Below are 72089 nucleotides of genomic sequence, written 5' to 3'. Positions count from 1 at the left end.
TTAAGAATCATGAAATATAGTCAAGGTGGCTTATGTCTATAATCTCCGCTACCAAAATGCTGAGCCATGAGTTCCAGGCCAACCTGGGCCATAGAATGAGACCCTGTCTCAAAATAAATAAATAAAACCTGACTAGTTCCTATCACGGGAATATATGTCCTTTTTGGTTTGAAATATCAACTTTGGTTTTTCTGTTAGGTTCTTGGCCTTGAAAAGACACCATTCTGGTGACACTGATAACCAGCCAGCTTTTTAAACCCCTTTTTTGTTCATGTGCAATTTGCTATTGTCCCATAGAGTGGAGGTTGGAAGATAAGAGCTTGAGTCAACATACAGGGCATTCGGTCCATTCAGAGAAACAGGATGCTGTTGTCTACCGTGGCCCTTCTGGAATAACCTGGAGACTACATTTGTTAGAAATTCCAATGTTCAGACCCTGTAGAAAAGCTCTTATCATAGAAAGCTGGCTCCTCCAGCCTCTTGAGTAAGGAAAACTAGACACTGGCAGCTGTGGCTTAATATTGTCAGAGAGGCCCCCATGTCATAGAAATACAAGAAGGAAGTCCTTGCCTGCTGGAAGAACGGCCCAAAGGGTGTGGCTTTTGTAGTATCGGTCAGTTTCCTTTTGTTCTGGGCTTAGAACCCATGCTCTAAGAAGGCTTTCTTTCTATTCTTTTAATTCTATTTCTATGTGGAAGATAGATGTTGTACAAGTGAGTATGAGTGCCCAGACAGGCCAAAATAAATATGGTGCCAGGTTCCTTGGCACTGGAGTCACAGGTGGGTTTGAGCCTCTTCCTATGGGTGCAGTGAACTGAACCCCACTCCTCTGCCAGAGGAAGCATGTGCTTGTCACCACTGCATCTCCTTGCCAACTTCCAAACCCACACACCCTAAAACTGATTTTTAGATTTATGTATTTTATTTTATATGTATGGTCACCTTGCCTGCATGTGTATATATGCATCATGTGTACACCCGGTGTCAGCAGAGGTCAGAAGACATTGGGTCCCCTGGATCTGGTATCACAAATGCTTGTAGGCAGTGATGGGGTTGCTGGTAACTGAACCTGGGTCCTCTGCAAGAGCAACAAGTGCTCTTAAGCACCAGGCCATCCTTGCAACCTCCAAACCCACACTTTTTAAAAGCAGAAAGTGTTGCGGAGAAGTTTTGGGCTTTCTCCAGACTGAATATTTGACTCGTGTGTCATTAAAGAAAGAGAGGATGGAGACTTGGAGGACAGTGGCTATCTGCAGAAGAAGGATGCTCAGCACAATGACCCAACTGTGAACAAGGCATCTGATCACCATCACTGCACTAAACAAATCCCTTGCCTTCCAAAGCCCACAGCTCAGTGTGACCCACAGAGATGCCTTCCCTGCAGCCAGCCTCACCCAGTGTAGACACAGCCAGGCTCTGACAGTCATCCTTTTAATTCATCTGCAGTGAAGTGTGCTTGCGGCCCTGACAGCATTCTCTTGTGCACCAAAGGAAGTGAATAATAATTAAAGGGCCCTTTGGACAATATCCTTCTATCTGAGGAATCATACACTCAAATAATCTAATTTGCAAAACCTCTTCACTACCTTAGTGCCCGGCTTCCATTTTCTTTTGCATATATTTTCGGCACTCAACTAATGATGGATAGAGGGAATTAAGACATGGTTGATTGCATCTTATAAAGGCACTTGGAGGCGTTTAAGATCGCTAGCGTCTTTTCCTTCCTAGCACCTTCTAATGTAATGTGTTCTCGGAACACATGTGTGAGACACACATTGATATTAAAAGCTGTATTCTATACAGCCTCATAAAAGCATGCCACTGCATAAGCAAGTGCTAACATAAAGCAGAGACTATAATCATTTAAGAGGTGCGAACATAGAATGTGTGGGGTGGGTGTCTCTAAAGTACCTTCTCTAGCTCCTTCCATCCACGAGGGTGAAGCTAAACAGCCACCAGGAGAGGCAGAGCTGCAGCGCCCGTAATGAGGAGCACACCTGTGTCACACACACACCCTCAGCTATTTCCAAAATCCATATATAAGCAGATGTGTGCAGGATTGAATTCTAGCAGTGCCACTTGTAGGAACGCTAGAAGTGAAAACCCCATCACCAGCACGTTGCAACGATTTTCCTAAATCAGCCAGTTTTGTGACCCAAGCTTGGTAAACAGAACTAGATTTGCAGGGCATAGGTATAGTTGAGCCAGGCTTTGGGGTGATGGCTCGGCTGGGAAAGTCTTACCATCCCAAGTGTGAGTACAAGTAGAGTTCAGATGTGTAGAACCCATCCAGGTAAAACCTGGGTGGGTAGTGCATCTGTCCTCCCAGCAGCACTTGGGACAAAGACAAGGGGAACGAGCTGTCTAGCTAATCAACATGCTCTGGGGTCAAGAGAAAGACCCTGCAATACATAAGGTGAAGAATGATCCGGGAAGATGTGGGTCTTCAACCACTGGCTTCCATACACACATATGTGTGTCTAGCCCTACACATGTGTACCCACAAGCATGCACATGACACACATATGCACATTCCCCAAAAGAAAAATGAACCAATACTGCCCAATTGTAGGAAGAAGCGTGGTTGGCTATGTGTTTGGACTGTGCCATAGGCTTTCTGAGAATGAACACTGGCTCCCTGATGCTCTTACTGTGTGATCTTGGGCAAAATTACACAGCCCCTCAGAATGCCACTTTCATCACTGCAGCATGGTGATCTAATAGCATCCCCTACCTTCTAGGATCTGTAGGAAGCTAGTTTATGCAAATCAGAATAATATCTCTGTGGAAGGTAAATGGGAGCCTAGGAGTATGTCTAGGTGGTAGAACTCCTGCCTAGAATCCCCAAGTGAGGATCTGGGGCCATAGCTTTGTGGTAGACCCCTTATAGCAGATATGAGGACCTGGTTTCCATTCACAGTACCAAAACAAATAAATAATAAGGAACACATAGGAACCAATACCATTAGGCCAAAGAGCAATTCCTATGCAGATTTTACTCTGACTACCAAAGCTCTGTCCTACTGAACAATCCAGATATCAGTAAATGCCCCAACAATGAATACAATATCATCCAGTCTGTCAAAGGGAGGAGGTAAGGATAAAGAAGGTGACCTCCTTCCTTTTCTGTACCTTAAACAGTTTAGGGAACTTGTGTTTTATCAGTGACTAAGATTCTGGGAAGTCAGTTTGGAAACGATGAGCCAAACATACCCACAAATAAAATATCCAGAACCTCGGAGAAGCTTTAGCTGCTGCTTATGGCAACTCTGAGCCATCTCTCCATGCATGCAGAGCTGTGTGGAAATGCAGGCTTCTGTTGAAACAGACTAAAAAGGGGACACTTGCATTGGCCATGGTGGCTCATCCCTGTGATCCCAGGATTTAGGAGACTGAGGCAGGAGGATTACCACAAATTCAAGCCCAGCCTAAGCTCCTTAGTGATATTTTACCTTATAGTAAGAGAAATTCGAGCACAAGGTCACTGTCTCAAATACCTGCTGAGTATGCCCACAAGTGAGGAGGAGAAATGGACTTAAATTGAACAAATAAATTAGTAAAAAAAATATCAATACAACAACGCAAAAGAAATGAATGGGGGGGGGGGACTTGTTTGCCTCTCTCAAGAGAAGCACGATTTGAACAGAAATTGTGATTTTTTTTTTGTTAAGCTTGTATATTGCGACAACCCCCCTCCCCAGATCAAACCCCCAGCATCATTGCTGACACAAATGTTTAAATGGAGATCTCAGATGCTGGGTGCAGAGTTCAATGGAGAACTACCTTCCACCCATGCTCAGGGCTCATACCTCTACCCACAGTCACCCGCTCTACTTCTCTCAGAGGCAAGATATCATCAACACTGGCCAGATTTACCAGGGACGGACTGGGGCACAGCCCCACACAAAGCTACTGACCAGGGTGTAAGTAAAACAGCAATCTCCGGCCTTGTGCACCTGTAATACTTCATTTTGAGGCAGGAGCTTGCTATGCAACCCACGTTCTCCTTAAACGGTAGCCCCTCTTGCTGCAGCCTCCAAGTCGCTGAGATGATGAGCGTCTGACCCATCTGACCACATCTGACCCAAACTGACACTTTCTTTAAAATAAAAATTAAAAAAAAAAAAAACTTTCTTGTAAAGAACTTGGAAATAAAATTTTAAAAACAAAACAAAAAACAAAAACAAACAAACAAACAAAGACACAATTAGATTAGCCAGACCCAAAGTCTATCCATCTCAACAACCTTTTACAGAGAGTCATTCTAAATCTTTGGAGCTTCATATTGGTGTTTACACTTTCACTATCAGTTGTTATGCCCCAAGTAATCCTCTTAAAGGCAACTATGAGGGCTGGAGAGATGGCTCAGTGGTTAAGAGCACTGACTGCTTTTCCAGAGGTCCTGAGTTCAGTTCCCAGCACCCACATGGTGGCTCACAACCATCTGTAATGGGATCTGATGCTCTCTTCTGGTATGTCTGAAGATAGTAACAGTGTGCTTACTTATTAAAACAAATAATCTTTTAAAAAAGAAATAAAGCAACTATGGGGCATGGAAAAATGACTCCATGGCTGAGAGAAATGATTATCTTGTAAAGGACCTGGTGTCAGTTCTCCACACCCACAGGATGGCTCACAAGTCTTTAGCTCTCCTCTGATGGGGTTAGAGAGAGGGCTCAGTAGTTAGGAACACTGCTTGTTCTTCCAGAGAGCCTGGAGTCTATTCCCCACAGCCACAATGGTGGCTCACAGCTGTTCTTAACTCCAGAACAAGGGGAACTTGCACCTTCTTCTGACCTCTGTGGGCACCAGGTGTGCAACACATGTGGTGCAAATACATACATGTAGGCAAAACACTCATGCATGTAAAATAAGATAGTCTTCAAAAATGTTAGAAAGCAATCATCTTTATTTTATCTTTTAAATTTCTGTGTGTGTGTGTGTGTGTGTGTGTGTGTGTGTGTGTGTGTGTGTGTGCATGTGAGTTGCTTAGGTGATTGTAGAGTTCTCAAAAGGGTGTTGGATCCCCTGGAGCTGAAGTTACAGGCAATTATGAAATGTCTGACATGGGTGCTAAGAACCGAACTCAGGCCTCCTGTTAAAGTCATACCTGCTGTTAACACATAAGTCCTCTCTCCAGCCACCGCAAGCAGTTTCTTAATGGCAGAGCCCAAGGGATCAGTCTGAAAGGCTTTGGATAATAATAGCTTCGTTTCAGTAAGATGATGATTTTAGTGGAGAGAAGCAGATCCCATTGACTGGTCTCCATATGTTGGCCTTGTCATTTGACACCACATGTGATACACCACACTCTCATTAATTTGTATCAAACAGCAACCATTCCCTTTAAATTTAAGACTGTCACAGAAAAATCGGTGTGGAGAAGCATCCTTCTGATGTGAGCATTCTGGGGCATTCTCTGTGCCTCCCTCCAGTTCTCCCAAATTGGAGTAGAAGACGCTACTAGAATGAGCTCGTATTAACACACACCCCTTTGCCCTCTAAGAAGCTAAGACAATTGTGTAACATTGGCGTTTTAAATCATGAGAAGGGCAGATCCTGACATGCAGAAACAGGGAGACACACACACACACACACACACACACACACACACACACACACTCCCTCCTCAATTTCCAGTGTTTCCCCAGATGAAGCCAGCAGTACTCCGAGGAGGCCTTTACCTTACAAAGAAACACGTCTTTCTAGCGGAGTCGTGCTGCCGATTAAGACATTTCCCAAGCATCCGCTACCATCGTTGCAGGCATCATTGGTCCCTTGGGTCTTGGGACCCCTCCACCTTCCTGAATGGAGTAGCTGACTAGGTAAATGGGTTATATCAGGCCAGGAAATCAATGTGTGTACTGTTCTCAGCCACAGATGAGCATGTCGAAGGCATTTTATTATAGCTCCAGGAGCCGTATTGATCCAGCTGTAACTACTCGGAGGTGGCCCGCAATCCAATGAGGACACATCCCTCTGTCCATCCAGCTGCTGCTTCCACCCGGCCGTGCGTTTGCAGATTGGATTAATTTAATGTTTGCTTAATCAAAACTGACTACCCAGGAACTTAAGTGCTATTAATTACTACAAGAATCCAGACCTAATCCTCTGACACTCCGAGGCTGCTGTGGACCTGTGGGATAGTGAGGGAGGGGCTGCTCTTCCAGAGAGTCCTTCTTTCCAGATGTTCAGCTTGTTTCCGTCTCTGATTCCATCACCACCCACTTTTCCCTTCTTAAAAGAAAGCAGTCCTCGCTGCTTTTGATTTTGTTCAGGAAGGCAGGGATGTGTCCTGCATTAGAATGTTCTGGCTGGATAAATAGAGCCAAAGGCCCCAGTGTCCCAGCAGTCAGCACTACTTCTCTTATCTGCACCAGCTGGACCACACTGTTTATAATTTAGCTAATGGTGTGGGTGGCTCTTTTCCAGAAACACTATGGATTCCCAAAGACAAAGGCTCAATATTAGCCTTCTGGGACACACCAGCACCCAACACGGGGCTATTGGTTTTCATTGAAATGACTCTTAAGAGGCGACAATGGGCCTCACAGAATCTGTATGTTTAAAAAGTCCTCTACCATACTGGCACCTCTCTGATGACAGAATTTCCTAGGCTTCAGCCCAATTGGTTTTTGATGATGGTCAGTTCCATCCAATTCTTTGTCCTTGGACAGACTTTGGACAAAAATTCCAGGTGTATCTGCTTGCAAATTTTGCCTGTTGCTTTGCAAAAGGATCACTCAAGACCTAAAATAAAATAAAATAAGAAACGAAATAAGTCACACAGTCAGTCAAAGAGCTACTATAAGCCAGGAGGAACAATATGAATGCCTAGAAGCTGTTTGGGCCCCAGCAATGCCACGGGCTTTCAGTCAATTTGCCCTACCTCTGCAATTCAGGTAGGAGCATGCACAGTGTCTCCTGAACTCTTCTCCAAGAGCAGAGAGCGATCTCACTGACCAGAGCATCCGTGTGATACAGGATACCCTCCACTCTTCAAAAGGAGTTCCTCCATTGGATAGCTGGTCCCTGTGATAACCCAGCCTCAAAGCCAATATAATCCACAGCAGTGTCACTTCCCAGCCACCAGATGCCACAGGGAACCTGAAGTTGCTGTTGTAGGTATTCCCAGTTCCAGTGCCTACAGGGACAAGACAAGCCACAGAGTTGGTTAGAGTAACTAGGTTGTATATCAAGATAGAATGGTGGCGGTCACAACAGATTGGGGACTCAAGTTGGCTCTCTCCTGCAAAGGTCTCAGTTACTCAGCACTTGCAGCTATTTGCCTGAAGAAAACAGACTCAGGGTGGCAGATCTCACCTCAGCGTGACATCATCCAAATGGGAGACACTGGCAACCAATTTAATGGTTAGAACCTACACATGGTGTTCGGCTGAAAGTCTGTGGTTCAGCCAATAATACTGCACCAATGTTGATTCTGGTTTGATTATATGCTTGGGATACATTCAGAAAAAAAATGTAGAGGAACTCTTGGTGCTATGTGTATGACTGTTTTGAGTCTCAAATTATTCCAAATACATATATGTGCACACATGGGCAAGTGTGCATGCACACGCACACACACAAACACATACATGCATGCATGCACACCCACACACACAGAGGCTAGCACTCACAGTGCAGACCAAGCCACCCAACCTCAACAAGCTATAGCTTTCCTTTTCTGCTAGCATACATTGCTACACTTTATCCAAACTGACTGATGAAAACTAAGTCTCACAGGCCAACTGGGACAGAGACCTCCAGACCCAAGACTCTACACCTGTTGACTTTCCTGTGGGAACAATATCCTGGGGCCAGAATTCTCGCCTTCTCCAGATTTCTGCAATCAAATCACCATAGCCCCACACAACATTTACTAATTCAAATGCATCTTGTGCCCATAATTCTTTCTTGATGAATGAGGCCCCAGCCTTACAACTCAGCCTGGGTGTGGTAAATTACTCGGGCCAGATTAACTGTATAAAGAACACGTCTCAAAACAATGATTTCGCTTCAAGCTAAGGAGGAACAAGTGCCCCCTCTTTCATTTCTAAATTGCATTTTCCATCATAAATATTGAAAATTATGTTTCTGATCACTGCTGTCACCTTGTGAATAGTGTGGCACATGAGCCCCACAGACACATGGGTTTTTACAGAAGGAAAACAAGAGCCATTAAAACACCCAAACCACTTTGAGTTTTAAAGGGTTTATTCTCCCAGCCTACAGATTATTTAAAAAGGCAGGATCCTTTTGGTGCCTGGAAGAGGCAAAGGGTGAGCAGTCCTGCTTGCACACAGCTCATTAAACATAAGGAATGGTTGCTTTGGGTGCACTGCAGCATTCTTTATGTATGAGCTGCTCAGAATGTTTACAGGTAGACATGGTGTAGCCACAACCCCAAAGATGCAGCCGTGCAAATAGAATGTTCTAGAATAGAATAGAATGTATGTTCGACTACATGCAAAACAAGATGTTTAAAGTCACAGGTACACTAGTTATCTCCTTCCCCTCAGATAGTAACAAAAGTCAAAACTCTAAGGATGGTTTCTCTCAAAGAACAAAAGAATCAGATGTTCCAATTCTGGGCTCCTGGATAGCAGGAGAGAAAGCTGGCCCACAGCAGAACTAGGGAAGAAGAAGAATGGAGAAGCCCTTCAGCATGGGAGCCTGCCATCGTGCTCCTGAGTAAACACCCAAAGGAATCAGAGGGTTTTGGTGACATCTCCCATCCAAGTTTACTGCAGCACTGTCCACAATAATGGGCAAGTGTGCTGGGTAGATTTCGTTGACTTGACACAAGAGAGGGTTATCTGGGAAGAAAGACCCCTTAACTGAGAAAATACTTTCATCGTATCAGCCTGGACAAGCCCATAGGGACATTTTCATAGCCCGTGGGGATTATGATTGATGTGAAAGGGCCAGCCCTCTGTGGACTTTGCCACCCTCCAGTAGGTGGTTCTGAGTTATGTGTCAGGGAAAAGAACAAGCTGAGAAAATCATAAGGAACAAGCCAGGAAGCAGCGTTCTCCATAGTTCTGCTTCTGTCCCCACCTTGAGTTCCTGTCCTGGTTTCCTTCAGTGATGAACTATGACCTAGAAGCCTAATAAAGCCTTAAACCCTTTCTTCTACCAAGTTGGCTTTGGTCAGTATTTTATCACAGTAACAGAAATCACACTAAGGTAGCAAGCTATAGGTGCCCATTGACAGATAAAGAAAATAAGATATAGGAACACACAAGACTGGACTCAGCCACAATGAGGAATAAACGTATAACATTTGAATGGATTTGGAGATCCAGTTAAGACAAAGAAGCTCCAGGAAAACAAAGGTGGAGTGTTTTGATAATGCGTGGAGCAAATTCTGTGTGTGTTCAGATGTGTGTGTATTCTATGTGTTTCTGCATGTGTCTGTTCTGTATATGTGTCTGGTGTATTTCTGTATGTGTGTCTCTGTATCTCTCTGTGTATATGTGTGGGTATGATTGTCTGCATGTATCTATGTGCATCTCTGTGTGTCTGTTTTTATACATATGTGTGTATCTGTGTGCAGGACAATGTACTGGATATTATAAACAAACTACATGATATACTTGAATTAAAAGGTCATTATGAAACTTATCGCTTTATACAATGTAAGGTGCTAATAAAAAAAAAACACTTAAAAAGAGGAAATGGGTGATTAGGAGACAGAGTCAGCCTGAAAGACTTAGTTGCAGTCATTTTGAAATTGGAATGAAAAGAGTTTGCTCATGAAGGGGGAAAGGGTACCTACCTCAAGCAATGAATTGCATCCTTCACGACGTGCATGCCTTGGAGCCTCGGGTATCCCACTGTTGTTCACATTCTAGTGCATGTAGCAAAAGAGCTGTCCCGCAACATGCACCAGAGAGTGTATAGCCTAGAGCAGCCTCCAACAGTGGCAGATGGGAGTTATTGGGTAAGTACCAAAAGCAACACATTCCTCCCGTGGAATGTTTCTCCCTGGTCTACCCTGCCCCCAAGAGTCATTAGCTGCCCAACAAAGAATTGTCCATCAGTTTCCTTCTCTTCTCTTCCAAAGCTAGATGAAACTAGAACCTAATGACTGCTTGGCTTAGTCAGGCTTCAGGCTTTCCAGTAAAATAGAGCCAATGTAAGATACCCTCTCAATACCTGTCTATGGAATGTTCAGCCTCAAATGGGACACACAAACAAACAGAGAGAAAGGGGCAGGGGGAGTGGTTGTGCACACTCAGGATCCATTCCGGAAGGGAAGATGGAAAGACTGTTAAAAAGCCAGAGGTCTGGGAGGACACTGCAAAACAGAGTGGACCACTACATGCCTGAACTCACAGAACCCATGATTGCCTTCGAAAGAAGCACAAGAGATCATGACCAAGTCAGCCAACATTCTAGTGTGAAAGGGGATGGACTCGGGAGCCTCCACTCGAAGCTGGGAAACTATTGAGAGTTGATGGCACCTGAATCATAACTCCAGGAAAGAACTTTACACTCGGCTACTGTAATGAGGTCTGCTTCCGGGGCAGGGGCTAGCCTAAAGACATTGCAATTTTGAAAATAAATGCAAAGATGTAAATTGTCAGTCTTCTCTCAAAAGCCCAATGGCCTACGGAAGAGGTTGGCCCAAAGTTTGGGATTGGCTGTACCACAGATGTTAGTTTAAGGCCTGGAACTTGACCTCTTGGACACTGTTAACACAGATGTTTGCAGAGCCATCCATCATTTAGAAAGACTGCAACTTTCCTACAAGTGACACAAATACCAGGGCTATCTTGTCACAGAGGTCATTTTCTATTCCTTCCGGAACTCTCTCTGCCTCCTAAAAAGCCAGCCATACCCTGCATGGATAGGCTTCTCTGAGCTGTATCCTGAGGCCAAAAGCATCTGTGATTCCATTTCAAAATGGCACCTTTATCAAAGGCCCGAGATGAAATTCATGAACAGAAAACACATCTGTTGACATTCTTTAAAACACACAATCATATTCCACATAGCAAGACAGGACTGGGTGACTCACTGAAGTCATAAAGACTGAAAATGTCAGCATTGGTGTCTTTGAGTAGAAATAACCAGAAGATCTGCATCTGGTTGTCTCAAAAACCCTAGGCAGTCATTTGACGTGTCATGAGATCCAAATCAGCTGAGGTTGAAGATGATCCTCTTCATGTTTCATTAGCAGATATCAGGTTAATAAAAAGTTTAAAAGTTGACTGCTATCCCCCCACCACTCCCGAGATTTATGAGACTTCCTCTGTGGGGCCGCACTGGGAATGGCAGCCGACACTCTTATTTCTTCAGAGCACGCTCTGTCATCTCCCTCTGTGGTCCCCAAAGTCTGCCAATTAAAGACCTCCGAGATGACATTCCACTGCTGAAGTTATGCACACATAAATCACTGTAATAAGAGAAGATTGTTATGTTAACCTCCGCCTTGCAACCCTTCTCTTTTTGTGAGAAATATGCAAAACATTCATTTGTCTGGCACCAAAGAAGCAATTTCCCAGCAGATGCCTGGGAGGCCCATGGGATGTTACCCCTTCCTGTGGTTACGTAGGCGGTGCCTGGTGCACCAGCAGGCATTACTCAACTCCAAACACAGAGCAAGGAGGCCATAAACCAGGCGGCATTACGTCAGCGACAGGATGCTCTGAAATAAATGGGGAGCTGCTTCGATCTAGAGGAACATTTTTCCATGTTTAACCAAGCAAAACTGGAGACACTACTGAGCACACCGCTTCAAAGGTCAACGCATAAGGAGACCAGTTCTGGAGAGGGGGGACAAGTGCTTTATTCGGTCATGGAAGCAAGCCCCAAGGAAGCTCAAGTTTCACTGTCAGAGTGTGCGGCCAGTGTGCAGTGAGTGTGACTTAAAAGATTATCTACTGGGTGTTTGAGAGACTTGGTGGAGGAGGGAGGCCCTGGGAGCTGGGAACTATAACAGCTGTGGCTGGAGACTCAAGGTAGTTACTTCCTGTGAGGTCCTTACACACCATCATGGATGGGCTGGGTTCAGAATCCCTTAGAGCAGTGGTTTTCTATCTATGAGTCTTGATCCCTTTGGAGGTCACATGATCCATAAATTGGGGTCCTATGCCATATATCCTACCTATCAGATATTTATATTATGATTTATAAGAGTAGCGAAATTACAATTATGAAGTAGCGAAGAATATAATTTTATGGTTGAGGAAGTCACCCAACAGAAGAAACTGTATTAAAGAGCACACCATTGAGAAAGTTGAAAACCACTGCCCTAGAAATTCAACCATAACTATAAAAAGAAAGAAATCAAAAAGATAATTCTTCAACAACAGAATAAATATTAATAATGCCCTAATTAATTATATCTACATGTTCACTTTAAAAAAACATATTAATTGAAAGACGGGGAAAGAAAAGTTTAGTCGTGAAATAAACTATTCTTCTCTATCCAGCCATCCTGGATTAGCTAACCCAAGGCTGTGATGTCTCTGCTAATGGGTAGGGGTAACCTGCCATTCATATGTGATTCACTAGTTATCTTTGGATGTCCAAGTGAACACATTGCTCTTGGCTAAAAGACCTTGTATCAGTTACTTCTTTGTCACTGTGGAACAAATACCCAGCAAACACCATAGAAAAGGAGAAAATCATTTTATCTCATAGTTACAGACAGATTTCAGGCCAATGTGTCAGAGAAGGCAAAAAGGGTAGACCAGAAAGCCGAAACTGTCGATGAAAAACTGAAGTATGTATGGTCTTCAGGGGCCTGGTCTAGTGTTCTATTTCCACCAGCTACATCCCATCTTCTAAAGGCTCCTCAGCCATCCAAACAACATGACCAAGCAGAGACTGGGTATTCAAAACATAAACTTGAGGGGTGTATTTTAGATTCAAACCATAAGAGACCCCCTAAAGGCCTAATATTCAAACCAAGTATATGTATGTTTGTAAGGCAAGCCAGCCACTGAAAAATCAGACAGAACAAAACCCTGTGTGCTGGGTGTCCTCTCTCAAATCATGTTGATTTAAAGAAAATAAACAAATAAAATAGTTCTAGAATGAAAATTATCTGTCTCCTGCCCCATGTGTGTCTTGAAAGATTTGGTGGGGTATAGATTGAATACACATTCTCTAATTGTTTGTATTATAGTCAGAATGAAATCTCAACCTCATTCATCCCAGAATACTCCTTGTTTGGGGGCTAGCAGTATATGCTTTCATGAGGCTATTAAAAATGTCTGGTTGCATATACCTGATTCTACCCAACTCTCCCCATGTGGTCATTCCTCAAACTGCTTTTTTTGCTTTGACTCCCTTTCAAAACATGAATGCATTGGAACTCACCATTCTCAATAGCCTCAGGTCACCCACTTTGGTTTGCCTGGAATTTGGGAGGTTTTGAGGGTGTGTGACTTCCCAAGCCAAAAGCCAGCAATCTCCTCTATAGTCTAGGCTGGCCTTAAACTTGGAATCCTCTAGCCTCCACCTCCAGTGTAGCTCAGATTAGAAGCCTTTACTATCGAGCCTAGTCCCGAGATATCCTTTAAGAGAGCATTTAGACCTTAGTTGGAGTGCATGAGTTAGACGTGGCTGACACCTCTGCAGAGCATGTTCACAGGCAGTGAAGTTCCTGCTAGGCATTCGAGCAAAAACAAGACTAGATATCTATGATGGGTGAGAACAACTCCCACTTCATACTAAGGTCAAAAGGTCGCAGAAGCCATTGTACAGTTCAGGAGGTGGTGAGGACTTGAGAGCTGGTTTTTCAAAGGGGTCAAGTACACAGACCCTTCAGAGCAGATTGCCAGGAGTCCCAACCCAGCAATTTTCACCAGTTAGCCACACCCTCATAAGAATCACTACTTCATCAGAGTATCCAGCATGGAGCAGCACCTTGTCCCTGGTGTATACTACCAGAGCTCTTGCTCAGTGTAGTCCTTTTATTTTTTTTTTTTATTTTTTAAGAGTGTGTGTGTGTGTGTGTGTGTGCTCATGCATGCATGCATACATGCATGTACATGCAAGGAAAGCCAGAACATAAGATTCCCTAGTGCTAGAGTTATAGGTGATTGTGAACTGCCAGACTTGGGTGCTGAGAACTTGGGTCCTCTGCAAAAGCCACTTATGTGTAATCTCTTCAGCCCAAGCATGTGTAATCTCTGCAGCCCATGCATGTGTAACCTCTCCAGCCTGTGATTCTTTTAGTTAAAATATTGTATTAGTTACTTTTCTGTTGCTGTGATCAATACCATTTCCAAAAGCCACTTAGGACAGAAAGAGTCCTTCAGGATGGGGAAAGCATGGCGTGCCTGCAAGAGCAGGATACATCTCCATACACAAGCACAGAATGAGCAGGAAGTGCGACAAGGCTATCAACCTTCAAAGCCCACCTCCAGTGGTACAATTCCTCCAGCAGGGCTCCTCCTCCTAAATTTTCTGTGCCACTGGGAACCAAGTTTTCAAATGCATGAGTCTATAGAGGACATTTCTCATTCAGAACACCAAGAAAATACAGGACCAATGAATAGTATAGGATCATAACACCTTGAAATACTCTTGGCAGGCCAAAAACAATATTGTAGGAGTATTTTTCAGGCTCAAGAGTTCTGAGGCTCATCAGGACTAGGACCTTTTGAATACTCTGAATGTGATGAAGGTTTGGGCACAGGTTCCATAGCTTCGCTCATCCACCCCTGGGCTTTCAGAGGCACTATTATAATCTTCCACTGGGGCATTTATATGTGCGAACTGTGCTAGAAGGGTCTTAGTTAAATCACTGTAAGTTTCTATGCTTTAAAGTGATCGTAGCTTAAGTGATTTTCTTTCTTTTTTTTTTTTTTTTTTTTTTTTTTTTTGGTTTTTCAAGACAGAGTTTCTCTGTATAGCCCTGGCTGTCCTGGAACTCACTCTGTAGACCAGGCTGGCCTCAAACTCAGAAATCCGCCTGCCTCTGCCTCCCAAGTGCTGGGATTAAAGGCGTGCGCCACCACCGCCCGGCTTAAGTGATTTTCTTAAACTCACTTCTGGTCTAAATTTGACTTTGTAAACCTGGAAGATTTGGGCATCAATATGAAAAAATAACCATCAATAAAATGAAAGAGGCAAATGGTTAACACTGAGTACTTCCTGTGGACCAGGCGTGTGGCTAAGAAGTTCTGTATCACTGTGCGGGGTTAATGTCTATTGTAACCTGGTTCATCATCTCCTCTCGTCACTGTCCCTAGGGTCCTCATACTGAGTTTCCCTCTTTTCATTTGATTCTGTTTCAAAATAAGGGCTCACGATATACCCCAGGTTATCCTGGAACTCTCCACCCTTCTGCCTCGACCTCCCTAGTGTTGGAATGACAGGTGTGTGCCACCACAGCAATCAGCTCTGCCTTGGACTCATGGGTCATGGAGGCCTTAAAAAGGTGTGGTTCAAGTTCATGGCACAGCCAAGCTTGTCTATTCCAAAAGATTCTTTTTAGCTACTCATTTACAGTATTCATTGAAGACCCCATGTCTGGGACCTTTCATATTGTCCATACTCTTCTTTAAGCTGACTGTTGTTTAAGGGATGGACAAGGTGGTGTCAAATGTATAATGCCAAGCAGGTGACCATGAGACAAGCAGACTGTGTGGTGTAACCATATGCTACCGAGCTGAGAATCTGGGACATGTTGACCATGAGTCCACGTAGAGCTTCAGGGCAGATGCAAGTAGTATCTTGTATAAGCACTTCTCTCATGAGGACAACCTTACAGATGAACTGAGGATGAATCCATGAACGCTGTGTCTTCCTTTCCTGTCTTTCCATTCAGGCAGCTATGGCTGACCACCCAACCATGGAGGCCCAAGTTGGGTAGTCAGCCATAGGAGAACACTGCTCACCACAGCTGGGTGGGTCATCAACGGCCTCCTTGCACTTTAAGTTTATTTAACAGTGTGGGATATGCCTGTTCAATCTTAAGACTCTCCCAGCTATGTATATACTGTGTTCTGAAAAGCTCTGCGGACACTATTCGTTAGTTTCTTTGATCTAATTCATCACACACATCAGTCTCAAACAAGCACCAAGTGTCCTTCCTAGAGGTGGGGAGGGGGGAGCATGAGAAGGAAGGCCTTCAAAGCGTGCCCGAACTCCCCTTCCACCCTACTTCCCATGATTTGGTCCCTCAGGTGCCATGAGTTCAAAAATACAGTTAAAAAAGAAAGAAAGAAAAACAACTGGGTTTCACTGTTGTCAAAACGCCACGTCACCCCACCAAGGAGAAGCTCGCCTTTGTCAATTCCCCTATCCGTGCCAAAGTTTCGGAGAGACCCTTCACTTTATAAATCAACTCACAGCTTAGCACATCCTGGCAGCCCCTTCAAGGAACCATCGACATGACAGGGAATAAGACGATAACCATCATAGCTTGACTGGATACAGGTGTTTGCGTTTACAGACGAACCGCAAACGCCTGGATCTTTGACAGGCGTTGATACTATCAGTGAATCGCAGCTATTATTGGCTCCGGTCGCCAAGGGCTGGGGGGCCTTTCCCTTAGCAACATCTCGGAGGCTGATAACATTTGGCTGAACTTTTCAGATCGTAACCTCCCTTCTGACTTTCTGCAGTCAAACCCGCCTAAACTGATCAGAAGAGGAGACACGCAGTGGGAAGACGAGTAAAATATTATTGACTGCACTGTTTCATGTCTATTAGGAAGAAAGAGCAGAGAAGGGCGGGAGAACTTACAGCTTGACAGGCTTCAAGATAATCAGGGGAGGAATCAGGGCTGTTCAGTAACCCTCGGTGAGGCTGTGAAGCCCTGCCTTACAAGAGGTCATTGTTCTATGCTGGGAACAAACAGGATGCCAGGCAAACAAGGTCAGGCACAGTTGCATTCCTCCATGGAGAAGTCTGTTCCTGCCACAAAACAGGGGGTGGGAAACACAACTTGGGCTTGGGGCTGGAGAAACAGTGGGCCCTTCTTGTCTCCATCTTGGTCCTGATTCCACCTGAAGAGTTTGGTTTCTGAATGCAGCAGCTGTGTGTACAGCCGTGTGTGCAGGGAGATAGGTGTCTTCAGTGCATCCTTGTGCAGGGCATCGACCTACACAAACAGAAAAAAAGCCCTTGGGTTCTTGGGTTTGGCTCTTTCTTCTTTCCTTCCTTCCTCCACCGCCTTCTCTTGCCCTTCCTCCCTCTTCCTTTTCTTTGATTTTGAGATTCATTCTTGCTGTATAGCCCAGGCTGGCCTTGAACTCTGTCTAACCCAGGCAAGCCTTCTGCCTTGGCCTTCTTACCCAGATGACAAGCAATTTATACATTTCAACTAACATTTCATTCCCCTGCTCCTTGTCTGGCTGTCCCAGAACTGAGGTAGCACATCCTAGGGATGGGAGGGGGGAGGGGGCCCACAGGTGCAGGGACACATACATGCACAAGCTCCAAGGTGTGTGATGGGGATCTGGGAGCTGAAAAGGCTCTGCTCACCCTAGATGACCCTGGGATCAGTCCCCTGGACCTTCTGAGCTGTGCAACCAGAACATTTGACAGAAGACATGCTTATTTCCTGATGCCCGCCATCCCACTGGGAAAGACCAATAAATCCCCACTTCTTATCAAGTTGCAAAACCACGTTTATCATCTGGAGCAAAGGTTAGGGTCTCAGACACTGGCTCAGAAAACCAAAGCAACAAGGTCATGCTCAACACTGCCCATATTCCCCTCCATACCACCATGAATACACACTTTTCCTTGGCTCTTGGATTCACTCTGTAAGAACATTAACAAATAGATGCCAGTCAGGGAGTGTCCAGAAAATCTACATTGCATTTCATACCACCTGCCATGTTCTTGGTGTAATTTATCAAAGACACCTTCCATCTTTGGGCACAGAGCTATTTTTTTCTCCATCATAACCCAATAGCCTTGCACCTCAGTAGCCTTGATCTGGGCAGAAGTTCATCCCTTTGGCTTCACTAATTAGAGCATCCCCTTGCAGGAAGACTCACTGACCTAAGAGCTGTCCCTCCCTCAAACAACAAGCAAAATTCCCTTGACCACCTTGCTTTCTTGAGTCACCCAACAACTTCCTATGAAGCCAGACTTCACAGATCACCTCAGTCATACGATTCCATATCTCTGTCACATTTATCACCGGTGACCACTCTCGACATCTTGAAATGGCCTACCTCTTTGGCCTCTTGTTTGAGTCCTTTCTTCTTGACTACTTAATCTCAGCTCCCTTTGTTTCTTCATTTTCCACCTGCATTCTGACAATGGAGGTTCCCAGGCTTCCACATCCTCAAACAGTCTCGCTCACAGTTTTAACTGCCACTCCCAAACATCAAACTCTTCCCACAGGATAAGGGCCAAGGTTCAAACCACCTGGCCATCTCTAGTTGCCTTCAGCCAAAGGTATTCTGATAAGACCTACTCTGTGTGTGTGTGTGTGTGTGTGTGTGTGTGTGTGTGTGTGTGTGTGTGTATACATACATGTGTATGTACTTGCCTAAGCATGGCATGTGCAGGTCAGAGGTCAAGATCAGGTGTCCTTCTCTATCAATTTCTGTCTTGTTTTTCAGAGACAACGTCTCTCACTCTTTCACTGATCCTGGAGTTTGCTGCTTTGGCTAGGCTCCCTGACCAGCAAGTCCCTGGAATCCATTTGCCTCTACCCACTCCTTTCCCAGCTCCAGAGTTATAGACACATGCTACCATGTCTGGCTTTGACATGGGCAATGAGAATCAAACTCAGGTTCTTAAGCATGCATAATAGGTACTTTACCCAGTGAGCCATCTCCTTGGCCAGCTATGTGTAATTTTTTTCCCCATGGGAGTTTGATGGTGAGGATTGTTTTATGCACATGAGTGTTTTGCCTGTGTCTGCATCACCTGTGAGTCTAGTGCTTATGGAGGCCAGAACAAGGTGTTGGATCTCTTGGAACTAGAGTTACAGATGATTGTAAGCTGCCATGTTGGTGTTGGGAACCAAACCTGGTTCCTCTAAAAGAGCAATGGGACTCTTAACCAAGGGGACATCTCTCTAGCCCCAGTGGTAGGGTTTGGATCTGAGGATAAAGTATGATGATAATGCCCCTGTGGGCTGCAAGGAAGATCACTATGTCTCTTGTGGCTAATTAGTGGTCCTTCCCCAGCTCTAGATGATAAGAGTCCATGTCTGCTCAGATAGCCAGGCTCTGCAAGGGTTTTAAACCAATTCAGGAATGTTTCTCCTGTGGCCTTGACTTGTATGCTAAGCTGATTTCTCCTGGCATCCACTCCTAACCTGAACTGTGATTTAAGGAGGAGCCAATATGGCCGAATGGGAACAGTCGCCAGCTCCTTGGGTCCCCATCTTTCTGGTCACCCATGTGTCACAGATGCTATGATCTTTGTTGCCAGGCTCCTATTGAATGGCATCTATGTTGAATAGGGACACTCTGCAGCTTCGTGATGTCACAGCCTGTAAGAGTGAGGCTTGGCAGGCACTGCAAAAGAACATCTCCCTGAACAAGTGTGATGTTGCTCAGAATTGCTGCCCCACGTTTACAGCACACACACAGAGATGGTACACAGCCACCACTTTCCAGCTGCAGAGAGGGGAGTTGAGAAGGCTAACCAGAAAGCCTGCATTCAGACCAAGAATCGCAGAGTCCCTATCTGTAAAGTTTTTATTAAAATCTCATCCCATGTCCTGCAACCAGATTCAAGGTTACCCCTCAAGGCTACAACGAGTAAGGCAGGAGACAAAGAATTCAGGGATGGAGCCTTAGCAATTCTTAGCTTGGCCATCTTGATGTGGCTTCTATCTGGTCCCCTAGTAGATAGGGCTGGTCCCCTATCTACTAACACTGTTTTTCTCATCCTCTGCACTCATGGGTCTCCTTTTAAAAAAGGATGTCCCAACCACCCACTTTAGGGTCACTCGATAACTGCTGCATTGTATCTTCTGAAGGGAATGTCCACCACAACTGTCACCAGCTGAAAAGCTTCTTGATGATCGCAGTGATTTTGTATAGCTACAATCAAAACACCAGAGAGAGAAATATAACGTGGGGAAGATTGTGGGGAAGATTTATCTGGGTTTGGTTTACGAGGATTTAGTACACGATCTGTTGGCCTCCTGTGCTCAGGAGAACGATTCGGTGGTTGGAGCTTGTGGTCGAGGAGGCAGAGAACCAGAAAGTGACTAGAACAGATATAACTCTTAGTGGCTTGCCTTTCATGATCTACTTCCTCCAGCAAGGGCTCAACTCTTGAAGTTTCTAGAACCTCCCCAAACAGCACCGTCAGCTGTAAAGTAAGCCTTCAATATACAATCCCATGGAGACTACTTTAGATTTGAACCATAACAATTGTATTTTGTACTTGTTTGTTATCTGTGTAACAGTGAACAGAAAGTGTGTGTTAGCTATGGGAAAGGACTATGGCCGGCTCTCAGTAGAACCTCATTGATAACAAATGAATAGCTAAAGAAGTGATGACTGTATTGACTTCTCTCCCAGATGCCCGGATGTTGGGGTCTTGGACAGCCCCAGTCCCATTTCTTGGTTCTGGTTAGTGTTACTGTCTTTTGAAGACACTTCACCAATGACACCAAGAGACAAAGTCTCTTGGAAATAGCTGATCCCACTGAACTCAGAGAATCAAGAAAAACATCACCCCTACCATCGGTTCTGAGCCCTTTAAAATAAGCCAGATGCTCCAGGATCACCTGTGTATCTGTCCCCTGTGGAAATCGATAAACATCCTGTTGTTGGTCTGACCAGACCTCACCACTTAAGAAACCTGTTGCTGATGCCTTCTTGTAGCTGTGTGCCCACTGCCAAACAAGTTAGGACCTTTAACATCTAAAACCATTTCTACAGAGCAGAGATAGATATTTGTCCCTTCCTCGATTTCTTCTCCTCACAGATTCTTGATTCTTCCCACACAGTTGACAACAGAGGCAGGAAGAGGGTGGCCAAGATGGTATCTGAAATACACAGCAAATCCTACCAATGTCTAGTGTCAGCACTCCCATGTCTCAACATTGTGTGGCAGTCACAGCCAAGCCTCCACCTACCTGGAAAGAGCCCTTGACAGCCCAGTTTCTGAACACCTGTTCACTGTCTCACTCCCTCCGGGTTGCAGTCTCTTTAGGAGACATAGTCTCCTGTGCATGCACTATGAGGCTGTCCATCTGGAGAAAGATTGATTGACAGATGCAAAACAGCCAAACTGGAAGACAGAAGACACCCAGTTGTAGAGAAAAACAATGGGGGGAAGGAGAGTGGAGAAGTTATTTGTTAGGTACTTTTATGCTGTTTTGACAAAATACCCAGCAGAGCAACTTATAGAAAGAAAGGCTGCCCTGAGGTTGAGGAAAGGCGGGAGAAACCAGACCTGCTCTGGCTTCCGGCTGGAGGCTTGTCAAGCCTATTTGATGGAGTTAAGATTGCTAAGTAGATGAATGAATGAAGCTTCCTGGTCCTCTGCACAGGACCCTCCTCCTTGAGAAACCGGAGGCTTAAAGTGAGAGAGAGAACCTTCACAGCTCATGCCTGATGGGGGTCACAGAGCTCACTGATGTCCCCATGTCATAACACTCAGAAATCTGAGCACTGAGGGACAGCCACAGGGCTACAAGAGTCCGACTCCATCTCCAGACCACAACAGTGTTCGAGTCCCAGCTCTGAAAGCCCACGGGTCCCTGGAGGGTACCCTTGCCTGTGCCTGTTTAGATGGAGTTTTCATAAACACGGATCCCTTCATCAGCAAGTTTGAATTTATAAACAGTGATCTCCAGAAAAGCAGCGATGAGGGCTTTTCGATAAAAGTTACATCTCCATTTAAGAAAGAATACATAATTCCATATCCCACTGTCCCTCGAACTTTATTCCCGTTTATGTAGATCTTAATACAGTTATATAGTCGCGGGGCTAACGTCCCCTCCGGATGGTAATGAGGTCCTCTAGAACCCTTTAGCTGCAATAAAGTATGCAGAAGTTAAATGCACAGATGGAAAAAAATTTGTCTCAATTTTATACTTCTGCAAAATGGTAATTTTGTACTTAAAATGTACAAGATGGATGTTCAGAAATATAGGCTGATAGCCTAAATTATATTTGGTCATAATTTATGTAGTACAGTCCCAAAGAGATACAAAAAGGCAGAGCATAATTTATCTGCTTGAACCAGCGATAGCTTTGCTAAGACTCCCATTTATTCCATCCCCCATAGTTTCAAGCAGCCTCTGTCCTCAGGGCTCACTCCATTTAAGTTCTCCATGCTGCTGTTTGATCACATATTGTAGTCTATAATTTGCCTATCGTCTGAAGCAAATTTAGGTCCCAGAAGTTATGATCTCTACATAGCAACCACTTTATTTGGTAAATGCAAAATATTTATAGCAATATAAAAACCAGATGAAAATAAAATTTCTATAATCATTGCAACATACATGCTTTATCACGGGAGCTCGTAAGACTATTATCGCGGGACTAGCATGTGGCCTAATACAATTACCTTTGGACACACGTTGGAATTTGCTGATGCTGAGAAACCAAAGAAACTTTTCCTCCAGCAGCTCTTTCATCTTTCCACCAGAAGGAAACATCTGGATAATGGCTCCAGAGGAGATGCCCAAAGGAAATCAGATGGGAGGTGAAGGGGTTCCCAGAGATGTGAAGGGGCATCTGCATAGAAACAAATATGGTAATAAGGACGACAGCCCTGGACCCATTCACCTCTACCAAAGCAGGTTTACCAAGGAGGTAGACGAAGCCAAGGACCATCGACCAGTCTTTAAGTCGAAGCCAGTGACTGCTTACCTTTGTCTGCTGACACAGCTCTTTTGTTCAGCATGACTACTCCTCTAGTCTTCCCACACCCCCAACTTCCCATTGTGTTTAATGTTCCATGGAGAGATGTGTGGTTTTGTGAGACTCTGTCCATCAGCAGCTCCTTTGAAAAGCAACTTGTGAAGCTAGAGAGATGTTCAATGGATAAAATATCAACTGTAGAAGCATGAGTTCAAATCTATCCCCAGCACCCAACATTAAAAGCAGGGCATGGCAACAGCAGCACACCCCTGTAATCCTATCAATAACAACAACAACAACAACAACAACAACAACAACAATATAGTGGGAAATCAGGAAAGACATACAACTTTGACTTGCCTAAATGTGTCTAAAGATGTCTACACATACCCACACACAAAGATGCATACAAACAAACACACACAAATACACAAACACACAAAATTCAACTTGCTTAAAATTTTGCTCTCTATCAAAAATGATGTGGTAGAGTCATTTTAATTTCCAAGGAGAATCCACCATTGCTTGACAAAGGTGGAGAGGTAGTGGGGACCCGTCAGCGTCCTTGGTGTCTCAATCCTTCCTTTCTTTCAGGGACACGTAGGAATGGGACTTCCCCAAAGTGTTGCATGTCTGGTCTCCTGGAGCACAAACAGAACTTGCACATGGCCATGTGTCCTTTTGTTGGAAGACATTGAGACATTTTTCTTGTCCAGGTGTGCTAATGAACAAATGTAAGGTTTTTGTGACTGTGACAAAACACTGCAACTAAAACAAGTTACAAAAGAAAGCATTTATTTGGTTTTAAGGGAGATAAAAGGCCATTATGGTGGGTTTTTATCATATGGGTATCCCCATAGCAACACACAGGGGACATGGTCACTGGAGCAGAAAGCTGAGATCTTGGTGCCTCGATGACAAGCAGGAAACACACAGAGAGAACAGGAATTGAGGCAAGCTTATAAACACTCAAAGCCCACATCCAGTGAGTTAGAGCTAAGCTGCACTTCCCATAACCTCTCCAAACAGCACCACCGACTAGGGACCAAGTGTTCAAATATCCAAGCCTGTGGGGCACACTGTTAATTAAACCACAGCAGAGAGGCAGAGACTTCGGGGAAAGAGCCTCAGATGGAAATGAGCACTTGACAACTGGAAGGGATAACTTGTGGCCAGTCTCAAGATGGGCAGCATCTACACAGTGCACACATAACTCCTGTTTCTTCTAGACATCTTCCAGGGGCACATTCATCTCTTCAACATGAGACATATTCCAAAGAGAAAACTGGGACCCAAAGAGGTCACACAGTGGAGTCACTGGTAGAGGTGAGATTCACATGTGCAGGCCCAGAATCCCTCAACCCAGCAGCCTCTCTCTGCCACACACCAAGGCAGGGCTGCGTTTTTCAAGGCACCTGCCTGGAAGTATTACTTCTCCATCTTCAGCCCTCTCTTCCCCACCCCAGCCCCCTTCCATCCAGCCCTCAAGGTTGCCTTTAGCTGAGTGAAGATGAAATAATACCTCAGATACATCTCTACGATAAAAACTTCAGCAGGAGCATCATATATTTTGTGGATACTAAAGATCTTGTGGCTTTTTGAAGACGGGTGTTAGTATTAATCATGGCGGCGGCGGGGGTGGGGGGCCGTTCCGATTATTTTCTCAGCACCCAGATCTTCAGCAGCCACTCTGGAGTCACCGTTTCTGTGCTCCAGGTGGCCAGGCTCCCAGCCAGTACCCTACCTCTCTGTACATCTTTGCCGTTCTTTCTTAAGACTCTTCTGTTCACTCCCTCAGTCCACGATAGCATCCCCAGTTAGCATCCTGCCACCCAAAGATGCTGAAGAAGAAGAAAACACATGAGTAAACAGGTATTTGTATTTGAGCGGAATTTTGCTGAAATCCAAATATTATTCAAGGAGGTCTATTTGTTTCTAGCACGCAACACTTGGGGAAAAGGGAGAGACGAGAGAGAGAGAGAGAGAGAGAGAGAGAGAGAGAGAGAGAGAGAGAGAGAGAAAATGAATGAGAATGAGAATGAGGATGAGGATGAATTAGGACCCAAAATAAATGTACAGAAATCAGGGAGGGAAGGACAGAAGAAATAAGTAGGTCTTGTTTATCCCCTAATTTTGTTATTATTTAAGACCAAAGGCAGGCCTGGTGGCACATGCCCATCATGCCAGAAGGCTGAAGAGGAAAATAGCAAGTTCAAGAGCTGTCTGCACTACAAAGATTAGTTCAAGGCCAGGCTGAAGAGTTTACTAAGACCCTATTTCAAAATAAAATAAAATAAAATAAAATAAAATAAAATAAGACAAGTCAAGTGTTGTTGAGATAGTTCAACAGAGAGAAGCATTTTCTGTGCAAATCTGAGGGCCTGATATTAGTCTCTGGACCTACCACATGGTGAAGAGAGGGGTCAGTTAGTGCTCAGGAGCATCCATACTGGGCACTGGGGAGTGTTCTCTCTCTCTCTCTCTCTCTCTCTCTCTCTCTCTCCCTCCCTCCCTCCCTCCCTCCCTCCTTCCCTCCCTCCCTCTTTCTCTCCACTTAGAGACAATCCTTCAAATACACCTATTGCACAGATAAGGCTCAATTAAATTGTCCTCTGATCTCCACAGGTGCAAGGTGGCATGCATGTAACTGAATTTACACAAACATTTCTTTTGATAATAATAATAATAATAATAATAATAATAATAATAATAATAATAATGAGAACGGAGAACTGTGAATGTAGCTTAATGTTAGAATGTTTGCCTTGCATTTGGGAGACCCCTAGGTTCAATCTCCAACACAGCAAAACCAAGTGTGTGTGTGTGTGTGTGTGTGTGTGTGTGTGTGTGTGTGTGTTCACAAGCAGTGAGAATGGGAGGAACCTTCATGTACAAGGCCCATTCATTTTGCAACTAGAGAAACTGAGGCTCAGAACATAAAGTCACATACCAGTAAACAAGCAGATAGGTATTTATCTGAGTCTCCACTGGTACCATGTCTGAAGACAACAGCTATTGTCATCATCTAGGACTCCAAAAACATGGGACAGAAAGAGCCATCAGTGACCTGGTTCTTGGTGTCTGCTATCCTGAGAAAGTAAGATAGAAAGGCAAGCTGGCAGGGAGGGAGATGGATTGCGTGGTCCTTCCGGTTGGCAGTGACCATCCCTTGCTAGGCATGGATGAATGGAGCAAGAAGGTGCAGGCTCAGAAGTCTCCAGACTAGGCACAGAGGGAGTGGGCTCTTTTACTCAAAGATGCCTGGAAATGGCCCCATTGCACAGATGAATCAGGTATCTGCCCAAGGACATGCAACAATGAGCACAAATATATAGCATCTCCATAGTGATTATGTTAAATGAAGTAACTACTAACTCATCCCTCAGGGAATTTGAGCTGACATTTCAAGTTGAATTCTGCAAGATGAGATGGTATTTTCACGAAGAGTTCAATGTGTGGGCAGAACTCTTAGGACCCCAACAAGTATGTGCTGGATGGTCCTACTCCAAGGAGAGGACATAAGCACACAGCCCCAGAGGAGAAAAAAGACTTGAGAATCTGCCCCATCTTCAGGCAAGGGGCTGGGGGGTACAGCCATCTCCCCAGAAGTCATCCCAACCCAACCCACGTCCAGCTAGCCTGCAGCCAGGAGCTCAGCTCCATCTGAATTTACAATATTATAAAGTGCCGGGATGTGAAAGGCACCACATAAAATCAAATTCTCTTCTATTTTAAGTTGAGTGGTACACGGGTTCAGCTTTAAAACCTAATTTCTTAAAAGTTTTTGAGAAAGGAAAAAAAAAAGCGTTCCTTTGCAATTGGAATCGAGGCCCCATAAATTAACAAGCCACCTCTCTCCACAGCCGTCCTTCAGTACAGGGCTCTGATTGTACTCTTTCATCAAGCAACTGGCGGGCCGCCGCGTCATCCTTCACTGCCCAGAGTAAGGCACCTCAACCACGACGACATCGCAAATGTTAATATCGCTCAGATATCAGCCCAAAGGGCCTATTCCTAAGAGCACTTAGCAAACCCAAGCTGGCAATAAGGGTGGACAGAATGTAACACCCACAAGTTCAAGGGGAGGGAAAACTCATGGGGTTTCCTGTTCTGCTTGACCCTCCATCTCTCCAAGGTAGACGGTAGAATCACTAACTTCTAGAGCTGGAAAGAGAGCCATGCACCACGCCTACTTCACCCAAGGCCACTATTGGTCTGGCAGAAAAGAAACTAGCTAAGTGTGACCCCATCACTCCCGCAGCAACAGAGCCTACACACTAGGGAAAAACAACCCCAGCCCTGCCCACTCACACTCCCCGCCCCTAACCCCCCAGTTCACTGTGTGGTCCTGAACTCATAATCCTTCTGCCTCTGCCTCCCAAGTACAAAGACCACAGGAAGGGCCACTAGGCTTGGGTTACTTTCAGTCACGGAGGGAGAAGCTTTAGGGTTGACGGACAACGGGGTGTGGCGTGTGGGCGTGTGAGTGTTTGCTTGTTTGTGTGTTTATGTGTTCCGGCACGTGTGTGCCGTGGTACTTGTGCGCAGGTCAAAAGGAAACTTTTGGTTGTCGATTCTTTCTACCTTGTTTGAAACAGGGTCTCTTTGCTAATGTAAAAGCCACAGTAGCTGGCCCATGAACCTCCAGAGGTCCTGTTTCCTGGCCTCTCTGCCTCCCATGTCCCCCACGTGGCCGCTGAGATTACAGACACTCCTGTGTGTGGCTTTTAAGTGGGTTCTGGAGATCCAAAGTTAGGTCAAGCACTTTTAAGCCACTGAGTCATGCCCTACCCTGTGCCCCCGTTCCCCGTCCTCCATCCTTCCTCCCCCCTCCTCCCAGCCGTGGCCTTGAGTCTCTCTGTCTTCTAACTGGTATCAGAAACAACAAAAAGAGACGCATAATGCCAATAGGAATGATGATTATCATATTAAGCAAAATAAACCAGAAAGACAAATGTTACACAAACGTTCCTCATGTGTGAAACACAAAGGGGGGTTAAAAAGCACACTAGGGGGGAAGGGGAACCATTTGGGAAGAGGAGAAGACCTGCTCAAAAAGGTGGAGGAAGGGTGTTGCCACGGGGTGAGGATGGTCAGGGTACAGTATATAAGCATAAAAAAATGTCATAATGAAACCCATTCCTTTTTATAATGCTGCATCCCCACATTGCTTGGGGTCCTGGGATCCTGACTAGGGGCAGTGAAGGAATGAAGAAATGACAGCTACACAGAGAAGCTGGGATCCCATGGCCTGAGCGCTGTAAGGGAGAAGCTGCAGCACCATCCCCCAAGCTCCTAAATTCCATGTGTTTATTATATAGAGTTGAACAGGGAGGCGGGGTTACTGCATACATCTGATCGAAGATGCAGGGCTATTACATGCAGATAAACAAGGGGACAGGGTATTATATACAGCTGAGCAACGAAGCAGGCTTAGCTAATCTTGGTGGCAGCACTCTCTAGAGAGCAGTCTTCTGGCCACAGACATCTGGGAAGAGAAAGCTTGGTGACATTTTCAGCACACACTATCAACATCTGCACACAGACCCAAGGAAGCCTTCATCGTCCCTCAGAGCCTCACCCCTCTGGTGCCTATTCCCATGGGGCTGAGGCATTGGCCATCGACATGGCCGATGGCCGCACCCATATCAAACAAAAGAAGTTTACTCAGGACTTTACTCTGTCCCCAAAATATATTATATATTGATTTTAAAAACTAAACTGTGCCGTTTATAATCCCCACACTCTTGAGGATGAAGCAGGGTGATTTCAAGTCAACACCAGTCTGAGCTGCGCAGTGAGTTTCAGGCCAGACTTGGCTACATAGAAAGACCAGAAAATGATTGTGTATTATGCTTGAATGAAGAGAAGCCACCCAAGTCCCTCTGTCTCTGTTGTTTGAGTCCAGCTTGCTCTCTGTTGCTTTGTCTGCCTCCTAATTAAAGACTCCATGTGTGCTGACCCCTGCTACCCCCTCAGACCCACAACATTGTGGAGGGGAGGCACCTACAAAAAGCATACAAAGAATATTTCTGATTGACAAAAAGGAAAAAGGTAAAAAAAGAAAGAAAGAAAGAAAGAAAGAAAGAAAGAAAGAAAGAAAGAAAGAAAGAGAGAGAGAGAGGGAGGGAGGGAGGGAAGAAGGAAGGAAGGAAGGAAGGAAGGAAGGGAGGGAGGGAGGGAGGGAGGGAGGGAGGGAGGGAGGGAGAGAGAGAGAGAGAGAGAGAGAGAGAGAGAGAGAGAGAAAGGAAGGAAGGAAGGAAGAAAGGAAGAAAGGAAGAAAGAAAGAAAGAAAAATTCTGGTCTGTTCTTTAGCAGGATGTTCCATAATCCCCTAAGCCCAGTGGTCAGAGAGTGATGGGTCTCCCAGATTTTGAAAAACACCCCTCAGTTGATCTGACTACCGAGATGAAATTCATAGCAATAGAGTCCCCAGGATCTCAGTGGCCTTGGCCCAGGGACATCAGCATCATGTAAACAAGCCATCAGCCATAATGATCACCAGCTTCAGGGGCTGGTCAGGCTGAAGCCTTCAGTGTGACAGCTCATCTTTAGAAAGAACAGAAGTTGTCAAAAGAAAAAGGGCGGGGGTGGGTGTGTGTGTGGGGGAGACCCAGCCACAGCCTGAACACCGACTGCCCATCTCAAAACGCCTAACATGTTTCATTTGGCTTACAATAATCACGTCCTGTCTGTTACCCCTCAAAGTGTTAAGTAGTGCCGTTTCCTCTGGGGATGTTAAGATCTAGGGTTAACAACTTTCTCTGTAAAAAATTCATAAGGTGCAAACAAACAGCCTCACAGCCCAGCCCGTGCCTGGGAGAAGCCAGGGAAGAAAGAACTAAATAACAACAACCACCACCATCACCACAACCACCACCACCACAACACCCCCCCTGCCGGAGACTTGGCAATTAACTCCAGCTTTGTCAGCAATTTTTTGAAAAATTTGCTAAACACGGGAAGCCTCGTCCTCGCCATATGAGAAACAAAGAGTCTGCAGTGAGTCCCCCATGCATTACAATGTGTGTGTCTTACTTCTTAACCAAGCCGCTAATCACGCAAATTATTGCAACTAATTACATCTGAAGGTCTAATTAATTCTTTCAGTACCACATCATTTAGTACGCATTCACGACACAGCACCTGTTTTGAAAATCCTTGCAGTTAATTTGTTTATAAACAAACACAATTTGCATAAAATGTTTAATGAATGGTTTAACCGTTACTACAATACTCTGGGTTTTGTCTTCGTAGATTGGAGGTCATCAAAGGCCACGAGAAATTAATTTCAAACTATACAAATTAATTTAAAGAGAATGTGTGAATTTCTCATTAATAAAGAAAACATTTCCAACATGTTAATTAATATCTTGGTAACAGGCTAATTACTCACTGCACAAGTACACCTCAAAAGCAAACCTTAAAGATTTAGGGGGCAGAAGGAAGGAGAGGATTTTAAAGGTGTGAGCAGGGAAAGAAAATAACTGCTCAACTCACACAGAAACATACAGTGTCCAATGGTAGTAGAAAATCCACTGCATTGGACCAATAGAAGAAGCAGTCAAGGAACACATTTTAGCTATCAAGAACAGGAAACCCAAGAACCATCTCTTTCCGAGGTGCAAAGTTTCTCCCGAGATGACTAGGAAGATGCTTGCCCTCTGGTAGAGACACACAATTAATGTCAATTAGTATAGTAAGGATCCAGTCTAAGATGTAGGCTATCTCAGCTGTACCGGGGGCCCCCATCCTAACTATGGCTTCATCTGATGAGTCTGCATTTGCTCAACTTCATCTTCCTCCCAGTAACAAAGGAAGGCAAGACACACCTGCCAGGAGAAAATAGGGAGGAGCTGAAGAGATTGCCCAGCAGCCAGCCAGCATAGCCCTTGCAAGCGCTGTCTCTGAAAGACACTCCTGGCCCTAAAGTTTGTTTCTGATTTGTGACCATTTTCCTATTTGATGAGCACCTGTTGTAAGTTTGCTTCCACTCAGGAAGTAGTCTGACGATAAGAGCCATGCATTGTAAAATGTAGTTGCATGCTTGCCCTTGCTTGGTATTGTCCCTCCGTGCAGAGGGACATCTGTCCAGGGCATCTCTGGGTATCTGTCCCATAGGAATCACACTGCAGGAATCTTCCTGCAGAAAAACATTTTCTCAGTTGATCTGAGAGTGCATGGTTTTTGTTAGTTGGTTTGGTTGGTTGGTTTGGTTTGGTTTGGTTTGGTTTGATTTGGTTTGGGGTTTCAGGGGGAGGTTGTTGTTTTGTTAAGTGTGCTGATAGGGTGTGAGGAGAGATGCAAGGAAAAAAGGTATGTGCATCTTTGTATACACAGGGTGTGGGACAAGACAACAGAGACAAAGAAAAACATGCATGCCAGGTCCGCAGCCTTTCCCAGGACACCTAGCTTATATTTCCAAGAAAACAAATAAGTAGAATCCCCATTGGAACAACTCCAAGGAAAAACAGAAACATTCCCGGCCTCTGATTAGCCCGGATTGGCAGAGAGAGGCTGAGCACTGTCAAGGAGCCCACTGACCACTTCCACCCCTTGCTCTTAATGTAGGTCCACAAAGACTGAAGCTGTCCCCAGCAGCCCACCACCAACAGAATCTTTGTCTCTGAGGGGGTAAAAGCCTTCTGCCCACCTGGGTGTCACTGCCCCTTCCCTCCACAAAGAGACCTAGCAGGCTTTTTCCTGTAACCCTCAAGCTCCAGGGTGACCTAGCAAAGTGATGGATTTAAAAAAAAAAAAAAAAAAAGGCAGGCACTCCCCACTCTGCAAATTCCTTCTCTCCTTCCACATTTCCCACCAGCAGCACAGGCTGTAAAAATTCAGTCCTTGAGAGACAAACATTTCATGAGAATGGGCTGTGAGAGGAGAGGGGGGAAAAGCCATCTCACCTCTATCTATCAGGACACAGATGTAAGCTGCTTTACCCACAAAATGCAAGGACCAAGGTGGGGGGTGGGAGGTATGGAAATAAGAGCTGTGGGCTTGGTGCTGGGGAGCACAGGCCTGTTTGCACATTGGTGTGTGTGTGTGTGTGTGTTTTTTTTTTTTAATAGTACCAAGAAAGCTGTGCAAGGAATTACCGGAGATCTCAGCACCACAGTCAAGCAGAACTGAAGCTGGGGGATGAGAGTGCCCAGAAGATGCACTGATGAGAGGAGAGGTGGGAAGGACCCGGTAGCTGGTTCCAAAAATAATCACAAAATGAGCAAGACTAGGCGCTCAGAACTGAAGGCCAGAGAGCCCTAAAGCATGGGGAACTGTCGTCTGCTCCCCGAAAACAAAGAGACAATACACACACACACACACACACACACACACACACCTCAGTTCCCAGAGTAGTTTCTGTGCAAAGCAACATAGCATCTAAGCCAGAGCTCCCCAACTTCTCTCCAAAGTGATCTAAGGTGCCCCAACCAAAGCACGCAGATTGCACACTTTATAGTCTCTCTCTGCAAGGAGATCATCCCCAGATCTGGACCAGGATTTTTTCTCTCCCTATTAAAAAATCACCAGCATTTCACAAATAAAGGCACTCACCGTGTGAAAAATTATCTTTTAAAATGGAGTTAATTTGCATATAAGGAAAAGGAGATTTATGGCGAGCAGGGCCGTCCAGTACCACATCTGCCTAGTATCAGCCGTAATTTAGATTGTTTGTGACTGATCTTAAATCCTAAAGCTGAGCGAAGATGAAGTGTTCTGCCGCTGTATTATTGTCAGGAGTCTAAGACTTACCAGAGATTTATTATTAATCTTATCACAAACACGTCTCAACTTTTTACTTTTAATATGTACACCAAGCTCTTCGGAGGAATTTTCCTCACTGCAATTATGGGCCTCAGTGCAAGCATGCTAAAGCTGGGCTGATTTCCTTCCCAAAATAAGGCGACCGATCACTAGGCCACAACGGCCCTTGTACATTTTTTCTCTGCTACTTAATAATCAATGTATTCATCATTAAAATCTGAGCCCTGAAGCGATGGTTTTTAGCATATTCTAATGACTAGCGACTTGCAAATTGCCGTGACCTTTCATGTATATTCTGTAAGCACCTTGTTCTAATGTGTACTGTATTTATAGTTTGCCAATACAAACTAGCCAAAGATTGGATAATTACTGTAATCTATTAGCTTGATTGCTTTTCCCTGCTCATTTATAGCAGGTGCCACGCAGGCCATTTTCAAAAGCTGGCCTATCTTTCATCTCCCAGGAGCTCAGAAACTGGAGTCTACTCTGTCTTTACACACACACAATTCTCTCTCTCTCTCTCTCTCTCTCTCTCTCTCTCTCTCTCTCTCTCTCTCTCTCTCTCCCTTTCTCCCCCCCCCCCAGAGATGTCTGGACACCAAGCCATCTCATCTCAGCTCAAGGAGGTTTTGAAAGTAAAACGTCTTCCTTCCTGTTAGTGTCAAACCGTTGTTTGTGACTGATAAAATGATAAAAACCACGGCTCTGACAATGTAAACTTTCACTGAAGAATGTCAAAGGGAGTCCCATTTTCTACCCACACCTCTGACCTCCAGATACCATTTAATACGATCTGCTTGGTTCTTCACTTAAAGAGAGAAAAAAAATCTAGGCACTTCCCCTTAAACAACAAATACTACACACACACACACACACACACACACACACATTTTGAGCTAAGTAAATGTTTAAAGCAAAGCATTAAGCATTAAACTTTTTTCTTCCTCTCTCTTTTCCATTACTTTAAAGCACATGACTTTGACCGGGAACTGATAAGACCCAAATGTGAAACCCTCGGCTCAGGTGGCCCCTGACCCTCGGCGACGGTCTACTTCAGGCAGTTATGGATAGATAACATTACAGACACTGGTAATTAAAACAACACTAATTTTGTCTCCGTGGCCATGCTCTGTGGTGAGGGACCATCCATCACGGCCTGTACGCATCACATGAGAAGACATTGTCTGGGGCTATTGTGCCTGGTCTGTGGTTTTACAAACCCCCGCCCCCACCCTACCCTGTGTACCTGGATGGGGAGACACTACTATGTTGCTGCTTTGATTGATAAGGCATTTATTTCGAATATTTAGTCAAAACATATCGCAGTGTTTCCAGCACATACAGTCATAGGATGGAGAAGAAAACCTTGCCGAGATTTCTTCCCGTTTAGACAAACAATAACAACCAAAAAACAGGACTTTCTGGTTCTGACTGGAAAAAGAAAGGGGGAAACTCAAGCATGGAAATACTGGCCCTCACTGAAAAACAGAGCCACTGAATAGGAAATGCAGTATTAAAACAGACACCATGCAGCGTCTCCTTTAAGACTGCACGTATGTTGGACTGTGCAAGGAGCTGGCTTTTTTGCGTGCATCTATTTGTTCGATTTATGGACATATGATTTCACTCCACCTTTTATTGTAAGACCTGTAGTTACCTTAAGAGTGATAGCAAGTCAGTTGGCTTTGTGTTTGGTTAATGAAAACAGAAAACGCAGAGAGCTGGTCCGTAGGCCCTTGCAGGAAATTAGGGGCGGCCGAGATGCTACCTGGCTCAGTCCTGTTGTAATAAAGTAAAAGGAAATTGTAATGGTGCGTTTCAAGGGATCTTTAACAACTGACACAAACAAGAAAAGAAGCAGACAGGACCATTTAACTTCAAACTCTGCTGAGGAACGCCAAACTGTGGGCTGCCTACAGCAAGCCCCTTGCTGCCGTCCTTATTTCCCTGAGACCCTCCAGGCACCCCGAGCTGCATTTTTTTTTATCAAGTGTCTAAAAGGTGGGAGCTGGCGAATCCTTTTCTCCGCTCACTGGCAAGCACAGCTCTTTCTCCCCTCTCTCAGCAGACACGCGTGGAGTCGCAAGTATTATCTGGAATCGCCCCTAATTGCTCTCTCAGGGAAAGTACGGTGCATGCAGGTATGACACAGATGTAGCTTCGACTATATGCAGGCAAGAGCGCTACATCAAAGCTATTTGCAAAGTGACATACCTGGTTATTAAAAAGTACATTTTTATTATAGTCCCTGGAATTTGCATTCGTCCAGGAGCCAAATGTATGTTTTCTTTCTTTCTTTCTTTCTTTCTTTCTTTCTTTCTTTCTTTCTTTTTTTTTCAATGCAGCCGTGGACTGTTAGGATAACAGACCATTCCTGACATCTGCAAAGAAATCACACCTAAATATTTTCCCAGCCAGTTTAATAATTCCGAGTGTATCCGTCGCTGAGAATAGCCCCAGTCGTTTCTATAAGTTAATATTAGCTCATCTCTTCTGCTGGATGCCGTGAGGAAGAAAAAAGACCCGGACAATGTGAGTTTGTCTGGTTCAGACTGTGATTATGCTCCTTACTCTACTGAAACAAATGGGAAAGGAAAACTTGCCGACTTTTGGCAGACTACAAAGGTTAACTCTATTCTCCTTGAAGAAGCAGATACTAAGTGCTGTCTGTCCGTACATTTTAAAGATTTAGAAGCACCTGTTAGCACTCTTAGGTGAGGGAAAGCAGGAACATCCGTCTGAGGTGTGTGTGCAGAGGATCTATCTGGGTTCCTCCTATCTCTGCTACTGCTGAATCCTAATATTAATCAGTTTAGGAAGCAAGGTTATTTTTCAATGAGATTGAAAAGAAAAAAAATCAAAGCTTTCCTTGATGTCATCTTTCCTGGGTCCTTTAAGCAAAGAGGCAGAGTGTGATGGAGCTGTGATTACTGAGTTTTAATGGCAAAAACAAAAATGACACCATCTTAGGGGCAGCCAGAAATACGCTCCCCTTCTGATACCAGCACAGCTCCTGGCCCCACCCTAGGATTCCCAAAGGCTGTCTGAAGCTAGTGGAAAGTAAACCCAGAGGGACTTGACAGGAACCGGAAAAATCCAGCTGCGAAGTTGAGAACCCCCCTCCACCCACTTCTCCGGACCCTCGAATTGTTCTGGACTGCACCGGCGGACAGGGGAAGACGGGCGGAGAAAGTTGGAAATCTGACAACCTCGAAAGCAAAAAAGAGTGTGCCCCCGCCCCAGGGACCCACGGCACCGGCTCCCATCGCGTCTTTTCAACTTTCTATAACTCATCTGCATGAATTTACTTTTTTGCCTTAAGAGGTTGTTGTAATGCGTGTTAAAACACACAGAGCGATTTTATCTCCATAGCATCACTAAAGAAATATTATATTAGTATAAAGTTAGAGGGGAGGTTGGAGGAAAAAGAAAGAAAAAGAGAAAGCTCTGCAGCGGGGCTGGCGGCAAAGCACTGCTCAAAAGCGCCACCCAAAGGCGGGAATATGTAAATGCAAGCCAGGAATCACGGGTGGTTTGCTTGCTTTCTTTTTTCTTTTCTTTCTTCTTTTTTTTTTCTTTTTCAATTTCAGAATGTAAAAAATGACAGCGCCACGCAACTTGACGGAGGCTTTTGATTGAATTGACTGATTGCCCCAGCTGCACCTGCGGAAAATTGATGACAATGCTGTCTAAACCATTCATTTAGGTTTGAAACTTCGCGCAGATGAATGTGGGATTCATATATTTGCTAGACATGTGTTGGGGATAATATGACGAAGCACTGTTTTCAAATGAACATTTCTTTGACCTAATTTTATCGAAATCATGCAACGGAATGAAAGCATGCATGTTCATACCTGAACTCAAAGCAGCTGCAACAACTGGGCTGGCTCGCTCTCTCTCTCTCTCTCTCTTTGTCTTTTCAAAACATTTAAGTGTAATCTTTTCTTTGAAATATCTCTACTGCTCTGCCTTGAAATATTTGTTATGAAAATGCTTTTATTCTATTTTATTTTAGTCATCCAAAGTGTTACTCTCCATCAAATGAAGGAGACGTATTTGAGGTTTCTTTGCCAAGCCCCAAATTTGCTAAATTGTATACAAGTAGAAAATAGATTATTTTTTAAAAAGAGAGAAAAGAAAACTAATAATAACATCTTCCTCTTAGACACCTTGGGAGGAATCATTTCAGCACCAACTGGCCGTGCCTTCCCTTCTTGGAGAATTAGACTGCCTGCAGGCTTTGAAGGGAAATGAAATCCTTTTAAAATATTGACTGTTCTGGTCAAAATGGTGCGAAGGGTATCTATACACCTTTTATGTAAGAGTCCTGACTCACTCTTGATTTTAATGTATCAAAGCACGATCAATATTGAATGAAGCTTTCGCTGCATGTCCAGAATAAAGGGGGGGGGGGTGTCTGTGGGGAAAGGTGGCTGAGACGGAGGGAAAAAAATGTGGCTTTTTATACCTGGCTTGGCTTGCTAGAACTGGGAAAATAGACACTGTGTTTGACAGTGTCTATCTTGCAAGCAGCTAGCCTGCTGGAGGTGTGAATTGTCAGGGAGGAGGTGGTTTTTTTTTTTTTTTTTTTTTTTTGAACCTGATCCTTAAGAACCAAAATGCTGTACAAATAGATGTTACTTCTCCAACAAGGGCTCTATGCCTAGAACTTGTCCCCCCCCAAAAAAAAAAACTCAAAATGAATATTTATTAACTTAAGAACCTGGCGCAGGTCTGTCCACAGATCCAGATCTGCCAAAGCGTTTCTAGCTCTCTTCCCTGGCATTTAAGAAAAAAAAATCTATTTTTATCCATCCTCGTGCATTTAGGTTTTCTACCAGGAAGGTAATTTCTGATGAGGCATCTTGGATTTCTCCCCCCTCGTTTTATTCCTAAGGAAACTCTGCCAATTCTTAAGGCAATCGCATTCACCCCAAACCTGGATGGAGAGAAACTGCAGGTGTGAGCACAAGAATAACAAGCCTGGCGCTCACCAGCCTCCTCTCGCTGCTCTCTCGGTTACGGTTACGTGTAGCAGGAAAATACACTCCAGACAGATCCGAACAAGGCTCTTTAAGGACACTGAGGCCAGCCTTGCAGACAGAAGAGGACCAAGTAAACATGCGACTCCTTCGGGGCAGATCAATGTGGGGCCTCTTCTTTGTTTGCTAGTGAGGAAAATGGGTGTTTGGAGCTCAGAGCAGTAAGCGGACATTCTAGCATTTCTGAAAAATGGCCTAACTCTATGGCATGTCTTGAAAAGGCTCAAGCCCCCACTCACCCCTAGCCTTTTAGAATGCAGTGTTTGCTTTAAAAATCGGGGCAATGTTTTAGGAACAAGGCCCCAGATTGAGCTGTGGTCATCATCGTTATTGTTTGTCTATTATACTGTGCATGGGACCCAGGAATTTGGGAGCGCTGGGTAAGCACTCTATCCCTGGGCTAGTCTGCAGCCCTAAAGCAAGTTCCTGGTTTGTTTTAGATGGCTCGTAAAAGCACTGATGTCAAATAACCACTGATACAGTGAGTAGCCTCTCCCTTAGAGACGCTAGAACTTTGTCAGAGTATCTGTATAAGCGAGTGTGGGGGAGGCAGTTAGGGTAAGATGTAAATACAAATACATTTCCGTTAATATGGGACAATAAAATCCAGGAACCCTAGATGACACTGGCTGCAGAGTGACTTGTAGCTTAGGTATCAGACCTTGGGGAGTTGGGGAACAAATGTTCATACAGGAAGCAGAAGGCAGACAAAGCAGAGCTACGCGTAGAGCTGAGCTTCCAAAGGCATGCCCGGTCTATCTTGTGTCTGGTTCTCCCTGCTTCAGTCTCATCTCCTAGCTGCTCTGATGGGATTCAGAAGAACACAGGGAGAGTGGTCCAAGTGTATACCCCACCTCCAACTGGCCCACAATGTGCACACCAGTCTGGCCTGCGGAACTATCTAAAGCTCCAGTCCTTAGCAGAGAGAGAGAGAGAGAGAGAGAGAGAGAGAGAGAGAGAGAGAGAGACTCCACCTAATGCCCTTACAGGAATCCTTAATCTTGACAGTAAGAGGGACTTCATCCACTAAGAATCATGTCACCCCATCTTGCACACCGTCATTTCCTTTTTCAGATTCTAGATCTCAGCTCTGTACTTGGGGCACCGTTAAAGACTCCAGACTTCTTCCACCCAAAGCTTTTCATTCAGAGAATCTTTTCATTCCCTAGTCCTCCTCATCCCCTACGGGGCATCAAAGCTGACCTCTGAACCTTCTCCTTCTGTGGTCTGAATAAAGACACTTTTGTGGATTCTGTGCTAAGAAAATCTTTGTCCCCACCAATGCTTTCAATGACCAACAAGTAGTTATTTCCCCTTGAGTATAATGAACAGAGACTGGAACTCTGTAGTATAGATCCCAGACCAGCTTGGATTGGATGCTCTTCTGAAGCCACTAACATGCCAGCAAATGCTTGCCAGCTGCGGGCTTCGTAACAGTCCCTTCAAGTCCAGGGCACTGTACGATTCAGCCCCTGGCTAAGAACCCAAGTTCAGGTACCTTGTGTTCAGGTAGGGCTGCTTCATTGTGGGTGCAGGAAGAGCCATGTATGCATCCCATCTCAGGTTCATCATGCACAGACATTATAGGGCTGACTTAGCCACAGAGGAGGAAATAGCTGAGAAGTGGCAAGGTCAAGGCTAGGATCTCGGCTTCCTGGATCTGCTACATCTCCTCCTCCAACTTAGCTGTTTCTCAAGTTACCCAGTAGATATGGTGACTTTTTGACAGCCATGATGTTTACAGCCTCCCACCCCCACCCCACATGTGTGAGAAAGACCAGACCAGTTTGCCATGACTATATCAGAGCATTTAATCTAGACCAGTGACTGGGTATAGACCAGAAGTACAAAGAGAAAAATTATACTAGCCCAAAGAAAGGAGGGACAGCAAACAGGACCTCTGAGCTGGATGTCAGTGTCAGGATAGCCTTGCACAGAACCAGCTATACCTTTAGACTCTTGAACAGAGACTCCTGGCTAGCCTTTCTTGACCTGGGGAAGTAGCCTGCTGTTTTCTGTTCAAATGCATACACACATAATGAACATGCTCGCAAATACAGATGCACGTCCTACCACAATTGGGAGAGAAAGCAAAGAGAAAACAAACTATGGGCTGGTGGTGGAGTGCTCACCTAGCATGCAAGGGTTGTCGCTTCAATCCTCAGCACCACGTAGACCAGGTGCAGTGCTACGTACCCGGAATCCCAGCACTCAGGACGTAGAGGCTGAAGGGTCAGAAGTTCAAATTTATTGGCTGCTCAGCTATATTCGAGCACCTAGAAACATGCTGTGGATCTAACTTTCTATGCCAGTTGCCATTTTGCTGTGGACTGAGGAGGAAATGTACATAGTAACCACACACACACACACACACACACACACACACACACATGAACCACTGAGGTCACAGTTTCCCGTGCTTGGGGCTCCTTCTAGAAGGCTGGAAAGATACTGTTCTTAGGAGCCTACTGACCTCCTAGCTAGAAGAACAAAGCAACATGGGAAATACAAAAGTTCCCATCTCCAAGCCACCTGGCTAGCATTTCATGCCCCAGTTGTAACCTGTAACTAAATCCAAATCCTGTGGTAGTGACAGGTGTCTCGGCTGGCCAAGGTCAGTACCTAACCACTCCAGGAAATGGAGCAAACACCAGTGCTCTGTCAACAGTGCAGGAGGTGTGTGGTCAGATTTCTCCCAGGGCCAGGCTGATGGTCCAAGTCTGAGATGCAAGGGATGCACTGTATCATCCACAAAGGATTCTCCTGCCTGGACTGAGAACCCAGTATTCTTGATGCTTACAGTCATCCAAGCCAGAAATTCGGATAATGACAAGAACACTCCAAATAGTAAACATTGGGGACAACCCCATACTGTTTTTAAGTAATCTGAGAACTAAGTAAATCAGGTATCGTATATAAAAAGAGTACCATACATCTGGAAACGTAGCTCTTTGGCAGAGCACTGGCCTAGAATATACAAGGCCTGAGTCCCATCCCCAGATATTAACATAAAGAACATACATGTATACATTTAAGCGCCTATGCTAACATATGCTTTGTATGGGCAAATCGTCCCCCTGAGGTACCCCCTTTTTTCCTCATATAAGCCTTTTACCATATAAAAACTTTGGTTTTTCTCCTTTATTCTAAGGAAGGTGGCACCTCTCCTAACAAACAGAGGTGTCAAGACAAAGCAGAGGTCAGTGGGTCCCAAGCAGGGTGTGGTTGGGTGTTTTTTCCAGTGATGCTTGTCCATGAGTCGAGGACCTGCTCTAGAGGGCCAGGCTTGACCAGCACACAGTGGCGTTCCCAGTGGATGTAGCCCTCGGAGCAGGTGACTGGGGCCTTGCTTCTAGGCAGAATCCCCAGGTATCAGTGTGTTCCCCAGGGAAGGTTGACTGGCCCAGCTCTATATGACTTCCCACAAGCTCTTGGGACACAGGATTTATGCGAGGTTCCCCTCGATGGAGCAGTGGTGCTTGCTCATGGTTACTGTAGGAGGAGGAGGTTAGCCTGAAGCTGCAGTGTGTGGCTATCTGGGGCTCCGATTGTGGTTTCTGTCACCAACTGCTTTCACCAGACTGGCCTTTCCTTAGCTCCACTTATAAAGACACAATTGTACTACAGTGTACACGATCCTTTTTATATATAATATTGTTGCATTAATATGTGAATATTGACCAGCTTGAAATACATATGCAATTTATGCATATATATAAATTCAGAATAATTGTATGTACTGTCCTTCGGTAGTATATTATTGTATTTATATATATCATATTTAATAAATACAAATAAATTGAAATGTTTATCTAAGCCCAAATGTCTTTATTATATACTTATAAACACAATGTAGTATATATCAAATAGATAGTTATGAATATATTTAAATATATGTGCTTAAATATATATTGTTCTTTCCTATATTATGCATTTATTTATATTCATATGTGTATATTAAATAGATATAAATATAGATTTTTTAATATGTATAATTATCATGCACATTTTACATATCATATATTTGCATAGAGATCTTAAACAGATATTAGTGTACTTAAGCATTCTTGTTATCCTTTTATATGCTATATGAATATACATGGAAATATTGACATATAGATATATATTATTATATAAAGAAATATTAAATAATATTAATATAAACAGTAAATAAATATAATATTTAAATATGTGTATTTAAATATGGGCATTTTTCTTTTATATATTATACAGTCATATTTATAGATGGCTATTAAAGATATAAAATATATAAACATGTTTATTTAAGTATGTATTTTTTATGTTATAACTCACATACAGAGAGAGATTATATAGTTATAAATATATTTAAGTATGTTTGCTATCCTTCTTGTATATTTTATATTTGTGTGTATTTGTTCCTGGCTATCAAAAATAAATAAATATATATGTCATAATTAAATATATATTTAAGTATATATTGTTTTATCTATTACATATTTATTTATGTTCAATATAGATAGATATTAAGTAAATATAAATATGTTAAATACATATTGAAATGTACTTATGTGCATACGTTAGTCTTTTTTATATTGTGTATTTGTATATATTTGTACATAAATATTAACTAGGTATAAATAGACTTGAGTGCATGTATTTATATTTCATACAGTATATATATTTTTTGGTTCTTTTCTATTTCCTCCTGACATCTGCAGGCTGAGCTTGATGCAACAGTTAAAATATCACATTTCTCCAAATGGCCTTTCATCTATTGAAATGAGATCACTGAGGCCCAGCGGGAATCGATTTGCCCTGGAGCCCCCCATTCAGTGCCCTCTAGTTTCAATAAGGAAAGCCGGGGGCTGCAGACATCCCCCTCAGGGGCCTCCAGGAAAACCCTTCACAAAAGCAGGGACCCACACAGTACCAAGTCTTTCTTTCTCAGTCTACTTCTGTTTGTGTGCACATCCACCAGGGCACGCAGCTCGTGTCTGCAGGCCCTGCTTAAGGATGCAGAAGTCCACCCCGTGTCATTAAAACAAATGAGTAGACCCCTCTGGTCATCGAGGTGAACACGATTTGTCGGGGTTTTCTTTTTCAACTTGTCATCGCTATATATAAGTGTAACGTATAAGCAATAACCGTAGAAAGATACTGTACCCTTGTGTGTGGATAATTAAAATAAGAACATCTCTGGACTAAATTAAAATGTGTAAAAACCAAATCCTTATAGCAGCCATGAAATTACAGACACTACAAGTGAATCACCAGCCCGGGGACCAGGCGTTTCTCTCATTACTTCATGAACCTCTTCCATGATCACAGTTTTCCATTTTCACAAATCTGCAAGGTCCCTTTTATGTCGCCAAATATTTCAGCTCACTTCTACTGCCCTCCTTGTTCAGGAGCTGGTTGGTAACGGCATGCAAGCAGGCTCCAGTCACTAAGAGAAACAATCATTTTGGTGCTTTTCGATAGCACTGACCACTAGAAATTATAGTCTAAAAATCTGAATGGGGTGTGTATGTGTGTGTGAGTGTGTGTGTGTGTGTGTGTGTGTGTGTGTGTGTGTGTAAAAATTCCTGCTGTGAGGCAATCTTTTCTATATGTGACAGGAAGCTGAACCCATGAAATGTCAGCAATATGGTCTCCTAAACAAGACCTGCACAATGACAGCAACACCCACTGACAGACCAACATGGATGGGGGAGATCCCAACAGGTCCACCTCTAGATATAGAATCATAGGCAATTAATGGCTGCCGTGAGACAAATGGTATTCTCCAGAGAAGAGCCTCATAGGCCATCCCAAGCAGTCAGTCCTAAACATATATACAGATGAGCAACATTAAATAAACTCAGCACAAACGTGTGCGCACACGTGCACGTGCACACACACACAGTAATTAAAGAATCAGAGACCATGAATTTGAGAAGGAGTTGGGAGGAAGAGAGGATGAAAAGAAATTGCATAAGCACAATACTCATACGTAGAATTCTCAAAAAAAATTAAAAAGGAAAAAAATGTATCTTTCCACTTTCATAAAGTCTCAACCCGCAGGTTCTAATCTGTGAATTCAAGAGGCCCGAATACCTGAGGACTCACTCCCAGAATTTTGCCATCACCCGTGACCCGCGCAATCTGTGTGATTCCCCTCCGAGGACAGCTCCGACATGCCCTTCTCTCCTCTGTACTCTGAACGTAAGAGGTGTTATTACCCATAACTTTTTATTTAAAGGAATTGTGCAGCTGGGAAAATGAATGAATTTAATTATCAATGCAGTGTGAAAAAAATCATTAGAGCAGGGTCCTGGAACGCCACATATTAAAAATAAACAAAGGCTATTAAAAAATCAGCTCCCAAAAAGGGTGTCAGTTTTTCTTCAGTTCTTAAAATGTAAATACCAAAAAGAAAGCCGTATGTAAACACCCACAGTTACAGAGGGAATTACTCTTAAAGAAAATGTTAAATGATTCGCTGGATCATTTAACTTTAAATCTATACTTTATGTGGCAGTATGGGAAGGTCATTTGATCGCCATGCATCGAAAAATGAGGATTCTATAATGTGGTCTCTAAGTTTCACCTTCAGAAGACAAAATTTTCATTATAAAAATTTTATGTAATAGGGAGCATGTGAAATTCCTTCCCTGATTGTTCAAGACGACAGTGTCCATGATCTAAGAGACAGCTTTGTTGCTGACTTTCAAAACAGAGTGGGAATCTGTTTGGGGGGATGGGGTGCTGAAAATGGGAATCATAAACACTGTGTGACTAGTCCTGAGACTGTTTAATTAAAGATCAGAACTGGCTGGAAGACTGAAGACACATAGTGAGCCAAGGTGGCATTGCCAGCCCTTCCTGGGCCAGGGGAGATGACATAAGCTTATGTTTCCAGCACTTGGGATGGTAAGGCAGGAGAATGCTGAACTTGAGAGGAGGCCTGGGCTATGCAGAAGGCTGATCAGAAACGAATAAATAAATAGGAAGGGACAATGGAAAAGTAGGAGGCTCTGTGTTGGTATCAGAGGTGAGATGCGTGTTTTCTGGGCTACATGGGAATATTGAACTCATTATCTGAAGTTTAGAAACCTCTGGTTGAGACCAAATCAGACTAGTAGCGGGGTCACTTGCAAGCTCCAGTGCGGAGGAATCCAGGCAAGATGCACGGGGCTAGCTGTCTGACACCAAGAGAAGCTGAGAAACCACAGGTAGCAGGACAGTGTGGCTCAGTAAGGGTCTGACCTCACAAAAATCAGGACCAGGAGGTAACTCCAGAAGGAACCAGCTCTCGGAAGATGGAGCCAGTCATTCTGAGAGGGGTGAGCAGAGTGTATGCTTTCCCCAGAGGCTCCCGGAAGCTCGCTTTGTGTCTGTGGCCCCAAGGGCAGGGATGCTGAAGTGACACAAGCTTGTTAGTGAGCACTCCAAGATGCTCACTGTCCCACTCAAAGATTTCTCTCTGTATAGTGAGGAATCTTGTCCATAGCCAGAGGGAGATGTGGGGCTTCCTCGGCTATATTCCATTCCAAGCCTACCCAGACCCCTATAACCCAGAGCTGTTAGCAGCTAGAAAACTGATGTGTAGGCTACGCCTCATGTCAGAAAACAGTCCCCAGCCAGTGTCACACAGCTGTGCTTGCTTCAGCCAGAAGCTTTGGCTTCTATTTCATTCACATCTCTTCTCTCCTTGGCATCCCTCTGGTAGTGAGGGCTCCAAGAGAGAATCATGGGACTTAGGTGGTCCTCTCAGCCTCCTTGTGCTTGGGTTCCCTCATGAACCAATCTCCAGTGGGTAACATCAAAGTCACAATTAGCACCTGCTGATGCCTTCTCTGAGCCTTGGTCTCCCCATCTGTGGATATTTGGAAGGCACATCTGACAGTGGGGTGGTGGGGGCTGGCTCCCACAGATATATGCTAACTAGCCCTTTGAATATAACATCCATGGGATTTCTCCCCTGGGGTGGGGATGAACACCATGCTGCTTGCCACTTTAAGAAGACTATGGACCTCCCCCCAAGTCCAGAACTCTTTCCCCAAGCTGAAAGGCATCCCAGAAGAAGACAGCACTACTGGAATTTCCAGAAAGTCCATTCCCACAATGCCCAGCTCCCAGCACGACCTTCATCCCACATCCAGCTACCCTCTGCTTCCACTCCTCTAGAATAAAAAGTCCCCCAGCTATTCTCCTGGGGAGGCCCCATGGGTCCTGCTCCTCTCAAGGTCACATCTCAGTGACTGCAGAGAATGAGGAAAGTGGGATAAGAAAAGTTAATATCCCAGTGGCTTCAGGTGATGCCGCAGTTGAAAGGTGAGCAGGTGTGAAGTAATAGGCAGAAAGGGGTCACCTGTCCCCCACAGGCAGAATAAGTAGGTCTAAGCTATTGTTTCAAAATATGCATTCTCTGCATTTAAAACACATATATATGTGGAGGAAGAGTCGGGGTGGGGGGTTGCTCTAGCTAGATAAATTCAGAGTGATCTGAATAGATTACTGCAGTTAAGTTTAGTACATAAAGAATCCAGGATGGCTCTGCTGTGCATTTCAATGAAGCCCATTTCAGTGAAGACTCTGGTTGGGCTGTTGCAGCTCCATCAGAGCGTTGGCTGCCCTAATAAGTAGGAAGGAGGTATCCATGGCTTCCTACCCAGGAATTGTCCTCGTGGGATTGGGCCCAGCCTCCTCCAAGGGGAGACAAGGCAAACTCCAGAAGAGAGAAGCCCAGTGTTGGGATGTGAGGTTGAAGGCATGCAGGGAAGGATGGATGGGCTATGTAGGTCATCGCCAGGCTTGAGCTAGCCGAGGTGTCCCTCCTGATGTACTCAAGGCCTGTCCTCCGAACCTTCCAGGTTTTCCCAAGAGAGTCCAGGGTGAGCACGGGAGCTGAGCAGCCAGAGGACAGCCTCTGACTTGTGTCTCCCAACTCTCTCCCCCTCTTTACCTCCTTAGAGGTGTACTTACCCAGAAACAACAATAACAAAAAACAAAAAAAAAAAAAAAAAAAACCAGCAATACCAATACAGGGACTCAGGGGCTCTGGTCATGCCTTCCAGGGCCCGATAGAGGAAGGACTTCAAGGAGAGAAGGGAGGAGTCAGAAGAGGAGAAAGAGAAAGAAAGGCAAGGATAAGAGAAGAGACAAATAAAGCCCTGGCTGGTGCCACCGGAATGGAGAGGTAAGGCATAGCTCCTTCTGCAGCATTCTTGGGCCCAAACGGTTGTATCTGTAAGAGCTGGGAGGGAAAAGGCAGACACCCATCAGCCCACTGAATGTGTCCAAAGAGACATCTCCAGAGCCAGCACCCAGGTTGGGAGGACAAGGAGACAAAGGCTTATCTCAGGGGGAAAAAAAATGATAACCCACTTTGGGAATGGTTCTAGAGAACCTGAGTCTGACTCAATACACAGCTATTTGACACTCAGAGGCCTGGAGCATGGGGGAGCTATAGAGTCCCCAGCCAGTGCCAAAAGCAAAGGTCTTCCTTGTTACCAAATAAGGGAGCCCAGAGCTCCTCCCAGGTGAGCACAGGAGATGCTGTAGTCTGCCCAAGGAGACAGGGAACATACCCAGGTTCTTCGTAAAGGGCACTGTAGAGACCTGGGACCAGTCTCACAAAGAAAATAGAAACAGCTAAACTCCTAGAATCAGCCTCCATCTCTGCTCTCTGGATGGAGTTTGCTCCTGGACTTCTGTGAATAGTTAGCTGAAAAGCTGTCAAGAGTGGACATCTGTTGTTTTTGCCTGCCCAGCCGCTTCACTCCTTTTGCTGGAAATAGCATCCTGATTTTCCTTCAAGAACTGCCCCTCCCCCACGCAGCATTCATTTGGTCTCTAGGAGGAGCTGAACCCACCCACCCCCAGCTCCAAGGATAGGCAAGTGACCCAGTCCAGGACAACAACTAGGACATCACATCCCACACACTGGCTCAGGGGGTGGGGATAGGACCTAAATCAAGAACAGCCTCACTCAACCACAGGTCTTTGTATAAAAAGAGACATCTTTTTCCCTCCTGGTGTTCCTGAGAAGAAACAAGAAAGTCTGGAGCTGCTGGCAGCCATCTTTGCCATCACAATGAATGTGACCACGTTGCCTGATAATGGAGGCAGGGCCAAGGACGTAGAAGCTGAATCCTTCTTGACAGCATCCTGACCTCTAGATCCAGCCCTTCCTGAAGCTCTACTCAGCAAGATTTTCAGTTTCGGAAACCAATATTACCTGGTTGACAAGCCCGTCTGATTTCTCATTCCGGGTAAAAACCTTGACTAAGATGGTGCATTTGCAACAGATGGACTGACAGACAATGGGTCCATTTGTGCTGTGCATTAAATGCATAAAAAATACAAAATATGAATATTTTCTTCTCATAGTGCTGGGGGCTATGAGAGAAAAAAAAAGCCCAAGATTAAAATGTCAGGAGATCTGAGTGGTGAGAGCCTAGCTCTCTGCTTCCCACGAAGCTGTTGCTGTGCCTTTGACATGGGAGATACAAGTCAGAGGCTGTCCTCTGGCTGCTCAGGTCCCGTGTTCACCCTGGACTCTCTTGGGAAAACCTGGAAGGTGCGGAGGACAGGCCTTGACTGCATCAGGAGGGACACCTTGGCTAGCTCAAGCCTGGCGATGACCTATATCGCCCATCCATCCTTCCCTGCAGGCCTTCAACCTCACATCCCAATGCTGGGCTTCTCTCTTCTAGAGTTCACCTTGCCCGCATCCCCCTCCCCAGAGGCTGGGCCCAATCCCACGAGGACAATTCCAGGACAGGGAGCCATGGATACCTCCTTCCTGTTGCCGTGCCTTGTGGGACACAAGGGCAGCATCTCCACGTGATGGGAGGCAGAAGAGCAGATGAACCAATTATCACTAAGCATTGGTCATAAAAAGCCTTCGTCCATTTATAAGGGAGGTGCTTGTGGCTTAATCTTCCTGTTAAAGGTCTCAGGATCATCTCATTGGCTGTCACATTTTAACACTTGAATTTGGGAATGAACCCACTGAAACCAGTGGGACCTATGATGTCCCAGGACTGATATGTCCCCAGGAACCTAGATTCCTAGAGTCTCTGAGTGGATGTGTATGCTTGTTCTGTTGCATTTTGAGGTGGCTTCGATGGAACTTTCCTCCCTAGGAGGCTGTGGAGTCTTCATGGCCCACAAGGTACTCATCAGGAGCCGGAATGAATGTGTGTGTGTGTGTGTGTGTGTGTGTGTGTGTGTGTGTGTGTGTTTCTTCCTCTGCTACCTTAGTTACTGATTAATTCCAGACCCGTCAAATCCACACACTGTTTAAAACTGCAATCAGGACACCCTCGTTATCCATCTATAGATGGTAAAGAACAGTTAGCTGAAGCCCCTGGAATGTATGGCTGCCATGCAGGCGGTGGTAGCGAGCATCACAAATACACACTCCTGCAAGAAAATACAACTTAGTTGGTAATTCAAGCCGGGGGCAGGTGGTGGTGACTAATCACCTTATTTTGAATAGTGAACCAAGAAAGTAATAGCACTTAGAAAACAGTCAGTTCTGTTCTTGTCTTTGAAATCCTGGTGTGTGTGTGTGTGTGTGTGTGTGTGTGTGTGTGTGTGTGTGTGTCTGTGTATGTCTGTGTGTGTCTGTGTGTGTGTCTGTGTATGTATCTGTGTGTGTGTCTGTGTCTGTGTGTGTGTGTCTGTGTATATCTGTGTGTGTCTGTGTGTGTGTGTGTGTGTATGTATCTCTGTGTGTGTGTGTGTGTGAAATATACAAGGTCACCACCTTTTCCAGAGAGCCCAGGCCACTGTCTCCAGACAGCCAGGTGCAGCTAGTTGGAGACCGCACAGCCCAACTCCCCGGGCTCTGATGTCTCATCAGGCCATGACTTTGTTTAGTACCCTGCCTCTGCAGAAGGGCAGGCGGTGTGAAGCTGTGCCTGCAGTCTCTGCCCTGTGATAACATCACATTAGTGCATACGACTGGACTTCTCAGCACCAACAACTGTACGGTGCCTGGAAGTGAAGAACTTCCAGTCTGTCCTGCAGTGGTCCAGAGAAGTCATTGATCAACTCCAATATGACTTCAAGGGGTTTGGGAAATGGCTCAGCTGCTAAAATGTTTGTAGTACAAGTGTGAAGACCAAGTTATACACTTGTGAGTCTCACATTTAGCTTTTTCTGGGCACTGATGCTGTGGTAGCTCCTACACTGAAGGGTGGTACCCCAGCTCTAGTGTGAGAGGTTCTGCCAACCCTAGGAGGGTGAGATCTGGCTGGAAGAAGTAAGTCACTAGTAGTGGGTCTTTAGGGATATATTACTTCTGGCTTCTTCCAGCCCTGAAGTGAAAAAGCACCTAGCAAACCAGGCAGTCCCGAAACACCATGGTGGACAATGGCCCTGTGCTAGAGCCTGCCCACCCAAAAGCCAGAATCTCAGACTCCAAGGGAATCTTGGAAACTTTACTCCCTTATAACACTGACCTAATCTTTGCATAGAGACTGCTATTTACATTAAAATTGGTCACATAATGAAAAAAAAAACATAGTTCATTAATATGCTAAGAAGTGCTAATTTGAACATTGCTGAAAAGCAATTGCGAATTCCATCTCACAACCCGCAAATTTGATGCAGTGCAAATGAGGGCTGATGGCCCTGTCTGTAGACACTCAGATTCATATGCTCTCCAGCTCCCCTCCTCAGAGGCAGAGGTGGGCTTCAAGATGCTTATGGCTGACTTCTCCCTTCTGAGAAGAAACTGTAGGAGTCTGGAGTGGCCTAGACACAGTCTCTGTGTGCTAAGGAGGCTATGAAGACCAGTGCACACAGGATGTTGAAAGCCTGGGGATGACCCCAAATGTTCTATAAGGTGAAACTAGATCAGAACCACACCTGCAGTCAAGCCCGCTCTACCCAGCCATCCTTCTCACCCTCATTTCTGATGGTGAACCCAGCGATGGAAGGTGCAGCCTGGGACTCAGCAAGGGAAGCCCATGGCAGTCAAGGACAGCTCTGGCAACTTTTGGCCATGACCCTCTCAGGGGTGCACCAGAGGCAGCTCAGTGGGTGGGAGTTAAAAACCCAGGGACCAACCTTGCCGGCTGAACTGACCCATCCATTTTCTTACCTGCACAGGAACTGGAGAGTTCAGGGTTCACGTGACAGGGAATCAGCATGGAGGCAGATTGCTCTTGAAAGTCCCTTAGGACAGCACGGAATGAGAGGCCAAGCTTCCTTCTCTGGGAAGATGACACACCTGCTCCCATTCTAGGTCCAGGATGGCATCCCCTGAGAACACTCAGAGATGAGGGCTGGCTTCTAGTTTAGCTCTTGCTCATACTCGACACACAGAAAGGTAGTCCTAAGACCCATCCTTGGCCCCATGCTAGCCCTCCAAAGCAGCTTTTTAGCTTGGCCTATTGCTACTTTAAAATAACAAAAGAAGAGAGACCATGTAGGCCATCTTTATTCCTACCCCCAACTCCCCACCCCTAGATTCCCCTCCTAGATTCCAAGGGGAGCTGTTTATGGCCTTCTGGGTCCTGCTTCAGCACATTGAAGAGTTCGGTTCCTTCTTTCTAATCCCTTGGGTTTCTTCTCCCATCTTCCAGCAAAGAGGATCTCAGTAACTCTAACCTCCGTCCACAGCATCTCCACGTTACACCTGAAGTCACCTCTTTTTTGCAAATCCATATAAAACAGAAGCTTCATCTGGGTAAGAATTTTGTCTTGCTCATAACACCAAGCACTAAGAAGTTTGCCTGGCATGTGGTAGGGTTTTGGTAAGTTTTTGCTGAACAGGTGAGTTGGCAGCCAGCCCTGCTTATAGCAATTTGATATTTCAACTACTTCTTAATTGATTTGAAAATATTAGATTTCACTCAAATTGTGTAACAAATGAACCTATTTCACAGATTTAAAAAAAAACACACACACTAAGTGACAGAGAGGCAAAGTAATTGTCCTGGGGTAACACAGCTAGCAGGTGATCAGGCCATGTACTAATTACTTCTTTCTTTTTTTAAAGAATTGTTTATTCATTTTATTTTATGTGTATATGTGTGTCCCTGTGTGTATGCATGTGAAACATGTGTTTGAAGGTGCCCACTGAGACCAGGAGAAGGGGTTGGATACCCTGGATCCAGTTGTTAACCAACCAATGTGGATGCCAGAAACTGAACCTGAATCTTATGCAAGAGCAGGAAGTGGTGGGCCTGGAGAGATGGCTCTGTGGTTAAGAGCACTTTTGGCTCTTGCAAAGTACCCAAGTTCAGTTCCTGGCACCCACATGGTGACTCTCAACTGTCTATAAGTCCAGTTTCAGGAGCCCTTAAGCCCTACCCTCTTCTGATCTTCCTAGGGACCATTCAGAAGAAGTGTGCTGTGTATACACGAAAGCGCACACACACACACACACACACACACACACACACACACACACACATACATACACACACATACATACACACACATATACACATATACATATATACATACACATACACACACATACACACACACATACACACATACACATATACACATACACATATACATATACACATACACATATACACATACACACACATACACACACATACACACACATACACACACATACGCACACATATACACACACATACGCACACATACATATACACATATACACACACATATACACACACATACATACACACACATACACACACATACATACACACACATACATACACACACATACACACACACACACACACACACACACACTTTTAAAAGAATAACAAGTGTGTCCCTGAGCCATCTCCCCAGGCCCTATCATCGCTTTTCTTGGTTACCTTTCTTGTGATTGAAACAAGCTTGGTAAGCCACAAGCAACATAAAAATGGGAGACTTCGCTTTGGCACACAGTCCCAGGAGCCTGTCATATGATGGCTCCATCTATGACAGTGGGAACTTGCGCCTATGGCTTCACACATCTTGGAGGACCAGGAAATAGGGAATCAGGTAGACACTAGAAGTAGGTGCCATCTTAAAGACCAGTTCCCAGTGACCCTCTCTCCTGCTGTGTAGGACACATGTCCCAAAGATTCTAAACCTCTCAAAATAACATTAGTAGGTAGGTGTTGGAACTCATCAGCCTGTGGGACACTTCACATTCCAACCATAGAGGACGAGGAGAACTGAACAAGGTCTAGGCTCTGACTTCTACAGATGATGTTTGACTGGACCAGGAGTCATCACATGAAAAACTAAGTTTGAATCTCTTCTGAGTCCAGGAATATACACTCATGGGCCCTCTTTTGTTCCAGAATACCTTTTCTGATTCCTAGAGACAGGTAGGCCAGTCCCCCTTCAGTTCTTTATTTAATATTGATTTCATCTAAAATACACCATTCGGTATTGAGGGCCCCCAATGGCATCCACTCGAGACTCTGGGATTGGTTCAATAATAGGGTTGGCAGCTGCCCATCAGATAACATAGCATTGGAGGCTAAGTGCCTCCAATCATACATGCTTAGACACACACATCACAAACCAGCCCTCCCCCTTCCTCCAGGAAAGAGGGCAGCAGCAGTCAACCAACACACCTTACCTCACCATGCTCTGGGGCAGCTGTATGTGGGCATCTCATGAAGATCATGGCTGACCCAGCACTGCCCAAGCACAGCGTAAGACCTTTGCAATCTGTCAATAACCTCTGAGAACCAAATAAAGGTTCAGAAAACGAGTTCCCTGTGTCGCAAGGAATGCCATGGGTAGAGCCCCATAAGTAACCCCATTTGACCCAGAGACCATGTTGCATGAGAGTCTGTGATAATAATCATTCAGTGTACTCCTCAGAATAGTGCAAACGCATAGGACCACTGGAAAAGAAATGGCAGAAAAATGGGGCCACACTCGAGTCCAGCCTATGCACAACCCTCAGCCTCAGAAACCTCATCTCTCTCTCCCCTCCTAGAGCATCTCCCATTGACTGCAGTGCTTTTCAGCTTCTTGTGGCTTTCTTTACGCTGGGTTCCCTCCCAAATATGGACCACCCTGCAGCATCTTTGATGTTTTCTGCTTCAAAATCCAATGCAAGGTTCCCTTATGCAGAGAAAAAGTATGGAGGAATACAGAAACACAAAAGCCATCTGTTCCTTTCCCCTCTTCCTCTCCTCTTTATTCTTCATTTTGGTTTTGGTTTAGGGGTTTTCTGTTGTTGTTGTTGTTGTTGTTGTTGTTGTTGTTGTTGTTGTTGTTGTTGCTTTGAGACAGTATCCCAGGATCCTGCCCAGGGTGGCCTGAAATTCATAGCAATTCTCCCACCTCAGCCTCCTGAGTGGAAGAATTACAGGCATGGACCACCACTCCTAGCTTCTTCCTCTGCCTCTTGTTTCCAGAAATATCTACAAGAGCGGCAACCCCCACACCAGCCTCCACCTCCTGTGGCTTTGCCCCAGCTTGAATGACCCCCTTTCCCATGTCTCACAGTGTCACCACCGTGCCCCAGTCAGCTCCAGAAATCCACACAAGTAGGCACAACCTACTTTAACCATTTACACCTCCTGGCAGAACCAACCCTCCTACCCGTCCTGATGAGAAGCCTAACCAGGGGGAAAAGTTCAATGTCCCATCATCTCTACTCAGAACCATCTGGAGTTTATAGCAAAATAAACCTGTCTTCATAACAAGCCACCCCCTCATCTTTCTTTTTTTTTCTTCTTACACATGAGATAGGAAGTCTCGCAAGATCCAGGAGACTAGAGGAAACCAGAAATGGCCCTTTTTCCCCAGGGTGTAGTTTATCAGACTTGTACAAAGTCAGAAGAGAAAATAAATGAACCTACTAGTGTACCTCGTCGCTGCCTGGAGGAAACTGTCATTTTGGAGGGATGGGCTTGTCCATTTCAACCACACTGCAAGAAAATGGTGTCGTCGGGACATGGAGTAGCCGGAGAGGCCAGTTTGAGCCAGTGTAAGAAGCCTCGCTCTCCTATCCTTTCCCCTTCACTACTAAATAATGGGTTGGATTTCTGGGTTTATACACCAGTCTCATAACTTTGATGAATGTGAGTCCATAGCAGGTTGCTACTAACACCTTGCAGAGATGGCCTCAGGCCAGTGCCCTTCCGTCTTAACAGTTCCTAGGAAGCCCTGTCCATGAGGGGAGAAGGCAAGCATAGACATACCTCTGCCCCAGCTTATAGCAGCCATGCTCAAGACTCCCAAGGAGGAAAGGCTCTGGGAGGGGTTAGCAGCAGGCTGGAGACTAGAGAATAATAACTTGTTCCCTTTATCGCCATTCGCTCCTTGAGTTCTCCCAGGATGACATCTTCTCGTAAGTCAGGCACCCAGTGTCAGCCACCAAGAATAACTGCTGGCCCGTGCTGAAGTTCCTAAGTGCTTTGGATGCCAGTTAGAGCCGATAATTAGAATTCACTGCAACTCCAAGAACACACAGCCAGTCCATGGCCTGGTCCTCCTGTGACCTCGGTGTGAGTCCGGTGATTTAAAACCTTGGTGTAAAGATTAGCCACACCTGGTTCCCTCCTCAAGGAGGAGGAGGAAGAGGAGGAGGAGGAAGAATGAGAAGAGGAGGAGGAGGAATAGAATTACAGTCACAGATATAAGATGGAGAAGTCACAGGAAAATGTCCCAATTAAGGACCATCCTGAATAGATAATTTGAGGGGAAGATCAGGGAGGAGAATTAAACAGTCCCCCATTTGTTCTTCCAGAAAAGCATCCTACACTCACCCCAACCTGTGATACCTGCAACACACAAGAGCAGACTGGGATTGGTGTGGGTGAGCTTGTTCGTAACCTCCCATGGTCCCAGGACACAGGCAGCGTGATTACTAGTCTTCACTTTCACAGGTAATAAATACATTCAAAATAAAAATACATTCATACCACACATTTTACCCCTGCATTGATCATACCAGGTTCCATCTGGCTTTTGCTAATTATTTACATTGTAGTCTCAGGGTGTTCAAGAGAATGCACAGGCATCTTCCCATGAGACTCCATGTCATTAATATTCTTTAAACATTTGATGGGTTCCTGTCTAAGACCCATTGCAATGGTGGCTACTGCCCATGGCAGTGGAAACAATAGGAAAATCTGCACAGTGCATGCCTGCTTTGAATCTATCTCTTGGGGTATTTGAGAAAAAATCTTCCTGTCACCAACAACAAAACCTTTTTGGTAAGGTGAACCATTCAAGAGAAGGCTGTGGGTGTAACCGCAAATCTGAAATTTGCAGACTTAGGTTGGAGACTCAGCTCTGATATCAAGCTGTTCTGTGACTTGGCCATCATGCCAGTTGGTTTTGTCCAGTTGACACAAACTAGAGTCACCCAGGAAAAGAGATGTTCTCTTGAGCAGATGCCTTCATCAGAATAATCTGAGGCAAGCAGGTTGTCCCAGATTGTATAAGAAGGCAGTCTGAGCAAACCATGAGGACCAAGCCAGTTAGCAGCACGCCTCCATGGTCTCTGCTTCAGTTCCTGCCCTGACTTCCCTCTATGATGAACTATGACCTTTAAAGCAAATAAGCCTTTTCCTCCCCGAGTTGCTTTTGATCAGAGTGGTTCATTACAGCAACAAACTAAAAACCAAACTAAAGTTTTAGTTTCCTTTGTGAGCTGGGAGTCTCCTTCCTACTTCAATCTCATTCCTCCTTCAAGGGTGGTAGCAGGTACCCTACTCAGGAGAGTGGCTATGTGGGGCAAAGAGGGCAGGAAAGAAAAGGTATTTGGAAGGAGCTACATGAGTGAGTAAGGCCTTGGTGAAGGGAGGAAATACAGACCGGTAGTGATCCCAAGAGCCTCAAAAGAACAACCCCACCCCCAAAGCAGGCAGGACATTGTGCACCTGTAATCCCAACACACACACACACACACACACACACACACACACACACACAAAATGAATTGAGAGAAACGTGAGCCTGAGGAAAGTTTTAATGTTTATATCTGTGTCAAAGAAAGGAAAAATAAAAGGAAGAGAAGAAAGAAGAAAGAGAAGAAGGAGAAGAAGAAGAAGGAGAAGGAGGAGGAGGAGGAGGAGGAGGAGGAGGAGGAGGAGGAGGAGGAGGAAGAGGAGGAGGAGGAGGAGGAGGAGGAGGAGGAGGAGGAGGGGGAGGGGGAGAGGGGGAGAAGGAGAAGGAGAAGGAGAAGGAGAAGGAGAAGGAGAAGGAGAAGGAGAAGGAGAAGGAGAAGGAGAAGGAGAAGGAGAAGGAGAAGGAGAAGGAGAAGAAGAAGAAGAAGAAGAAGAAGAAGAAGAAGAAGAAGAAGAAGAAGAAGAAGAAGAAGAAGAAGAAGAAACCATTTAAAACGCCCCAATGGCTAGGAGTGTATATGTTGTAAGTAACAATGCTCTGAGATACAAGACCCCAAAGCAGTATGCTCAGGACAGAATACACAGTTTTCTCTGAGGCCCTTTGGGACTCTCCCAGTGGCCAAAACAACTGAAGCCATTCCTCCATAGCCGCCTGCTTTGTCAGCTTCTTAGGAAAAGCAGAGAACATTGGGATTGCAGGATGAGATGTTAGGAATCTGAGTGACTCTGCAGGGATAAAATTCTCATTCCATATCTGGGATGAACAGCATGCCCCTCCTTGCATGTGTTTTCTAGTGCCCTCAAGACCAAATGAAGCCCCACAATCCAAGGGAAATGGGAAACTCAGCCTTGGAGAGGATGGAGTGGTTTGACTCAAAATGGCTCCTATTGGTTCATGTTTGAATGGACAAAAATGTTTGGGAAGGATTAAGAAGTATAATGGCCATTCTTGGTTGTCAACTTGACTACATCTGGAACTAAAACACCAAAATAGAGGGCACATGTGTGAGGGATTTTGGCTTAATTTGAAGTAGAAAGGTCCACTTATCTGGATCTTCTTGTTAGAAAGACACACCTTTAATTTAGATCTTTTGAGCTGGGAAAAGACACACCTATAATCTGGGATCTTTAATCCAGATCTAATCTGGGCCATGCCCTCTGCTGGAAGCCTGTATATGGACACAGAAAAGGGAAGCTTTTGTTCTTTGCCTGCTTGCCCTCACCTTGGTAGCAAATCCATTCCTTTACTGGCAGTAGAGCCTACGTCTTTGGGATTCCAGCAGACACTGAAGACCATCTGAGACATCCAGCCCCTTGGACTTAACAACTACTAGGTACTTGTACTTCTGTTCACAGCCAGCCATTGTTGGATTAGTTGGACCATAGTCTTTAATTTAAATCATTATAATAAATGCCTTTTCTATATTTAAAGATTAATTCTATAAGTTCTGTTACTCTAGGCAGCCCTGATTTTTACAGGAGGTGTAGCCTTATAGGATGAAGTGTGGCCTTGTTGGCAGAGGGGTGGCCTTTTTGGAAGAGGTGTGTCACTGGGAGTAGGCTTTGAGGTTTCAAAAACCCACACCATGTCCAAGGTCAAGTTTTCTCTGCTTATAACTCATGGATAAGATGAGAACTGTCAGCCACTGCTCCAGTGCCATGCTTGCCTACAACCATGCTCCCTGCCATGATAGTAATGAAACTGTAAGCAAGTCTCCCAATTAAATGCCTTCCTTTATAAATTACCTTGGTCATAGTGTCTATTTTCAGCAAGAGAACAGTACCTAAGACAATGGTGACCTGTCACCCACAAGCCCAGCCTTGGATGTTCCATGTCCAGGAAGGCAAACCTCTACATCAAATGAGTGAAGAGTTATCCACTCCTCAGTGACCTCCCAGGACTTCACAAGGGTCCATCAATAGACCTACCTTGTCTCAGGTACCCCAAGGTCAAGGTTAGCATGGGCTGATGAAGAAAAAGGCCACAGAAAATCAAGATTAGTTACTATCTACAGCAAGCCACCTGACCCCTAACATGGGTCTGATAGTTTGAGCTCTTAACAATTCAATGCCAATGAAGAAATGTGACATAGTAGGCCATCTGCAACAGCATAAGCCAGCATAAGCACCCTTAGTGTTCACTAGCCTTGTAAGGCCTCAGCAAAGGTTTCCTGGGGTTCTGTCTTACTCATCGTTCTAATGCTGTGAAGAGACACCATGACCATGGCAACTCTTATAAAGGAAAACATTAATAGTTTCAGAATCTTAGTCCGTTATCACCATGGCAGGAGCATTGAGGTAGTATTGGTAGATATGGCAGGTACTAGAGAAGTAGTTGAGAGCTACATCCTGATCTGTAAGCAGAGAGAGAGAGAGAGAGAGAGAGAGAGAGAGAGAGAGAGAGAGAGAGAGAGAGAGAGAGCTCTTGAGGCTGGCACAAGCTTTGAAAGCTCAAAGCCCCACCCCTACAAGGCCACACCTCCTAATCCTTCTAATCCTTTCAAAGAGTTCTACTTCCTAGTAACTAGGCATTCAAATATATGATCCTATGGGAGCCATTCTTATTCAAACCACCACAGATTCTGAGTCTTATTTTAGGAGCCCATCCTTACCTAGCAAGTTCTTGAAGTTTCATTCAGTCTGAATCTCTGTGACACATAAGGCCAACCAAGGTCCAAGGAGGTGGTGTGACTCATTCAAGACCAGACCTTGGTTAGTGCCCTGAGCCATACATCAGCAAGGTGCACATGAGAACCCCCAGGGATGAGGTCCTTGTCATGACATGCATAAGCTAAAGGCACAAGCCTTACAGTTACACTTTGTCCTGGTTACCTCAACCTAGACCCATCTAAAAGAAGAGTCTCAACTGAGGAATTGCTTGGAACAGATTAGCCTGTGGCCATGACTATGTCTTTATTGTTAACTGGTATATGACAGCCCCACCCATTGTGGGTGGTACCATACACAGGTCCTCACCTGTATAAGAAAGCTAGCTGAGTATAAGTTAGCCTGAAAACTAGCTAGCAAGCAGCATCCTCTGTGGTTCCTGGTGTGTTTCTTTGGATGTGAAGTGAGTCTGGTCTTGAATGAGTCACACCACCTCCTTGGACCTTGGTTGGCCTTATGTGTCACAGAGATTCAGACTGAATGAACCTTCAAGAGCCTGCTAAGCAATGCAGTTCTTGCCTTAGTTCCTAACTTAGTCCCTCAAGACTGTGGCCTGAAAGCATCACAATAAACAAATGAACACTTTCTTCCCCTGGCTGCTTTTGGTCTGAGTGTTTTGTTACAGCAACAGAGAGCAAGCTAGCACACATAGGTTGAGTTCAACCTCTGCTCCACTGGCTATATGAGTTTGGGAAAGCTATTTTACTTTCTCAGCCTCCATTTTATCATCCATTAAATGGATCCCTAAAATCTTACCTATCTCAGGAAATCATTGAAAGAATTGAAAAATAAAAAGAGACGTGTACAGTAATTGATACAGGCCAAACCACACCAAAAAAAAATTTTTTTTTTTTTGGTCAGTTCAAAATTGGAATATCACCATAAACAATCTATTTTCTCCACAAGATGGACCATCCTCTGCATTTTTTTAGGACATGGTATCCAGACAAGTGGAGAACTTATTGAGTCAGCCTGGAGCCTGGAGAGAACTCCTGCCATCCTTTCATGAGAAATGAGAGTACATTTAGTGCCACCTGGAGATGAAGGGACACGTGCCCACAGAGAGGCATGAATGGGCTCCCTTCCTGATTTTGGGCAAGACTAGGAAATTAGCATGCCTCCTGGAGACTAAAGTGGGGTCACATTTCTTTTAAGTACCACATACAGTGAGCTGAACCCCATCATGTTGGTTTTAGAGCTTATCAAACTAACCCTCTGCTGGAGTTTTATAAGCACAAGGACCCACAGTGGATGCCATAATGCAGCCACCACATTATTTGCCTCTTCCTCTAGCCTGAACCAGCAGTTTCTATGGAAACTGTGGGGTGGCTCCCTGCACAGGAACTACCCCCATACTTCCAGGGGCAGCACCAAAGCAGAATCTCAAACCCAAGCTCACCTGCCTAGGGGTGATGAATCAGGGTGAAGTCAGGCACCTCAATATCCACTGAGTCCATGGCTGGGGGTGGGGGATGAGGGGTGGGGGCCACTGGCCAAGGGACACAAACTAGGGGGATGAGGGGTTGGGGACACTGGCCAAGAGACACAAACTAACAAAGAGTAATTTAAAAAAAATACTTCTGAGTGAAATATTCTGGCAATCACAAGACAGGAGCCCATAGTCATGATCTTGGACTTTGTTCCTGCCGACCCGGCCTATTTGATCTAAGCCTGTGTGACTCTAAACGCCACATGAATAGTTCATTTCCCAGCAAAACTGCCACACAGGGAGACAAATAATTTAACCAGGGACAATGCTTTACCAGTAGGAACATGTCAAAGATTTAAAAAAGAATCACAAGCCAGGGAAAGCTAGGCAGAAAACTTCATTTCCGTGAACATTGTTCAATACCAAAGCTGCACACAGCACCCTGGGAAAGCGTGCTCTCTGTGTCTCCGAGAGAGTGAGTAGGGGTAGGTGCCTGCCACAGGTGTGGCAGCAAGGAGAAGCATCCTTCCTGAAGGATTAGAAGTGGGCCCTCAAGCAGCTAAGAGCGACTGCTGTGAGTTCATAGAGAGACCACAGTAGATCCATAACAGATCATTTTGGTTTGTGGGCAATTTCTCTAGTCCTCTAGAGAAGCTCTCAGATGGTGCTGGCCTGGCAGGGCACTGCTGCTCGGTGGCAGAGTGCTGGCACAGCATGAGCAAGGCCCTCAGTTGGATGTTCAGCTTTATAAAAACAAATAAAGCCAGGTAGTGGTGGCACACGCCTTTAATCCCAGCACTTGGGAAGCAGAGGCAGCAGATTTTTTAGTTTGAGGCCAGCCTGGTCTACAGAATGAGTTCCAGGACAGCCAGGGCTACACAGAGAAACGCTGTCTCAAAACACACACACACAAAACAAATAAGAACTGTGGCTGTGTGTGTGTCTGTGGCTGTGTGCTTCTATGGCTGTGTCTCTATGTGTATGTTTATATGTATATGTGTGTTTGTGTGTGCATGTGTGTGTGTGTCGGTGTCTGTATCTGTTTGTGTATGTGTTTATATGTATCTGTGTGTCTGCTTGTCTGTGTGTCTATGTGTACATGTCTATGTGTATGTCTGTGTGTGCGCATCTGTGTGTATGTATGTATGTGTATCTGTGTATGTCTGTGTATGTGTGTATCTGTGCCTGTCTATCTGTGTATCTGTGTATGTCTGTGCCTGTGCATATGTGTATCTGAGTGTGTATGTGTGTGTGCGCGCGCGTGAGCATGCACACGCGCGCACGCCCGCGCCTATGTGTGGGTTGGTACAAGAGAATCTTAGGTATTGTTCCTCAGACTGGCTGTCTACCTTGTTGCAATTTTAATGCAACAAGGTCCCTGGCTAGGACTTAGGTCACACCAACTAGACTAGGCTAGCTCCCACGACAGAGATCCTCCTGACTCTGCCTGCCCAGCACTAAGATTGCAAACATGTGGCAACTCAGCTGGCTTCTTTTGTTTCACAGATGGGTTCTAGAGATGGAACTTGGCCATCACTTTCTGGAAGGAACTTCCTCACCAGCCCCAATAACGTTTTTTAAAGAGTGATTTCAGAAGATGCCTGCTGATGAGGTCTAATACCGGCTCTTTCATAGGCAAGCATCATCAAGCCCCATTCCATCCATCCACCAGGATCAACGTCTGGGTTATAGCTTCTATAACCTATATAACCTTATATAGCCTAGGCTATAGCCTCTGGTTCATTGTCAGTATGAGAGACATTGTTCTCCATCCTGGTCCTTGAAGCAAGCATGGTGACTCACTGTCCATTTGTTCATACATTTGCACGCACAGCCATTATTCTCCGTGAACGTGTCCCCTCCATGCTTATCCACAATGAAAACTGGAAAACACTGTATCCTTCTGGGAATAGCATACTCGATACACAATGTCAGGAAGACGTTACTGAAGTTATTATTAAAGAAAGAACTCATAGCCTCCACTATGATGCCCGTCCCCAATGTCCATCATCTTCCAGGAGACGAACACAGCCACCCCAGGACCCTGCAGGCAGTGAGAAGGTGCCCGCAGCCGGCCGCTGCTTGTTTCGGCGGACAGATACAGAATGGCGCTGCTCTCCAGTGTTCTGCAGAGCACGCCATGCTATAGACAGAAGTGTTTCAAGTCAACACAATATGAAAAAATTCAAAATAAAATGAAAAGTGTCTGAAAACAAACCAACATAAATATACAGCAGTCCTGTTCATTATGATTATTTATGATCCTAAGAACTGGCACCATTACTGTGGTTTCCCTTCCAAAATCTCACAAACTTGTTACGACACAGCAGTCTCCCAGGCCTATAGGCTTCAAAAGGTGCCCTGCTCCAGGCCGAAGTTGTTTTCCGTTGGGATGTCGCCCACTCCAGGTGCACACAGGCACCCTTATGAGCAGTAAAGACACAAGAGAAAGCCAGCCCAGACTTTCCAAAGGCCCTGATTAAACGAGTGGTATGAATTGCAGATGTCTGATGGGCGCTGCCAATCAAATCGCTCCAGGCACCTGTGAGGGGCCTGAAGAATGGTCTGGAAATCCATCCCCCATCCCCAGGGGGTTGGACACAGCCCATGGAACATGCTGGGCAACAGTGAGAATGTCATCCGGGGATGACAGGACCTTTCTCTTGCAGCCCCCCTTCCTCACCCCCTCCTGCCACTTCCTCCCCCCCTTTCCAACTTTTCCTTCCACCCTCTTGACAAGTAGTCATGGCCACATCACCACTGCGCTGCTGTCCTCGCGAGCTGACCTGCGCCTTGCGCACGGGGGGCCCGGTGGTCATGCTGTCCTCATCTCTCGCCAACCACATCTGACAGGAGACGCGGCGCTCACGGCACCTTGAGACGCGCTGGGACTACACAGGTAAACCAGGGGAGTCCGTGTTGTCTCCTGGCTAACAACAGACCAAAAGACATGACATCTGCAGCCTGGGAGCCCACGTCCGAATATTCAGAGTTCCATCATGCGGGTGATGAGGGCCAGCAGTGCATGAGGCTAAGGAAGGCAGGAAGGGGGCTGGGAAGGGGAATCCGACTCTGTCCTCAATCAGGGGAGAAAAGCAGCACAGGTGTAACTGAGCAGTGAGGGCAACCTAAAGACAATGGGCACAGAGGAGAGGAGCGGTGCCCACTCCTAGCACCTGGAGCCCACCAGTGACTACAGATACCTCCTAGCTCCTTTGTGGACTTCTCAGCCTTGAGGAACCCTTCCCTGCTCCCGAGGCTCCACTCAGCTCTCTGGAGTCCCTCTCAGTCTCTACAGCCCTTTCCTACATCTCCCTGCTCCTAGACACTGCTCCCAGCTCATCTGAGACTCACAAAGCTCCTCAGAGGCCCTCTTATCTCCTCGGGGGGCTCCATTCAGCTCCTTGGAGCCCTGAGCACCCTTGCAGCCCTCCTTTGGGCCCTAGTCAGCTTCCTGACGTACCCTATCATCTTCTAGAGCCCCACACAGCTCCCTGGAGCCCCGCCTAGCTCCTTGGTGCTCCATCCAGGACTGTATAACCCCACCCACCTTCTTGAAGCCCCACCCATCTCCCTGACAATACCTTCCCATCTCCTAGAGCCCAGTCCCCAGGAAGGACCCAGATACCCTCAGACATGAGTAGCACCCCCCCCCCCCAGGACTGTTGAAAAGCCAACTCTTTCCCCCGGGGGCTTCTGACATAGTCCAAAGAGAGAGGGGTTTCCACGGAGCGAGGAAAGCATTCTGTTAGCAATGGCGTGGGAGTTTTAAGTTGCTATATCGTCTTGCCACTCCTTTTTGAAATGTCGGAATGGAGAAAAACATGAAGTATTTTGACTGAAATAAATGCTTTCATGGAAAACAGAGAGCCCTAGAGAGTATGCTCAGACTTGAAGAACGTCATACTATTTTAAGCAGGTGACAGTAATGTCACTGTCTGAGAGGTTAGGATTTTTTTTTCCCTAGACTTACAAGAGGGGAAAAAAAAAACACGTAAGTTTGCTTCGAATAGAGAAAGTTAAGAACCATGCTTCTCGGTCACATGGATAATTCATACACTACAGTGACATATCTCCTTTCGAGAAGACTCCAACACAACTGAAGTGTTATCAGAGGCTGTGTGTTGGCTCCTAACTGAATCAGAAAGAAGCACAAACATATCCTTCGTTCTGAATTTTTCCCAACTTCCTTTGTACCACCTACATCAACATGACTGCTCTAGGCTGGTCCAAATACCCACCCCAGCCTAGAAAGCCCAGGGCAAACCTGAACAGCATGCTTGCATGCTTTACCCAGACTTGAGCTGGAAGCTTATTCTAGACTTCATTTGAAGAGGAGAAACACACCCCTCCTCTTTGTTTTCCTTTGGTTCTAGGCAGTACTGAACGGGCAATGAAAGGACAGGCAGTCTATGAGGCGCCCGTGGGTATGAATGGAATTTGGTAAGCATCGAGCTAGATACCTCACTCCTCAAGGCCAAGTCTGCTCCCTGACTTCCTCTTTTCCCTGGATAGTTTACTTTTTCAATGTTGTTTTGTAGCCCTTGGAGAAGGCATCCCTGCAACCCCTTCTTGGATTTTCCAGGGAGTCTCCTGCTCAAGGGCTGGAAGAGTCGGAGGCTACCTGGAAAGGTCCTGCATTAGAGTTTCTATCCTCATTTTCTTGCCCCTTACCTTCCGGTGCACAGTGTCACCTGGCTCACAAAGTGGAGTCCACTACCCACTGTCAAAGCTCTGCCACTGCACTAGAGGTCACCAAAAAGAGACAAGAAGATGGACGGTCAGGCTGGAGAGATGGCTTAGCAGTTAAGAGCACTTGCTGTTCTTACTAAAGCCCTGAGGCCAGTTCTAGGCATCCATAGGGTGGCTCACAACTGTCTAACTCCTGTTCTAGGGGGTCCAGCACCTCTTCTGGCATCTTCAGGCACATATGCAGTACAGATATGCATGTCGGCAGACACTCATACACATAAAAACAAAAGCTTTTATTAAGAGACAAGTGATGTTACCACATTCTCCATGACTCAACTCAGAAGAGCATGGGGCATATGTTGGGGACAGAGAGTTGCCTAGGGATACACACTCCTGCCAACACACTGCTCCTCGATCACAACATTATAGTTCTTTAATATCTCTGTGTAATTGAGGCTACCCTCAAACTCATTCCCTCAAACTCATTCTATTATACAGCCCACGTTGGCACCAACACATGGTGCCGCCCGCCTCCATGCCTCTGCCTCCTTACAGCTACACCTTATTTGGCTTGGAAGGTGAGATTCTTGAGCCAAGCCACCCTTAGATGAAGGTAACCTTTCTCAACCACAACCTACTGATTAGTCATTCTCCACCTAACTGGTCATTCGCTCCTGCCTGTAGCTCTTAAGGAAACTCTCAAGATGCCATGGACAAACTAGAAGAACACACCCAAATACACACCCAAATACCTCAATTGCCCTGAAGCCACTCAATATATAAGCAGGAATGAGGTAAGGGGAATTACCTCAGGTGTGTTGGTTAATTAAGATGGGAAAACCCATTCTAATTATAGGCTGGACCAGAGCTGTATATGTGAGAAAGCAAGCTGAGATCTAGCGTGCGTGTGTGAATCCATTGCTCTCTACTCTTTGCTGTGGGTGTGATCTGAGCAGTTGTTTCAGATCCCACAGCCTGGACTTCTCCAAGATGATGGACAGTACGCTGAAATAAACCTCAGTATTGGGAGGTGGTGGGAGGTACAAGTTGAGGCTTGATGGGAGGAAGTAGGAATATGCCCTGGATGGGACTATCTAATCTGTTTCCTGTCCACTACAAAATGAGTTGTTTTGTTTCATTCCATGCTCCCTGCCTTGGTGCTCTGCCTCAGCACACTCACAGCTAGACCACACACTAAGCTCTGAAAACATAAGCCGGAATAAGCCCATCCTCCCTTACACTGTTATGACAGCTATTTTATCACCACAACAGGAAACTAAGGGCTGGGTAGAGGTGCCTTTGATTGACATGAGGCAGATCAAGAGAGGGGTGCATTAGGGACTTCAGGAGTTGGGAGTTTATCTTGGCTTAGGGGTAAGTTTGGGTTTCAGTGCAGTTTATAGGTGCTTCCCTGTAACTTCCAGGTAAACCTTTCCCAGTGGTAAACAAAATCCACCAAGCTGGAGTCCAAGGCCCCCCAAACCAGAAAAAATCTCTGGGTGATGATTCCCTAGATCTTGAATTTAGGTGACAATGATGTCAGAGGGTATTCCTGCCCAGCCCCAGGGGCCACCAGTTTCCAGTTGCCTGCAGTGCCATTGACAAACTGGCCCCCTTTTTTTCCCCATACCCACCATTCCTGCTTCATCTTAGCACAAGCTGGAGCCTCTCTCTCTACTTGCTGTTTGAGTCTCTTTGGTTTTATGCTGATCGTTAACTAAGAATATTTCCCTCCGGAGATTTATTACATTAATGAGCTCTGAAATTACTCATAGCAATTAAGTATATTGTTTTTAAACTCTTCAGAAATCATCAAAACACATCGGCTGTTTTCAAAGAAGCATAAATAAAAGGATCTAACTTGTTTCCAAAACATCCTCAGCAGTTCCTTTCGTACAGCTTTGGGGTCCTCAGGTCCCCAGGCTTCAAGGTAGAGATGTAAACACAGAGCTAAGGGATGCCCAACCTCCCAGTGCAGTGATGGCTTTGCTCTCTACAGGTCTGCAGGCTGAGGCTGAGCAGCCAGGATGGTAGTGTTCGGGGATGTTGCAAAGCCTTTGGGATGAGAGGCCTGGTTGGTAGCAGCTGGGTCCTTGGAGGTAAGGGGTTTGAGGTGATAGTACACCCCACTTCCAGCCTTCACTCTCCACCTCCTGGCCATCAGGATCATAACAACTGCCTCATTCTCCTGCCACCATGGCAGGGAGCCAATCTGTCACCACATCTTCCCCAGTAGTCTATGTCTCCTGAACTGTGCACCAAAATACATCCCTTAAGTTGCTTCCATCAAGGATTTTTGTCACATCGAGAGGAAAGGTAACCAGTACATTGCTCTATCTAAAGACTCCACTAGGGCCCAGTGCCTGGACCAGTATATGCTGTTCCTTAACAAAAGAGGTGCTCCTTAGAGTCCATCTTAAGGATCTGCCCACTCTTGATTCATTCCTACAACCATTGGACAAAAACTGTAATTGGTGCACACTCATCCAGCAAGGAAACTAAGACACCACTGGCCAGGAGAGCTACATTCTGAGCCTTCTGGATTCCTTCTGTGGGAGGCGCCTCACATGGATCATGCCATGGGCTCTGCATTGGCTTCAGCTAATGGGAGCCCAGTAAGAGCTTGTCAAGAGGGAGGAGTATCATGACGGGAACCCCTTTCCCTGCTCCCTTTCATTGCCATCCCTCTCTAGGCAGTTTCAGGTTGTGCCCCCAACCATCAGGCTCCGACATAAATGATTCTTCACTAAAGAGTTTTTCCTTTATTTCCACCCTTTGGTTTTTTGTTGTTGAGTTGTTTTCTCTTTTTTTTGGAGGGGGTTGTTTGTTTTGTTTTGTTTTTCTTGACAGGGTCGCTCTGTGTATCTAAGGTTAGCCTTGAACTCATGAGCCTCCTCAATTAGCCTCCAGAAGGCTAAGAGCATGGGTCTGTGCCACTATGCCTAACACCCACTGAGCTTTGAATCTGCCACATGTGCTGCTGGGTCTGCATCTCAAAAACACATGTTCTACTCACCAATCCACATTGCCTAGAAACACGAGAGAGAGAGAGAGAGAGAGAGAAAGAGAGAGAGAGAGAGAGAGAGAGAGAGAGAGAGAGGAGAAATAAAGACTTTCTTCATTTTTAAAAATTTATTTATTCACTTTATATCCTGTTCTCTACCCCCTACCTCCCAGTCACCCCTCCACCCCCTGTCCTTCTCCTCCTGGAGGGTAGGGCCCCCTGGGTATCCTCCCACCCTGGCACATCAAGTCTCTGTGGGGCTAGGCACATCCTCTTCACCTGGGTCAGTCAAGGCCATAATGAAGACCTAAGAGTTCCTATGGATGTGGAGCACATCTCAGTAGAATATTTGCCAAGCATGCACAAGACCCCAGTATTCCTTGCATTTGCAGACCTCTGCCTGGCTTTGTGCAGTGTGGCTGTCAGGGGGAACAGAGGAGTCAATCCAAGGAGAATGGCTTGGACCTGGTGGCCCAGATATCCTCAGAGCCCTGCCGCTAAGCGCAGAGGATACTCCCAGCTCTGCTGTAGGTTCTAGGGTCCTAGAGTCACGCTTATACTACACGAAGAGAACACCAAGGGTTACCAAGCCCAATACTGAGCACAGAGCACCTACAGGCCCTTCTAGAACTGTAGGGTCCCAAATCAGAGGAACCCTGATTGTTCTGGGCCCAGGACTACCAGTTGGAATATCTTCTCCTTACTCCACGAGGCAGATCCATGCTTACAGTGCAGGGTGTGGGCCACCCTTCAAGCCCATGGAATGGCCATGTCCCCAAGGAAGTCTCAGGATGAGAAAGGCAGAGTGCAAGTGACTCTTAATTCCCTGATGTCTTTGTTTCCCTTTTGGAAGCTGCAAGCTGTCCAAGGGCCCCTTACACTGTCCTCTCCCACCTGACCCACCATTGTCACATGGACAATGCATGCACATTAAATCTACCAGATCCTTCCTCCTTTATAAAGCCAGGCTACAGCAACCTCCCCAAGCTCCCCATGGCCTTGCTAAGTCACCTCTTGCTGCATAGATCATGAGACAGTGGCCCCAGAGAGTAGGTTAAGTCTTCTGCCTCCCACTTTCCACCCCACCTCCACAAGCTCGTGGCTCCCTCACCCTAGAGACGTTTGCTTAGGAGTCTAAAGCAGTAAAACAGAGAAAATGTAAGTTACAAGGCAGACAAAGGACACAGAGACCACCAGGGCCATTTTAGAGAGGGACAAACTGACAGGCCCAGCAAAAAGAGCTTGAAATACAAAAACCTAGATTCAAAACTAAGGGATCCAGACCCCTGCGGCTGTTGTAACCCTCACTTCTCCTCTCAAGCAAGCTGTGAGAAAGCAGTCTGGCTCATCTGGCCTCAGAGCACTGGGGAGACATCATTGCTTAGATGTACGCAAACCCCCGGAATGATTTTGTTTTGTTTTTTGGTTGGTTGGTTGGTTTTTGTTTTCTCTCCCTTAAAAAAAAAAAAACCAAGGTTTCAGTATAAAACAGGCCCTTCTGGAAGTGCCTACATAGATCAGGTTAGCCCCCACATTTGCAATCCTCCTGCCTGAGCCCCCCCCACCTCTCTCTCTCTCTCTCTCTCTCACACACACACACACACACACACACACACACACACGCATGAGCGCACACACACACACACACACACACACACACACACACACACGTGCGCACGCAGCCCTGGGAGCTTTTATTAAGTTCAGCAAGGCTAGAACTGGCTGCAATGTGACCTTATTGGTGAGGTGGTGGATTTGGTGGCTTCCTGCCTTCACAATGCAACTGCCACAAATAAATGTATGAAGCCAACATATTTTTGTTTCTTTTAAATATTTTTAGAAATTCCTTGAGAATTTCATAGAATGCATCTTGATCATGTTCACCCTCAACTCCTCCAAGACCCATACCTACCTTCCTCTCCTCACCCGTTTTCCTCTTTTTGTTTGATTGTTTATTTGTTTATAACCCATCTGCTCCTGTTTGTGCTGTACGTACACTGTCATGGATGTGAGGTTGTCTTTTGGAACAGGATTGACCAACCAGGGACCACACACTTGAAGAGAACTGAATCTCCCTCCCCTAGAACCCATCAACTGTCAATAGCTCCTCAGTTGGGGATGGGTGCTGTGAGCATCTCCCAACCTGACCACTGCCTCCACGCTGACCCTCAAGACAGAACACTGCTCTCTGTAGGTCATGCCCAAATCTCAGACTGTGAAAGAGTTGTTGGGTGGTTTATTAGAGAGAGGCAGGTTTTCAGCTTTCTAAATGGAACCCTCATTTCCAGGATGGAGGGGGTGGGGAGAGACTGTTCTAATACCCAAGGCTGGGTAATTAGCACAGATCCTTGTATCTAAGACTTAAATTGCTGTGTGAAGGCACTTAGAACGTGGTTGTGGTGAGCATTCAAGACAGCAAGCAAACCAAGAAGACGAGCTGTCATGGGAGGAGTCACACACCGTAGGCCCAACAAGCCGAAACCAAGAATCTGAACTTTATCCCGCCCTGAGGCTGGCCCCATCCCATGCCACCTCAAAGCAGGTGTGTCTTCACTGAGACATCCATTGACACAGCAAAATCAGGGGTCAACTTGGGGACAGCTCAGATCTACTGGACCAGATTTGTCCAGAGTGACATGTTTAATAGTGCCCTTCACGAAGAGGAGAGACCCTTAGCCACTGGCAGGCACACGGGCACCGCGAGATGACAGAAATAAAACTGAACAATGTCGCTTGTCATTCTTAAGAGGGGTTTTCACATCCGTCCTTCATGTGAGAAGCACCGTGCTTAATGAATGAGTCTTGAATCATGACACAAAAATGACTAAGATACGGGAATTATACAGAGGTCAACAAATGTATTTTAAACCATAAAGTCAAGGGACCTATTCATGCCTGTGGATGGTACCACTTGCAGAGACTGTCTGGGAGAGGGGGTTGGGGGAGAGAGACACAGATAATGAGCAAGACAAATTTCCTACAAAATCTGCCAGGAGAGAACAATCTCAAAGAAAGAGAGAGAGAGAAAGAGATGAGAGAAGGGAGGGAAAGAGAGAAAAGGAAGAAGGTGTTGCTGTCTCTGAAACAAAGGAGAACCTTAGCCCAGTGTGGTGGTGTCTACCTGTGATGCCAGCACCCAGGAGGCCCATTTGGGACCCATCCTGGCAATAGAGAGACCCCTCTCTAACTATGGATGGGTCTGTGACTAGTGGAAGACTGTGTGTCAGCGGTTCCTGAACTTCCGCAATGGCACTCACGGTATGCACACACAAGGAAACGGTTCCTCGGCTGTGTTCACCTTTCCTTAACGTCTGCGCATTAAGAAGCCTCAAGGTCTGAACTCTGCCATAGTTTGGATGATAACAGCAGAGACATTAGAGCTGGGGAGATGGCTCAGTGGGTAGAGTGCCTGTTGGAGAAGCATGGGGCCCTGAGTTCAAATTCCTAGAAACCAGGCTAAAACCCAGGCATGGCAGCATACGACCACAACCCGAGCACTGGTGAGGTGCAGTCAGGAGCATCTCTAGAGCTCTCTGACCAGACAATCCTGCCAAATGTGTGAGCTCTCTGCTCACACCCTGTCTCAAAAAGAAAGGTGGATCATGATTGTGGAAGAAACCCACCTCTGACCTCTGACCTCTGACCTCTGACCTTTGACCTCCACACCCACCTGCACAGACTCTGGCATCCACAATGGCATACACACCCAACCCCTTACTTTCCACACACAGTAGAGATGTAGGACCTTCCAGGAATTCTAAGAGTTCCTAGTGGGAAGCCATCTTCTAAGGAAAGTGTCCTTAGATTGAAAGTGTTGTGTATTGAATTCCATCCCAAAGCTCCCATTTAAAAAAAAAAAAAAAATCACAAGGATTCTAGATTTCCTTTGATGAATCTCTGCCATGCTCCCACACCCAAATCATGGAGTGTACATCA

At 45.4% G+C, this 72089-nt stretch overlaps 2 long non-coding RNA genes across 2 annotated transcripts; both read right to left on the bottom strand.

Moving 5' to 3' along the window:
* Positions 1-4912: 4912 nt before the first annotated feature.
* On the bottom strand, positions 4913-9926 carry LOC143442490 (uncharacterized). The gene is made up of 3 exons (XR_013110729.1): positions 9782-9926; positions 6890-7144; positions 4913-6750 (listed from the first exon to the last, which is right to left on the bottom strand). It is a non-coding gene; the product is annotated as an uncharacterized LOC143442490 (long non-coding RNA).
* Positions 9927-16679: 6753 nt separating this feature from the next.
* Positions 16680-39899, bottom strand: LOC143442484 (uncharacterized). The gene is made up of 4 exons (XR_013110727.1): positions 39715-39899; positions 22474-22643; positions 21032-21186; positions 16680-17071 (listed from the first exon to the last, which is right to left on the bottom strand). It is a non-coding gene; the product is annotated as an uncharacterized LOC143442484 (long non-coding RNA).
* Between the last annotated feature and the right edge of the window lie 32190 nt (positions 39900-72089).

This window comes from Arvicanthis niloticus, chromosome 1, assembly GCF_011762505.2.
Source record: "Arvicanthis niloticus isolate mArvNil1 chromosome 1, mArvNil1.pat.X, whole genome shotgun sequence".
Taxonomy (NCBI): domain Eukaryota; kingdom Metazoa; phylum Chordata; class Mammalia; order Rodentia; family Muridae; genus Arvicanthis; species Arvicanthis niloticus.
The sequence above is the reverse complement of the archived record's forward strand: the minus strand, read 5'-3'. Positions and strand labels throughout refer to the sequence as shown.